Source organism: Lepidochelys olivacea, assembly GCF_965140295.1.
Source record: "Lepidochelys olivacea isolate rLepOli2 genome assembly, chromosome: 7".
Classification (NCBI taxonomy): Eukaryota; Metazoa; Chordata; order Testudines; family Cheloniidae; genus Lepidochelys; species Lepidochelys olivacea.
This window is the reverse complement of record NC_140417.1, coordinates 2,522,344-2,594,432: the sequence shown is the minus strand read 5'-3', so window position 1 is coordinate 2,594,432 and position 72,089 is coordinate 2,522,344.

The window sequence follows — 72,089 nt, the reverse complement described above, 5'->3', positions numbered from 1 at the left end:
AGGAAGCGTTGTTCTAAATCAGCCATAAAAATGTTGGCATACTGTGGGGCCATGCGGGTACCCATAGCAGTGCCGCTGATCTGAAGGTATACATTGTCCCCAAATGTGAAGTAGTTATGGGTAAGGACAAAGTCACAAAGTTCAGCCACCAGGTTAGCCGTGACATTATCGGGGATAGTGTTCTTGACGGCTTGTAGTCCATCTTTGTGTGGAATGTTGGTGTAGAGGGCTTCTACATCCATAGTGGCCAGGATGGTGTTATCAGGAAGATCACCGATGGATTGTAGTTTCCTCAGGAAGTCAGTGGTGTCTCGAAGGTAGCTGGGAGTGCTGGTAGCGTAGGGCCTGAGGAGGGAGTCTACATAGCCAGACAATCCTGCTGTCAGGGTGCCAATGCCTGAGATGATGGGGCGCCCAGGATTTCCAGGTTTATGGATCTTGGGTAGTAGATAGAATATCCCAGGTCGGGGTTCCAGGGGTGTGTCTGTGCGGATTTGATCTTGTGCTTTTTCAGGAAGTTTCTTGAGCAAATGCTGTAGTTGCTTTTGGTAACTCTCAGTGGGATCAGAGGGTAATGGCTTGTAGAAACTCGTGTTGGAGAGCTGCCGAGCAGCCTCTTGTTCATATTCCGACCTATTCATGACGACAACAGCACCTCCTTTGTCAGCCTTTTTGATTATGATGTCAGAGTTGTTTCTGAGGCTGTGGATGGCATTGCGTTCCGCATGGCTGAGGTTATGGGGCAAGTGATGCTGCTTTTCCACAATTTCAGCCCGTGCACGTCGGCGGAAGCACTCTATGTAGAAGTCCAGTCTGCTGTTTCGACCTTCAGGAGGAGTCCACCTAGAATCCCTCTTTCTGTAGTGTTGGTAGGGAGACCTCTGTGGATTAGTATGCTGTTCAGAGGTATTTTGGAAATATTCCTTGAGTCGGAGACGTCGAAAATAGGATTCTAGGTCACCACAGAACTGTATCATGTTCGTGGGGGTGGAGGGGCAGAAGGAGAGGCCCCGAGATAGAACAGCTGCTTCTGCTGGGCTGAGAGTATAGTTGGATAGGTTAACAATATTGCTAGGTGGGTTGAGGGAACCATTGCTGTGGCCCCTTGTAGCATGTAGTAGTTTAGAAAGTTTAGTGTCCTTTTTCTTTTGTAGAGAAGCAAAGTGTGCGTTGTAAATGGCTTGTCTAGTTTTAGTAAAATCCAGCCATGAGGAAGTTTGTGTGGAAGGTTGGTTTTTTATGAGAGTATCCATTTTTGAGAGCTCATTCTTAATCTTTCCCTGTTTGCTGTAGAGGATGTTGATCAGGTGATTCCGCAGTTTCTTTGAGAGCGTGTGGCACAAGCTGTCAGCATAGTCTGTGTGGTATGTATATTGTAATGGATTTTTTACCTTCAGTCCTTTTGGTACGATGTCCATCTGTTTGCATTTGGAAAGGAAGATGATGTCTGTCTGTATCTGTACAAGTTTTTTCATGCAGTTGATAGATTTCCACTCCATACGGCTAAATGCAGTGCCTTGCATAATGACAGGTTTCAGAGTAGCAGCCGTGTTAGTCTGTATTCACAAAAAGAAAAGGAGGACTTGTGGCACCTTAGAGACTAACCAATTTATTAGAGCATAAGCTTTCGTGAGCTACAGCTCACTTCCTCAGATGCATATCGTGGAAACTGCAGCAGGCTTTATATATACACAGAGAATATGAAACAATACCTATTCCCACCCCACTGTCCTGCTGGTAATAGCTTATCTAAAGTGATTTCCAGCACAAATCCAGGTTTTCTCACCCTCCACCCCCCCACACAAATTCACTCTCCTGCTGGTGATAGCCCATCCAAAGTGACAACTCTTTACACAATGTGCATGACAATCAAGCTGGGCTATTTCCTGCATAAATCCAGGTTCTCACATCCCCCCCACCCCCATACACACACAAACTCACTCTCCTGCTGGTAATAGCTCATCCAAACTGACCACTCTTCAAGTTAAAATCCAAGTTAAACCAGAACATCTGGGGGGGGGGGTAGGAAAAAACAAGAGGAAACAGGCTACCTTGCATAATGACTTAGCCACTCCAAGTCTCTATTTAAGCCTAAATTAATAGTATCCAATTTGCAAATGAATTCCAATTCAGCAGTTTCTCGCTGGAGTCTGGATTTGAAGTTTTTTTGTTTTAAGATAGCGACCTAAGAACACTATCCCCGATAATGTCACGGCTAACCTGGTGGCTGAACTTTGTGACTTTGTCCTTACCCATAACTACTTCACATTTGGGGACAATGTATACCTTCAGATCAGCGGCACTGCTATGGGTACCCGCATGGCCCCACAGTATGCCAACATTTTTATGGCTGATTTAGAACAACGCTTCCTCAGCTCTCGTCCCCTAAAGCCCCTACTCTACTTGCGCTATATTGATGACATCTTCATCATCTGGACCCATGGAAAAGAAGCCCTTGAGGAATTCCACCATGATTTCAACAATTTCCATCCCACCACCAACCTCAGCCTGGTCCAGTCCACACAAGAGATCCACTTCCTGGACACTACAGTGCTAATAAACAATGGTCACATAAACACCACCCTATACCGGAAACCTACTGACCGCTATTCCTACCTGCATGCCTCCAGCTTTCACCCTGACCACACCACACGATCCATCGTCTACAGCCAAGCTCTGCGATACAACCGCATTTGCTCCAACCCCTCAGACAGAGACAAACACCTACAAGATCTCTGTCAAGCTTTCTTACAACTACAATACCCACCTGCAGAAGTAAAGAAACAGATTGATAGAGCCAGAAGAGTTCCCAGAAGTTACCTACTACAGGACAGGCCTAACAAAGAAAATAACAGAACGCCACTAGCCGTCACCTTCAGCCCCCAACTAAAACCCCTCCAACGCATTATTAAGGATCTACAACCTATCCTAAAGGATGACCCAACACTCTCACAAATCTTGGGAGACAGGCCAGTCCTTGCCTACAGACAGCCCCGCAACCTGAAGCAAATACTCACCAACAACCACATACCACACAACAGAACCACTAACCCAGGAACTTATCCTTGCAACAAAGCCCGTTGCCAACTGTGCCCACATATCTATTCAGGGGACACCATCACAGGGCCTAATAACATCAGCCACACTATCAGAGGCTCGTTCACCTGCACATCCACCAATGTGATATATGCCATCATGTGCCAGCAATGCCCCTCTGCCATGTACATTGGTCAAACTGGACAGTCTCTACGTAAAAGAATAAATGGACACAAATCAGATGTCAAGAATTATAACATTCATAAACCAGTCGGAGAACACTTCAATCTCTCTGGTCACGCAATCACAGACATGAAGGTCGCTATCTTAAAACAAAAAAACTTCAAATCCAGACTCCAGCGAGAAACTGCTGAATTGGAATTCATTTGCAAATTGGATACTATTAATTTAGGCTTAAATAGAGACTTGGAGTGGCTAAGTCATTATGCAAGGTAGCCTGTTTCCTCTTGTTTTTTCCTACCCCCCCCCCCCAGATGTTCTGGTTTAACTTGGATTTTAACTTGAAGAGTGGTCAGTTTGGATGAGCTATTACCAGCAGGAGAGTGAGTTTGTGTGTGTATGGGGGTGGGGGGGATGTGAGAACCTGGATTTATGCAGGAAATAGCCCAGCTTGATTGTCATGCACATTGTGTAAAGAGTTGTCACTTTGGATGGGCTATCACCAGCAGGAGAGTGAATTTGTGTGGGGGGGTGGAGGGTGAGAAAACCTGGATTTGTGCTGGAAATCACTTTAGATAAGCTATTACCAGCAGGACAGTGGGGTGGGAATAGGTATTGTTTCATATTCTCTGTGTATATATAAAGCCTGCTGCAGTTTCCACGATATGCATCTGAGGAAGTGAGCTGTAGCTCACGAAAGCTTATGCTCTAATAAATTGGTTAGTCTCTAAGGTGCCACAAGTCCTCCTTTTCTTTTTGACTAAGCTATGAGTGTCTGCCATATGGTGCCCATCACATTTGTTCCCTCCTGTGTTAAACTTTCATGAGCTGATAAAAGAGCAGTTAGTAGCTCTTTGTTAAATAAATGTCAGTCAAGGCAAGCAGAGTGGAAATTTGGTGGTCAGATGTAGGTGGTCGATCACTGCTGAAAAAGATTAGTTAGCTGATAGAGAATGATATTTACCAGCTGTCTAGGGTGTCATGAGCTGGGGAATGGTACTGGCCTTAAAAAAAAAAAAAAGTCTTGGAATAATCCTCTATTGTTTCCATCAGGCTTTTCAGCTAGGCTTGAAAGGAACCTGCTGATCCCAACAAGACAAAGAGAGCCTCGAAAGATTTTAAAGCCCAGCTGAATCCTTCATTCTGCTTTTACAGCAGTGCTGCGGGACACCTTTGTGCTGAAATCAAAGTTGCAGAAATATAGTTTGCTTACAAGAAATGAAACCAACAGCCCCAGATTCAAGCATTTCGCCAAACTCCAAACCTCTGAAGGGGATTTAGTATGGGTTTGCAAGCAAATCTTTTCCCAGGATGGTGGAGCTTGCAGCCCGTTTTCAGTATCAACGTTTTCCAAAGGAATTGCAAGAATTCTTAAATCCCCTGGGTCCAGATCCTGAACTGGTGTGAATTACAGTTGCTCTATCAAATGGAGTTATGCTGATTTACACAAGCTGCGGATCTTGCCCTTCTATGTAACAGATTTTCTGGGGAACAAAATGTACAGATCCTTGTACGGCGGCACAAGGTTCATCAGAACCATTTCATCCAGCAACACACATATGACATTCCTTGATTGTGACTAGATGGCTCTCTCTTTTCAATATTGTTTGGCTTATATTTGGGGTCTGATTCTCCTGACTTACAGTGGTGTAAATCAGAAGTAATGGTGTTAAACCACTGTAGAACTGGGGTAGGTGAGAACCAGGAGTGTTTCTGGGCACTAAGTTTTGTGACATGTTCGTTTCTCTGGTGTGGTAGGATTTGTTTTCGCTGGGTTGTGTTTCAGATCTCTGGCCCAATCTTTTGGATGCATGCATGTGAGCAAAACACACATGTACATCTGTGCATACCTGCTGGTGTGTCTGTGCCATGGCTGCTGCAATTTGGGGTGCTGCACTTATGTGTATTTGCAACTCCAGTTACACACATGCATTGGGCAAAACTGCATGTGAACATCTGCAAATGCGGGCCTATGTTCTTTTTGGATCATTTGTGCCACATGTGTGGGCCAGATGCTATATTGGGCCACAAAGGGGACCTCCAGAGCTAAAATCATGAGCCTTTGTAGCTGCAGACAGACAGACAGGCTTTGTGACTGGGGCTGTAACAAATTCACATCCTCTGTGGAGACACAACGCACTCGGACCAATGGGTTCCATTTGTTCTTTATATTACTTTTCATTTCTTAGGGTGGCATCTGAGTGCCCTGAAATTCAATCTAAAACAAAAAAAGAAAAGGAGTACTTGTGGCACCTTAGAGACTAACCAATTTATTTGTGCATAAGCTTTCTCAGGCATTGGCACCCTGACAGCAGGATTGTCTGGCTATGTAGACTCCCTCCTCAGGCCCTAATTTACCAGCACTCCTAGCTATCTTCGAGACACCACTAACTTCCTGAGGAAACTACAATCCATTGGTGATCTTCCTGATAACATCATCCTGGCCACTATAGATGTAGAAGCCCTCTACACCAACACTCCACACAAAGATGGACTACGAGCCGTCAGGAACAGTATCCCCAATAATCTCACAGCAAACTTGGTGGCTGAACTTTGTGACTTCATCCTCACCCATAACTATTTCACATTTGGGGAGAATGTATACCTTCAAGTCAGCGGCACTGCGATGGGTACCCACATGGCCCCACAGTATGCCAAGATTTTTATGGCTGACTTAGAACAACGCTTCCTCAGCTCTCGTCCCCTAACGCCCCTACTCTACTTGCGCTATATTGATGACATCTTCATCATCTGGACCCATGGAAAAGAAGCCCTTGAGGAATTCCACCATGATTTCAATAATTTCCATCCCACCATCAACCTCAGCCTGGTCCAGTCCACACAAGAGATCCACTTCCTGGACACTACAGTGCTAATAAGCGATGGTCACATAAACGCCACCCTATACCGGAAAGCTACTGACCGCTATTCCTACCTACTTGCCTCCAGCTTTCATCCAGACCACACCACACGATCCATTGTCTACAGCCAAGCTCTACAATAAAACCGCATTTGCTCCAACCCCTCAGACAGAGACAAACACCTACAAGATCTCTATCAAGCGTTCTTACAACTACAATACCCACCTGCGGAAGTGAAGAAACAGATTGACAGAGCCAGAAGAGTACCCAGAAGTTACCTACTACAGGACAGGCCCAACAAAGAAAGTAACAGAACGCCACTAGCCGTCACCTTCAGCCCCCAAATAAAACCTCTCTGACACATCATCAAGGATCTACAACCTATCCTGAAGGATGACCCATCACTCTCACAGATCTTGGGAGACAGGCCAGTCCTTGCTTACAGACAGCCCCCCAACCTGAAGCAAATACTCACCAGCAACTACATACCACTAGAACCACTAACCCAGGAACCTATCCTTGCAACAAAGCCCGTTGCCAACTGTGCCCACATATCTATTCAGGGGACACCATCACAGGGCCTAATAACGTCAGCCACTCTATCAGAGGCTCGTTCACCTGCACATCCACCAATGTGATATATGCCATCATGTGCCAGCAATGCCCCTCTGCTGTGTACACTGGTCAAACTGGACAGTCTCTACGTAAAAGAATAAATGGACACAAATCAGACGTCAAGAATTATAACATTCATAAACCAGTCGGAGAACACTTCAATCTCTCTGGTCACTCAATCTCTGACCTAAAAGTCGCAATATTACAACAAAAAACTTCAAAAACAGACTCCAGCGAGAGACTGCAGAATTGGAATTAATTTGCAAACTGGATACAATTAACTTAGGCTTGAATAAAGACTGGGAGTGGATGAGTCATTACACAAAGTAAAACTATTTCCCCATGTTTATTCCCCCCCTCCCGCACTGTTCCTCAGACGTTCTTGTTAACTGCTGGAAATGGCCCACCTTGATTATCACTACAAAAGGTTGCCCCCCCCCCCCCCCGCTCTGCTGCTGGTAATAGCTCATCTTAAGTGATCACTCTCTCATTACCGTGTGTATGGTAACACCCATTGTTTGATGTTCTCTGTGTATATAAATCTCCCCACTGTATTTTCCACTGCATGCATCCGATGAAGTGAGCTGTAGCTCACAAAAGCTTATGCTCAAATAAATTGGTTAGTCTCTAAGGTGCCACAAGTATTCCTTTTCTTTTTGCGAATACAGACGAACACGGCTGCTACTCTGAAACCAATCTAAAACGAATGCATTCAAATAAACGTGAATCACTCGAGTGGGTAACTCACTGAAACCAAACACTAACCCCTTAGCAACAGGAATAGTTGGTAGCTAATTAAAAGCCAGACAGAACAGATGAGCCTTAAATCATGCCTTGCAGTTTGTCCAACTCAGACTTGTGCTGACTGGCAGAGCAAGCATGTTGCAAAGACGAGGCCATACTGGCCAGAGACAATTACTTTCCAGAAAATAGCAAGCATGAGTGTCCCCAAACAACCTAAACGTGGCAAGCTAGATCCTTCCCCTCACCACCCATTCCTAAGGCCCCAGTTGCTCTGCATAACCTGCTCCCTGTGGGTTCCTCCCCAATGGCATAGAGTTGGCAAAGCAGCCCAGATGCACCTCCCATTGTATGGAGAATGTTAAGAACAGGAGTATCAATGGATCACCACTGTGCTCCAATGAACCCAGCTGGCAGAACAGCCTCCTGGGTGTAATTACAGCCAGGCACAACTTAGAGAAGCCCTTAGACTGCTCTACATTATACCAGGGGTAAAACAGTCCCTACCTAGCCTAAGATGGGGGGGGGAAGTTGAGGTGGCATAACAATTCTCCTCCAAAGGTGTCGGGTGCAGCATAGGTATAGCTGAGGATCCCACCCCATGAGACCTAACTGTATGTCAATGTATTTTTTCTCTGCTCTTTCTTAAAATTCAATTAAGCACGTACCCTACATCTAAATGAAAATGGTTTGGGTCATGGGCATAGAGATCAGGAAGTGATAACATTTCCTGGATGGGAAATCTTCCTGACATCACATTAGAAGTATTTCTGAGCTGCTGCAGAAACAGATTCTAAAGCAAACCAAAATCTAGTCTTCATGAAGAAATCATCATAAGAACATAAGAACGCCCAGACTGGGTCAGACCAAAGGTCCATCTAGCCCAGTAACCTGTCTTCTGACAGTGACCAATGCCAGGTGCCCCAGAGGGAATGAACAGAACAGGGAATCATCAAGTGATCCGTCCCCTGTCGGCCATTCCCAGCTTCTGGCAAACAGATGCAACCCCCTTATGTTGACATCCTTAGCTGTGTTTAAGAGTGCATTATATCAAATTAGCCTAAACCAATTATCTAGTAACTTCACCTGCATTGTGTCCACATGGGAGATTTGCACTGATTTAGTTCATTTGGTTTCCAGACCATTAAATTGGTACAACTTTTCGTGTAAACAGGCCTAAGAAGCAGGAAGGGGGTGGGGGGAATCACAATGCTACTAACAATCACGATTTTATCAGGAATCTCACCATAATTAGTGTTTTTCTTAAAACCTCAACTTTTGGAGTTGTTATTGAATGAGAATCTGGCAGGGGCATTGTTCATGTAAGAAGCTTACAAGAAGTGGAAGGTTGGACATATGACCAGGGAAGAGTATAAAAATATTGCTCGGGCATGTAGGAATGAAATCAGGAGGGCCAAATCGCACCTGGAGTTGCAGCTAGCGAGAGATGTCAAGAGTAACAAGAAGGGTTTCTTCAGGTATGTTGGCAACAAGAAGGCGGCCAAGGAAAGTGTGGGCCCCTTAATGAACGAGGGAGGCAACCTAGTGACAGAGGATGTGGAAAAAGCTAATGTACTCAATGCTTTTTTTGCCTCTGTCTTCACGAACAAGGTCAGCTCCCAGACTGCTGCGCTGGGCATCACAACATGGGGAATAGATGGCCAGCCCTCTGTGGAGAAAGAGGTGGTTAGGGACTATTTAGAAAAGCTGGACGTGCACAAGTCCATGGGGCCGGACGAGTTGCATCCGAGAGTGCTAAAGGAATTGGTGGCTGTGATTGCAGAGCCATTGGCCATTATCTTTGAAAACTCATGGCGAACGGGGGAAGTCCCGGATGACTGGAAAAAGGCTAATGTAGTGCCAATCTTTAAAAAAGGGAAGAAGGAGGATCCTGGGAACTACAGGCCAGTCAGCCTCACCTCAGTCCCTGGAAAAATCATGGAGTAGGTCCTCAAAAAATCAATTCTGAAGCACTTACATGAGAGGAAAGTGATCAGGAACAGTCAGCATGGATTTACCAAGGGAAGGTCATGCCTGACTAATCTAATCGCCTTCTATGATGAGATTACTGGTTCTGTGGATGAAGGGAAAGCAGTGGATGTATTGTTTCTTGACTTTAGCAAAGCTTTTGACACAGTCTCCCACAGTATTCTTGTCAGCAAGTTAAAGAAGTATGGGCTGGATGAATGCACTATAAGGTGGGTAGAAAGTTGGATAGATTGTCAGGCTCAACGGGTAGTGATCAATGGCTCCATGTCTAGTTGGCAGCCGGTGTCAAGTGGAGTGCCCAAGGGGTCGGTCCTGGGGCCGGTTTTGTTCAATATCTTCATAAATGATCTGGAGGATGGTGTGGATTGCACTCTCAGCAAATTTGCGGATGATACTAAACTGGGAGGAGTGGTAGATACGCTAGCGGGCAGGGATAGGATACAGAGGGACCTAGACAAATTGGAGGATTGGGCCAAAAGAAATCTGATGAGGTTCAACAAGGACAAGTGCAGGGTCCTGCACTTAGGACGGAAGAACCCAATGCACAGCTACAGACTAGGGACCGAATGGCTAGGCAGCAGTTCTGTGGAAAAGGACCTAGGGGTGACAGTGGACGAGAAGCTGGATATGAGTCAGCAGTGTGCCCTTGTTGCCAAGAAGGCCAATCGCATTTTGGGATGTATACTTAGGGGCATAGCGAGCAGATCGAGGGACGTGATCGTCCCCCTCTATTCGACATTGGTGAGGCCTCATCTGGAGTACTGTGTCCAGTTTTGGGCCCCACACTACAAGAAGGATGTGGATAAATTGGAGAGAGTCCAGCAAAGGGCAACAAAAATGATTAGGGGTCTGGAACACATGACTTATGAAGAGAGGCTGAGGGAACTGGGATTGTTTAGTCTGCAGAAGAGAAGCATGAGGGGGGATTTGATAGCTGCTTTCAACTACCTGAAAGGTGGTTCCAGAGAGGATGGATCTAGACTGTTCTCAGTGGTAGAAGAGGACAGGACAAGGAGTAATGATCTCAAGTTGCAGTGGGGGAGGTTTAGGTTGGATATTAGGAAAAACTTTTTCACTAAGAGGGTGGTGAAACACTGGAATGCGTTGCCTAGGGAGGTGGTGGAATCTCCTTCCTTATAAGTTTTTAAGGTCAGGCTTGACAAAGCCCTGGCTGGGATGATTTAATTGGGGATTGGTCCTGCTTTGAGCAGGGGGTTGGACTAGATGACCTCCTGAGGTCCCTTCCAACCCTGATATTCTATGATTCTATGATTCCTGTGTTTTGTTGTTGGTTTTGTAAACAAAGAAAGTTTCTACCTCTCACAGGTGCAAAGAAAAGCATGAAAATGTGACCTGAGTGCACCCTAAAGGCTCAGAAACTAGAAGGTAAATAAAAAAAACCCCAAAAGTATTTTAATGTGATTGTTAAGCTGATGTCATGATTCTGGGGGGCCTGACACGTTTGTTTGAATGTCTGAGGTTGGTAATACTGAGCTTAAGAGTAAAAGGAAAGAGGAAATACTTGGTCAAAATTCAAATAAATGGCTACGTTGGCACAACATCTGGTACTGGCGTAAAGTCCAGTGTCTCGGAGGGATTCCATTTTTGGGGTGCCAGGGTTGACAAAACATGAGAATCTGTTGTATTTTAAAACATGCCAATGCTTTCACTTGGTCCCTGCATTGTCCCTCCTTACACTTGCAGACTGAGCATCTGATTTGCTGGGCACTCACAGCAGACTCACGCTGGCGAATTAGTCTTTCTGGCAAATTTCGTCACAGCTATTTTCAGATTCCACACTTGAGACTCTCTCAACTGCATCTGAGGAAGTGAGCTGTAGCTCACGAAAGCTTATGCTCTAATAAATTGGTTAGTCTCTAAGGTGCCACAAGTCCTCCTTTTCTTCTCTCAACTCCCTGTAATATGGGCCCTTTGTCTGTTAGTGCCCCCTTGTGGCAGGATGGGATAATACACCAACCTGACTCTCACCCATGTGCTATGTTCTGTGTTCTTCTATTCCTTGTTATGACCCTCCAGCCAGGTCCTTAATAGTCTTTTCCCCCTTCAGGGTAATGGAGAGTTGGCAATCCCATGGCTCTGGTGGGATCTTGATAGACAAATTTCAGAGTAACAGCCGTGTTCGTCTGTATTCGCAAAAAGAAAAGGAGGACTTGTGGCACCTTAGCGACTAACCAATTTATTTGAGCATAAGATGAAGTGAGCTGTAGCTGTAGCTTTTCTTGATAGACAAAGTTCTCCTGAGTTTAGAGCCTTCTTCTCCAGAGTCCTTGGCTGGAGTAGGTGGGGAACACAGGCCACCCGCTCCACAGGGGCCTTCCAACTCCGGGCCCTTGTTTGGGCCCGCCAGAACCAGTCCTGCACAGTCCCTCACTGCTCCCTGAGCTACTTTCGACCTCTCCTTCTCTGTAGGCTTTCCCCGCCTCTCGCCCTGCTTTTCCCTCTTCAGAGGGTTGGATTCTCTGGCAGCTTCTCCCCACTCTGCTGGAGGGATCCTCTCTCTGCCATCCCTCTGGCAGATTCCTGTCTCCTCAGGAGCTCCTCCACTAACTGAGGTCCTTTGATCTTGCCCAGGTTCTTCCCTGCTTACTTAACTGCCTCCAGTGACTCAGTGCTATCGACACCCAGGTGAACCCGAGCTGCCTCCTTCCCCCTTGCATAGCTGTCGGAGGTAGGCTGGGCCCTGACTCCTCTGACATACCCCTTATTTCTAAATTTAAATAGTCCCACCATTGACATCCATCACCAGAGTGTGGCTTTTCCACTCAAGGGAGTCTGGCTGTCCTGGGCTCAGGCCTAGTGTTGGTACATTACAATGCTACATTCGTGGATTCAGCACCACATACCCTACCAGAGCCGTAGACACTCATATACTATGGTGATGGGGCCAGGTAGAAACCTGGCCAGAAAGAATCCTGCAGTCCTTACTTGGTATATACTCCTACTGATGTCAGTGACCCTAAGGGACTTGAGGATCGAGTCTGTACCAAGTGGTGTCTACACCTTCCTCACACTGGTATTCCCCCTTCCCTCAGCCTTGGCAACAGGCTGCCTGGAAACTCCTGCGATTCCTACTCCTGCCTGGAAAGCCCAGGTTACCTCCCCCGGGTCTATGTGCTGCATCATACTGTCCCTGACTACACACAGGCTTCGATTAAAGATGTGGATGCTATCCTCTGCTGGACCCTTAGGAATGATTTGCCCTATCGCTTTGTGCTGTGGTTTCAGAAGCTGAAAGCTGTGAATGTTTATGCTTCAACAGTTCCATTAATAGGTATTAAATAATGTTCCTTTAAGCTACAGTAACTACTGCCCCAGGGTTCAGTCTCATTTGTATGGGTGTCTTGTCACAATGCCTAGAATTATAGACATTCCTGCCATATGCCCGCCTATATCTGCAAAGTTACACAGTATTCAGATTTCCTGCTGAGAACTAGCAAATATTACTGTTCATTCATTAGAAGCAGAGGAGTTGAAATTAAATCAGTTTTGCTGCCTCAAGTCTGAGATGTGCAAAGAGGGAGATATCAACTCTCCCTAACTCTTAGCTGGGTAGCTTTAAAATGAGATCCCTAGCGTAGATGGTCAGCAAAAGCACAAATCTGATACCTTTCCCCCTTCTGCCTCCTTTGCCCACCAAAAACATGACTGAAAACGCCTGTTGACAGGGCCCACTCTGGGAACAGAGGTAGGACATCTTTGGCAAATCAGAAAACACAGGATGCTGTAATCAAGAGCGTAGCTCGGAATTTGAAATGAGCACACATATACACACACTGACAGCTTCATTGTGCCCTCTCTAGCAAATGCTCATCATCTCCCAAGGAAATTGTTATTCTGAATTCATCACAGTCTCCTGCTCGCTCATCTGAGGGAAGGCTACGATGCCTTCACACTGCCACTCTATACAATTTTGTGTCTCTGTTGTGGGTATGTATGCAGCCCTTTTTTCCGGTGTATTTGAGCCTCTCAGAATCTTCAGTGAATTTACCCTCACAATACCCCTCTGAGGGACGGAAGGGTTATCATCCACACTTTCCCAATGGGAAACTGAGGTGCAGACAGACTAGAGGCTTGTCTATGCAGGCCATTACTGTGGAGCAAGCCAGGGTGGAAATGCACAGCACACCAGCTTGCTGTGCAGTGATGTCCCAAATGGTACTACTATCACCCAGAAGTAGTCCTGGAGTGTGCAAATCGAGCCAGGCACAAGGATTTTCAGTGCACTGCAGCAGTGCCTACAGGACCATCGCTCCCTGGCTTGCCGTGTAGGGCTCATCTACGTGGGAAGTTATTCAGTGACTTGCTCAGTGTCTCAAAGGGAGTCTGTGTCACAGCAGGGAATCAATCCTCAGTCTCCCAAGTCCCAGGTTAGCCCACTAACCACTGGGCCATCCTGCCTCTCCTCCCCTTCCTTATATTATATCCCCCTCATGACTCTCCACTTTTTGGGCTGTAAGTTCCCAATCCTGACTGGGGCTGCTGGGCCCTACTGCCAGACAACCAACCAACCAACAGAGTAGAACGGTCACTGCAGCCAATCGAAAGTGCAGTTCAGCACGAATATTTTGACAGCTGCCATCTTGAATGACACAACAGGGACTGAGCCAGGGAACTGCCCGAGCTAATGGCATGAGCAGCCAAGGATCCCTGGCTCTGGCCTGTAGCAACTCATTCCCTCAGTGGATCGGCACAGAGTGGGGACCTGGCACACGCACCCACCAGTGAGTTACAATATCTAGCAGTCCTTTATTTAAAGGACCTGATGATGAATAAAACAGATGCGCCAGTCACCATAAGAAATGTGGAGGTGTAATGAGAGTTAGCAGGCGTAGGATGCTGCGAGACAGACGGATATCAGGTAGGCTGATGGGAGTGGGGGAATAAGCTTGTTTCTGCTCTCAGATACACGAGCGGAAATCTAGAGTAGCTCTGCTAACTGCCCTGGAGATACTGTGTATTTGCAGTGGTGACGACTAGAGCAGAATTTAGCCACATGGATCTTCTACAGAGAATTCTTTCCCAGGTGTCTGGCTGGTGAGTCTTGCCCACATGCTCAGGATCTAACTGATTGCCATATTTGGGGTTGGTAAAGAGTTAAAATCCATTGCTGATGTAATAACCTGGTATATGGATTTGTGTACAGGCCCAAAGTTTGGTCAAGAGGTCAGAGGCCTAGCTAAGCAATAGCTAAGAGAAAGCAGAATAACCAATGAAAACCTTGCTTTGTTAAGATATGCCTGGTCAGCAAAACGCCAGATGTTGGAGGCAATAATTGTGTCTTATTCAAAGTTGCAAATAGAACAAAGAAGCCCTGTTTCTGTTGTGATAGTTTCTTCTGTAGGGAGATGTTCTTCCACACATTCTAACCTTGAGTTTATGAAAGTCAGTATAAGATATGGCCTCCTCCCACCTCCCTTTTCCAGGGACCAATGCCTGCCTTAAAACACAAATGAACAACTTGAAAGACAATCTTTATTGCTATATACTTTTACTGTTTCTTTGCTTTTACCCCTAGATATGTATCTGTTGGACAATCAAAGGAGCTACTTCATTCCTATGGACCCCAAATCAGAATTCAACATATATATATATTTTATACCAATACATTTATTAAAGTACTAATTAACTGTTAAATGATAATTTGTCAATGTGAGACCATGGGTGGAAACATTATGTAACCTTTGACCATTGGCTACTGTGCTATCATGTTTAGCTGCGAGACCTATCTGGGGAAGTGAAACTGCCTACCCCGTCACTTTCCCCCGCCCATGGAAAATGCATATATTCCATTGTAATCAATTGATTGACAGTGTCTCTGATCCTAATAAGCAAGGTGACACTCTTTCAGCGCTGTACATAATAAACTCCTGTGCTTGACCTCTACACGGTGTGGATTTATGTCCTTCAGTTGGGAAGGAATTTTCTCCTGGGTCAGATTGGCAGAGACCCTTTGGGGTTTTTTTGTTTTCCTCTGCAGCCTGGGGCAGAGGTCACTTGCAGATTTAAACTAGTATAAATGGTAGATTCTCTGAAACTTGAAGTCTTTAAATCATGATTTGAAGATTTCAGTAACTCAGCCAGAGATTATGGGTCTATTACAGGAATGGGTGGGTGCGGTTCTCTGGCCTGCGATATGCAGGAGGTCAGACTAGATGATCATGATGGTCCCTTCCGGCCTTAGAGTCTATTAGGGCTGACAAAACCCATCATCTAAGAAGGCCCCAAGACACTGCAGTGGCATTTGTTAGTGCTTTACATGAGTGTGTCTCCAGGAGGACAGGGGTCTGAGCACATGCAAAGGACCTGCTCCAGCTCCTGTTGAAATCAGTGGACATTTTGGTTAAAATCTCTCTGAAGCTCAGTTACCTTCAAAAAAGTCCCTTAAAAAAAAAAACCCAAGAGCATTTGCACCCCCTATGATGGTGTGCTGTGGAACGCCGGTTACCCCCAGCCAATGTCAGCCTCCACATACGTTTATCTCAAGCTGCCACATGAGAATGGTATAGGCTATTCTGCCCAGCCGAGAGCATAGAATACGGTTTTCCTTCGGCGCAGACTTGCTCATCACTTGCTTTCTACGTGATAAACGGGAATCTTGAAAACACATGGGAGAGGTACACCAGAGCTCAATAATATTAGATGACATCCTCACTGCTCTGCAAAGGCCAAGACAAATTTCTCACTGAACCATAGCAATAAAACAATATGATAAAGGAGCTAAAGCAAAAGGCTATGATATGCTTGAATCACTTTGGCAGAAAACAAATGCTGTGCATAGTGACGTAAATAAATAATTAGACAAGCAAAGGAGCACTGCCCCCCTCACTCACTTCCAAGCGAAGAAGCCATTTGCCACCTGCTCCACCCATTTGGAACCAGCACTGGGGAAAGTTTGGAAACCATCCTTGGAGAGAATAAAAAGGTTGCATCTAAGACAGAACTGTGCTCACAACAGATACATATTCCAAGTTTAAACGGGTACCCCAGGGGGACTAGTAAGAAACCATCTCACAGACCTGAAAAATGCTGCCCATTACAGAACCTGGCATCTTCTTGGCACTTGGCTCCATGCTAACTAGGGGTAAAATGTCACCCCCCCCCCACCCATACACGCAGCTGGTTCAAATGTAATTTCCATACAACATGCACTGTGCTTCGGGACTGACTTGTTTTAACCTTCACTCAACATGGTGCTTACTGTGCAAATGCTCTGCCAACAGATCGTGCTTACCAACAAAGGAAAGCGTCTGAAGTCACCATGAGAGGAAAGAGCTGTTTGATATTTGTGCCCTTGGACACCTAGTGTCAAAACCCATCTAGAAGCTCACAAACAGGCAAAAGCTTGACAGAGAAAAATCTGGCTTGGCAATGTTGCCTGCAGCATTCTCAGAACAGGGAAGTGAAAACATATTCCCCACAAGGGGCAGACACTTAGTGGTGGGAAGAGGATCTTGTAAAAAGTAATACAATTTTCTCCACCTAAATTGCATTACCTTGTCTGAGTGTAAAGCCAGAGACTGCAGCACCTCAGAATAAGATATAGATAAAAAAAGTTTCCAAAGACACATCCACTTAAAAGTCATGGTTGAGAAAGACCAACTGTGAGACAGACTGCTATTTTTCGATAGGCACAGACATTGCAATAGCTGCATAGCAAGGATATCGGGGAAGAGGAAGGAAACTGCTTTATAGCTAGGGCTCTACTGAACAATCGAGCTATACATCTTAGATCCTTATAGGCTCCCTATCACCATGGTTACCGAGCACCTTCCAACGGAGATGTTGACTCCCACCTCCAACTGGCCCATAGCATTAGCACCACCACCACCCACTTCTTCCATTTTCAAACAAGTTCCTTTGTGCTTTTCCCTATGCTGCCCCTCAGACCTCCCCTTAAACAGCCATAAAACTAACTCATTATCCTCCTTAAAACACTTCTTTGACATGATGCCTGTGAAAGACTTGACAACGGCTAGGTTGCTGGTGAGCTGTGACCACAGTCCATCAGGCTGACCCCTATTGTCTCATTGTACTCCCCCTTAGGTCTATCTCTTGTCCTAGATTGTAGCTCTTTGGGGAAAGGAACTCTTTTGGCTTCTGTTTATACAGTGCCCAGCATATAGGGTCCTACTCCATAACTGGGGCTCATACATACTAAGGTAGTACAAATAATCACAGGTATTTATCCTCAGAACTCCACTGTGAGGTAGACAACTGGTATCAGCCCCATTTTTCATGTGAAGCCCAGAGAAAAGAAGTAACCTACCCGTGGTCAACTAAGAAGTCTGTGATTGTGCAGAGAATTGATCTTGGGTCTTCCAAATCCCAGATTAGAGTCCTAACCACTGGACTATCCTCCCTCTCTACAAGACAAGCCTGACAAGTGTCAACTATGGAACTGGGCCCCTCTTTTTAACATGAGCATGTATAAAATAGAAGTTTGGTTTGAAGGAAAGTGATGGCCATTAGATACTGGCTTTGGGTGCCCATTTGAAAGCCTGGGTACCTTTTGTTAGGTGCCTATGGATTTTTGAGATGGTCAATAAGATGTGTGAGAGGCATAGAGAGGCTGGAGATACCTTAGAGAGGGTAGTTGAAAGTGACAGGAAGATGAACTCAGAGCCAATTTACAGATATACAAAGCTCATACCAACTCTGACTTTAAGCAAGGTCAGGAAGGCCCACAAACTCTGAGGAGCCTCTAATCGAGACAGAGACAAATGAAACAACCCTCTGAAGACATAACAAAATCACCAAACACCCTGTGTATGTTTAAACCCGCTTGTCCTGCCACAGAAACCCTTTTCATTAGGGGAAAATTAAACATTTTAGCAACGTGTGCTCTGGGGGCTATTTAAAGGGCCTGCAGCTCCCCTGCTTCTAGCGCCCCGCTCTTTTAAATAGCCCCTGGAGTAGCGGTGGCAGGGCTCCGGCAGCTATTTAAAGGACCGGGGCGGTAGAAGCGAGGGAGCCCCGGGCCCTTTAAATAGCCGCCGGAGCCTCACCGCCGCTACCTCAGAGCTCCGACAGTGCAGCTCTAGAGGCAATTTAAAGGGCCTGGGGCTCCAGCCACTGCTCTCTTCTGGGGCAGGGTGAAGCACGGCCACAGGACCTCCAGCAGGGGACCTTCAGACCTGTCCACCCCACCACAAACCCAAAGAGAGAGAGAGAGAGCACAATATGGACGGTGAACCCCTTCTTTCTGGACTCACTCACTCTCTCTCACACACACACACACACATATATCAATCCTCCCACTGCTGCTGACTATCTTGTAACTTTCCTTGAAGCAAATAATCCAGGACTCACAGGCTCCTCTGAGAGTCATGTTAGTGATATTCCATTAGCCTGGAAAAGATGCTCTATTTATTGCAAAGTCAGTATCTGCCTCCCAAGAATTGAACTCCTGCTCCCAGGTTCTGCAGAGAATGCCCACAGATCTCTCTGCAAACCAGCAGCCTGCAGACCTTATCTGGGATCCTCCGCTTGCATGCAGGTGCTGTGGAGCGGTGGGTCCATTTTAAGCACACATACACACAGCTGCTTCTCTTGGATACACTTGATCCAAGTCAGAAGCTATTGTATGTTTCAGAATAGATCAGAAGCCCGTTCTGTGTGCAGTAAGTATAACATAGGCATAAATCTGCCCCAAGCTTGGGTCTATCTGCCCTTTCCCAAACCCTTCCTCTATCCACATCCTTTTCCTGATTCACCCTTTTCCTTTCCTTTCTTTGACTCTTCCTGGCTCACTAAACCTGGTATCATTTGTTAAACACCACTGAAGACTTTACAAAAAGCTGCCGGACGCAACACACAGTAATTATTCTTGGGGATTACGACACTGATAGTAAAGGAAACAGCTATAAGAGAAGGGTCGGCAAAGCGTGCAAGTGAAATCAGGTCACTAGTGGGCTGCAGAGAATGTCCATCTTACAGAAAAGTTTCCAAGAAAACCTTTATACAGAAATACTGACTCCGAGCAATTTCCTCTTCTAATGACAACCAGCATTCATTTGGCTTCCTTTTGTCTGCTTCTCTTTGTTCCCCCCATTCATCCCTTCTGTGGAGCAGGGTCTCATGTCTGTGACCTTCTCTTTTTCAGCTAAACCTCCATAGGGAATGGGCCCTTGACCCACACCCAACATTGTAAATGCAAATGTGTCCTAAGACTTTTATAACTACCAAAGCCTGAATGCATATCACCATCCATAGCATGTGGTAGGGGGATTGCACACTGTACTCAAATCTGTTGGCCTACCAGGAGAGTAAAGATGCATTCTTTCGACACATACTTCAACTTGCATTTTCTATGGATGCTTTATATTTTGTGGTCTCATGCCCAAGCATATCTGTTACATGATGCACTGCAAATTACAGCCAGTATCATTTCAGCCACAACCAGCCCTGTGCACTTCCCAAAAAAGTTCAGATCTGTTTGCACTGACCTAAAACAATGTGTGTAAGTTCTCTCCTTCTGCACTGTGAAGCATTGGCTCACACCCCTCTAGTCAAGAAATACAGCTGGAAACAAAATACTAAAAAATATCAAGGTACAATCAGCTGGGCCATGTCAGCACAGTTCCACTAAAGTCAACGGCACTATGCCAGGTTACACCAGCCGAGGATTTGATTCATCATTTCTTTTCAGCCTGTTGCCGGCTAATCGCTTTGAATGGCAGCTATCCGATACAAATTTGCTGGAGTTCATTGAAGGGAGTGCAAAATATGGCAGCTGCTGCTGTTCTCTGGATGCCAACGAATATCTTTATTTCTCTTGCTAATCTTTGCAAACATCAAAGAGAAATCGTAGAAATCATTTAAAACTGACACGTGTTAACATTTAAAACCAACGACCAATTAGAGACTTGAAACCTACTGAATAGATCCACTATTCAACATGCCACCCGGTCTTCCAGTTATTCATTGTGTGTGCTTTTTCATGACAAATACATCAAAGAAGATTAGAGCAACCCTGTTTTCTTCAGAAGGAGATCATTGTTCCTGTACTTAGCTGCTGCCAGTGCTAGGCAGGATGAATCACGGGGTTCCAAACAGAGATGCCTAAAGTGAGGTTAGTGAGTTAGGCTTTTCTCCAGCTGCGTTCTTTTTGCAGACCTTTCAACCAATATCTATTCAGTTGCCATGCAAAATAGCAAGTGTACCTAAGCCTGTATTCGAATTTCACCCCTATTTTAATTGTGCTGACACTTCATCCTAGAAGATATCTGCTGAGCTCCAGCTAGATCATTTGTAACCCTTATCATGATGATGGCAACCAGTGTAGCACCGTGCCCTCCAGCCGACACAGAATGGAGACTCAACTCTTCACTATTTTGCAATGAATAAATTGGTTATCAGGATATGCGCAGCAGCAGTTTCCCCCCCAATTTAATGATCATACATCCATGACTTAGCATATCTCTGTGTACTGTGATGATCAGGAAAGCCTGATTGAAAGGTTTTAGAGTGGAATTCAAGTCAAAGTTGCAGCCACCATGGAAAGCATCTGCATGGATTGATTTCTGTGTTTGAGAGACACTGCAGCACTGTTTCACCTTGCGTAGAGGTGACCTCCATTAAAACACAGTTGTATTTTTGAACAATATGATAGTGTCACGGCTTTATCCTAAGAGGCCAATTTTCACATAACCGGATGCAATAATCACATTTTCCCATGACAACTGGGTAACTATAATCAAATTACCTGTTTGGATGGGCAGTTATATTTTGGGCAATGCAGCCATCCTTGTATGTACCCAAATGGTGGTTTGGTGTAAGAAGTGGGTACATGCACAAATGGTGACCTACTCCCCTTCTCCAGGACAACAGGTTTGTCTAAAGGAAGGCAGTGTGTGGTTGCCATTTCCATATATATCCGACCTCATGAAGTACCTTAACTTGGTGGGTAAGAAGGAGCTGAGTGATGATGGGAAAGTGGACAGCCCAAAAGACCTGTGCCCACTTCCGTGATGAACACACACCGTGGTCTCTGAGGGCTTCAGCTGAAGCATTACAGTTCCTGACACCAGGTGGAGCAGAAGGCAGCAGTTCAGTGGGCTTCTACACGCCACAGGTTGACCCAGTTCTTCCAGTTCCACACAGCCACAAAGAGTTTCCAACAGGGCTGCTCAAAACCATTCCGCTTTTTTTTTTTTTAACAGAATATTTGTTTTTTGAAAAAACCTAAAATTTTCACAGGAGGTGCCTGCTTTTTTCTAAAATTGGGGGGAAGGAGGGGTTTCAAAACACCAAACATCCAAAAATTGAAAAAATATAATTCAAAAACCAAAATATTTACAAGTTCCAAGCAAAATATGTCTTGGTTTTGGCTGGAAAAGTTAGTTTTCGCTTTTTCAACAGAAAGTAAAAAAAATTCACGGAAAATTTTGACACAAAAGAAATTGTTTTGTCGTCATCAAAATTTTCAACAGGGATTTTTTCCCCAATTCAGTCTAGCTTCTAACGTTTGTGGTTCCACTCGAGCCTAAAACAGCAGCAGTCTGGTACCCTTTAGGAATGCCACTCAGATTTCAGTAATCTTTAGTCCTTCCATAAATTTAGAATTGGAATTCAAGTGTTGTTTATCAAATCTAACAGCAATTTTGACTGTGCTTATAAAATAATAATTTTTAAAAAACCAATGCGCCATACTGCAATTTGTAAATTGCTTGGTGCCTAAGGTCATACACAGATGATACCAAAGTGAATTCATAATTATACAGCAATCCAGTGTCAAGTCTTGCTCAAGATCAACTGTCTGTAATGGGCCACACTCTTACCACTTCAAAAGTTATTTCTCCTCCCTTGGTATCCTGCTGTTAATTGATTTATCTCGTTAGACTGACCTAACACTTGGTAAAGCAACCCACATCCTTTCATGTATTTATACCTGCTCCTGTATCTTTTACTTCATACGTCTGATGAAGTGGGTTCTAGCCCACAAAAGCTTATGCACAAATACATTAGATAGTCTCTAAGGTGCCACAAGGACTCCTTTTTTATTTGCTCGAGATTATTCATCAAGGGTAAAGTTCATCCCTATGTAGAAGGCAGAGCTGTTTGAAATGTTGGGATTTTTTCCACACAAATTTCTGAAAACAATTAACAATTTTAATGTTGTTCAATTTTTTCCACTCCCCCCACCCTGTGCTGCATGATTCAATGGAAATGTATTGTTTCAGATTTCTAGGGTTTTTCCTCTTCCCTTTTTTACCTTTCCCTCCACCATTTTCACTGGAGAAAATTGCTTGCTTTTTACCCTACCTTGTTGTACTTTCCTAGTGGGAAAGGGATTTAAAGTCAGAGAGAAAGTGTATATGTTTTCCCCACTTTTTTGCTTTTCTGCCTCTTCCCAATTCTCTCTAGTGGGAAAATGAGGGGGGCTGAGAAAAATATTTTTTCCCCACTATTTAAAAAAAGATTTTTGCCACACATTTTTCATTTCAAACTGTTTTTTTAAGTCATCAAATAGATTTTTTGCCAAAAAGCCCACTTTTATTAACCCCATTTTTCAACAAATTATTATTCTGGGGCCTGCCTCAGACTGCTTGTTTTATGGAAAATTTCAACCAAAATGGTTCAGCCATTTCTCAGAAAGAGTTTGGGGAAAATATATTGTTTTGCACATGTTAAAAAAAGTCTGACAACCATTTTGTTGAAAAGCTCTGGTGGCCCCATGCTTTGGAGCCAGGACTTGAAATCTGGCAGAGGATGGTGTTTTGTCAGGGATGCAACTACTGGTGCCCCAGTGAAAATCTGCCCAAAATTTGGGAGGGCAAGATATAACTGGTTGGACAACGAGATTAGGACTGGGCATTGGGGAGGAGGGGGGAGGACTTGGAGCCAGTTGGCTGGGGGATCAAAAACATGGAGATTACATGAGGAGCTGGGGAGGAGGGGCAAAACTGGGAGGGCTACAAGGAGACTGGAAGTGGGATGAGAAGTCTGAATGGAGACTGAGACTTAGTAATCAAGGAGAACAGGACTGGGACAAAGAGCCCAGGTGGGGAAGAGATGGGACAGAGACAGGTTGAAGAGGCTGGGACAGAAGAATTCAAGCTTAACCAGGAATGTGCCCACTTGAGAACATTCCCTTCCAAAGACTGAAATGGAACCCAAGATTCTTGACTTTTACTATTCCTCCCCCACTGGAAAACTATAGATTTGAGTGTACATGTGATGTAGTGTGACAGGGTCGGGCCAGATGGCTACAGGAGAGTGATCCTATTGGGATCTGGGAAGTACTAAAGGATCCCCACCCTCACCCCGAGCGTAAGGGGGGGATCCACAGGACCTGGACACCAATTGAGTACAGGAGACAACTAATGAAATAACAGGGACAGGAGTGCAGTCAAAGGGTCAAACGAAGGGAACCAGATGGGGATACCGAGCAGAGAATCCTGGACAGTGCCCACTGCTCCTCAAAGGTGTCAAGGGAGTCAGTGGACAGGACTAGTTGATTGAGCACCAGCGCTCTCCCTCGAAGGGAGAGGCACCGGAGTAGTCCTGTCCATTTCCGGAGCCGCTCTATCACCCCGCCCTCTAAATTGTGCCAGTTCTCCGGCGGAGAGGGATGCATGGCAGAAAGGTAAATGCCGAGATAGAGCAGCGGACCCACGCTCCACCGGATGGCCTGAAGCACGGGTGGGAGGGAGCTCGCCTGCCAGCCCCCTACCACCAGGCCAGAGCTCTTGACCCAATTGACCCAGGTGGAGGAGGCTGCCAAATAGATGGCCTGGCAAGCCTCCACCCGTGCCAAGTCGCCCGGGTCCTGGACCACAAGAAGCACGTCGTCGGCGTACGCCGACAGGACCAGCCGCAGTTCCGGCTCCCACATTACCACTCCGTCAACCTCCTGCGGAGGAGACAGAGGAAGGGCTCGATCACCAGAGCGTACAGCTGGCCTAAGAGGGGGCACCCCTGCTGTACTCCTTGCCCGAAGCTGACCGGTTTGGTCAGGGTCCAGTTGAGCCTGACCAGACACGCTGCAGAGGAGTACAGCACCCGGAGAAAACCCACAAACTGGGGTCCGAAGCCAAACACTCGCAGAGTGCGTAGGAGATACCCATGGTCCACCCTGTCAAACGCCTTCTCCTGATCCAAGAACAGGAGGGCAAACGATAGACCACCCCTACACCCGAGTTCCAAAAGGTCCCAGACCAGATATAGGTTGTCAAAGATGCTGCAGCCCGGGACGGTGTAGGTCTGGTCAGGGTGGACCACGTCCGCCAGCACAGACCCTAGTCGCAGCGAGATTGCTTTTGCCACGACTTTGTAGTCCGTGCTGAGGAGCGAGACGGGACGCCAATTTCGTAAACCGGAGATCCCGGTTCTTCGGCAATAAGGCGAGCACAGCTCGCCTGCACGAAAGAGGGAGGACCCCGCTCCGCAAAGACTCGGCCCATACGATGACTAGATCTGGGCCGAGGACGTCCCAGAACACGCGGTAGAGCTCCACGGTCAGCCCGTCCATGCCCGGAGATTTATTGGTGGGCATGTGACGGACGGCTTCCGAGAACTCGGCCAGAGTGAGGAGGCAGCTCTAGCCAGTCTCGGTCACCCACGCTGACTGTAGGGAGCTCCTCCCAGAGCACTCTGCAAGTGTTAGGATCGGTCGGATCCAGGGAGAAAAGGCTTGCGCAGAAGGCTCTCGCCCTCCCGCACATCTCCACTGGATCCGTGAGGGGGGTGCCGTCTTCTGCCAGAAGGCAGGTGACTATTTCTTGGCTCCCCTCCTTTTCTCCAGGGTGTAGAAGAAGTGGGAGCCGCCATCCATATCCCGAAAGAGACAGATGCCTGTTCCCCGATCCACTAGGTGGATCAGCAGAGACTGTGGGGATTGTTCTTCTTCCTTTCCCCATGCTGGCCAGTGATGAGGCTAACTGAGTCATGAAAGTGGCCAAACTGAGGGCTGCCGTGAACCTCTGAGGCGAGAAAATCCACCAATAAGCACAGAGGAGGAACTTTGTCACAGTACATATAATGATATAGTCTTTAATTACATGATCACATGCTCTCTTCTCCACAGGACACCTGCCTCATTCAATGCACAGGCTGGGCTTGCTCTGGGGATGAATCAGGGTTGTGTGGAAAAGAGGCTATTGTCTGTAGGGGCCCTGCTTAGTTAGTTGGTGAAGCTGTAAGGGGTGTAGTGAATGAGTCGGTGGTTGCAGGAAGAGAAGGTTTGGACTCATTGTCAAAGCAGATAAATGCTGCCCTGGAAAATTGGATCCTATTCCTGCCTCTGCCACTGAGTTCCTGTGTGATGCTGGGCAAGTCACTGAGGACACACTTTTCATGGGTGGTCACAAAGTGTTTGTTTCTCATTTTCTGCATGCCCAACTTGAAACCCCAGGGTCAGATTTGCAGCAGTGCTGAGCACTCAATAGGAACTGTGCTCTGAATGTATGAAATCTATCATATGGCAAGTTCTCTGAAAAACCAGGTCCTAGCATCTCAAATTTGGCTCTCAAAATTAATGGAAATATTTGTCCTTAATCTCTCTGTGCTTCAGGTCCCCATCCATACAATGGGCATAACCGCTCCCTATCACCTCAGTGGTGCACTGTGAAAATTAAATGTTCAGGAAGCACTCAGATACTATAACGATGAGCACCACAGAAAAGCTCACGAGGAAATGAATAATTCTGCCTTCAGAGATGGGTTTGAATAGGACATTCCAAGGGGTTGGCATAAACAACTGAAACACCTCAGGCTCCTAAAGGTGAAGTGAGAGTCAGTTGCAATTTAGCTCTAGAAATGGGCAAAGGTTTGGAGGGGTTTCAAAGCAGTCAATTTGCAATTCTTTGGATGTAATAACTATTCACGTCTGAAGCTGCACACCTTGCACCACTGGACTGGTTAAGGCAAAGACGCAAGAGGGCAGGGTGAGCCATATGCCTGGGCACTGCCTGAACTGAAGTGGACTGTTTAGATCACCTCCCAGAGGATTGTGTAACAACAAGCAATTTGGCAGCTATCTGAAATACTAGTAAGGTTTTTCCATAGAGTTAGCTGCAGGGATGATTTTTAAAACTATTGGTAAGTATTATATTTTTGCATTTTTTTTCAGTCATAATTACATTTCTTTTGCACAGAACTTTTCCCAAACATCCTGAAAATGCAAAATCTTTCTTTGCTTTTACATGCCTGAAAAACTATAAACATGCTTGGTTCCCTTGCTAATTCCCACAGCCCTCCCATCAGTTAATTTCTGTCACAGTTCCGTCGAGTGAAAAATGAATTCTGTCCAATTTCCCTCCTGAAAAACATACGAATAACAAATAGGAATCTCCATCATTCTTCCAGGGATGGGGCTGTGGACCTAACAAACACAGCGTGTGAAACAAATCAATATTGTAATCACTAAAGCAACCAATCAAATGAAACGTTAGGACCAATCGATACCATATCTTCTACTGATGGCAACTGTAAGACAGAGCCCTTAACACTGTAAAGAGACTTTTCTTCCCTCAGTGTGAGAGGGACCTTGATAGCGTGTTCTGTATTTAATGTTGGCTGGATTTTAAAAAGACAACAGATTAAGGGAGCTATTTCTTATGATGTCTCTTGTGTTTGAAGTATAGATTTTCCGTCCACCTACAGCCATTCTCTGTATTTTGTGTAGTAATCCCTTCTTGCGTTGCAGCCCAAGCAGTGGAACCAGGATGGACAGTCCTGCTGCTCTTTGTTTTTGCACATTGGGGAATATCACAAACATTTCACAGTTGAACTGCAGTCTCCAAAACTAAGCATTTGATTGGCCACATGCACTCTTTTGGCACCGTCCAACAATGGTTCCATTCTCCGGTGATGTAAATCCCAGGTGTTCCCTCCCTAAGGCTAGCTCAGTAGGCATACGCCGTGAGAGGAGCATGGTCAATGTAATTTACATGAATGTTGTGCACGAATTGGCCATGTGGACTCTGCTGGCATGCAGTAGTCATGTAAACTACATTGACAAGCACAAGGGAACTCTTAGTGCACACCAGCAGGAGCCATCAGGCCAGTTAGCATACAACATGCTAGCGCACAGTAGAACTGAATCCTCTCTCTCTGGAGCAGACTAACACGCCATGTAGACAATCCCAAAGTGATTAGCCCAAAGGCACACATGATATCTGTGACTAAGATCAGAATTGATCTCAGCTCTTAGTGCCCTATCATCCAGACCTTCCTTTCTACCCCAACACATGATCTGTCTCAGACTCCTTACTCTCCTCTCAATGAAAAAAAGGTTTTAATAGTGAAATGTAATATTCAAAAGAGAAGATGTTGATATTTTAGACCACAAGCCAGCAGCCTGCAAACCCTTTATCCCAGGGAGAGGGTCTCCTGGACCACAGTGGGACTCTCACATGGATAATAGTGAGCATGTGTGATTTTGCAGCATGGGGTCCTATACCCAGCCCTCTTTTATGTTTGGAAAGTTCAGGCTCCTAGCATCCTGGGGGTGCTACCACAATAATATAATAGATGATGGCAATTACTATTATTTCACATTTAAAAAAACAGAGAGAAAAACGTAGGCAGGAAACTCGCTGTTGAGAACATTTTGACTTCCTATTTACTTATTTCTTCAGAGTTTAAAAATATGCCTCAAGATGCCCATCCAGGCCTTTGCGCACAGGGCCACCCTTTACAAGTATACTAAGAGCAGTGGAATGAAAAGTGAACCATAGGAGCGATTTCTCTGATACGTAGATTTTAAAGCCAGAAGAAACTACTATGATCGAGTCTGTCCCCCCTGCATAACATAGGCCAAAGGCCCTCACTCAAGATTCCTGCATTAACGGAAATGCGTTTTGCAAGGCACACTCACTCGGAGTCAGTGGGGCTCCAGGTGTGTGCAGCAGTCTGCCCAGTTCCTATCAGTTGCACAATTGGAGCCTAAGTGTCTAAACTGCCAAATTCTGCAGTCCTTACTCACTTGGTTCTCAGGCAACCATCCCACTGCGGGAGAGATGCCTGGGAAAGGACTCCATGAGGACTGTGGGGATCTGGCCCTTGATTTGGAATCTGCAACAGACAACATTGATTTATTTTTTAAAAAAGCATTTTCTGTTTGCCTTTAAAACAGGAAGTCCAGGGCTCTCCTGCTCCAGCCACTCAACACTGTACAAAAGCCCCTTTTGCCAAGAAGGTCCTTTCATGTCTCTGCTGTGCACGTTTTACGTGGAGATTTCTGACACAAATATGACAGCGCAGCACTTTATTTGTGAGGGTTTGGGTTTTTTCTCTCCGTTTTAACTTTCCACTCCACCAAGCAAAGTTTAACAGAATTCATTTCTCTCAGTAGAATCCTCAGGGGAAGGCACTGTTCTGTTAGCTTCCTTTAGTTATTTATTGCCTGTCTCCCACATACTGCATACACTAAAAGATGTACTACCAGCACTGAAAAATTCATCCTGTTGCTGTGAGGAACATGGAATGCTACAAAAGCAGCAACAAGTTGGGCCATATGAAGAGACCAAGTTCACCTGAAGAGCAGGGTCCCAGAATTCCACAATGCTAGAATCCAGTGCAGCACATTCCAAGGTTCTTGGTCTGTTCTAAATCCAAAACCTCACCTCTGAAGTGTCTGCAGGTAGCTTTCAGCTCTGACACCCTGTGACAAGGGCTTAGTCAGCACCCAGGTGGGAGACCTCCATGGAAAACCCAGGAGCTGGAGTTGGTGGCTCAGCTCACCAGATGACATTCTTCCCTCAGCGTCAGTACTGTGTGGATACCCCAATATGGTGCTAAGGCATTTTTCTTTCAGGTGAGATATAAAACCAAAATCCCTGACCACTTGTGGTCTTGAGAGATCCCACAGCCCTTTTCATGTGACTAGGACCATTAAACTAGAGTCCTGGCTAAATTCCATTCTGCTGGCATAAAGCAGTCCAAACACCAGTCACATCATCCCACCCACTGTTAACAACACCTATTATCTTACAGACAGATTCTTTTGAAATATAAATTGCTAGTATGAGGCACAAAAGCTGTCAAGCGATTTTTATGCTGCTCTGCAATATCCAGTATACACAAGCAGCAGCAGATTCAAGGGCAGCTGTGACTGACACCCAGAGTATGTTCCTGGCTGTCTCTCTGAGTGACAACCCAAACACTTTGTGAATGGCAAATACCTCCATGTATCTGGGAAAGGGTTTTAAGCACAAAGGGACAGATTCCATCCTGCTCTGCCCCATGTGTCATCTGCAGTTTCCACGATATGCATCTGAGGAAGTGAGCTGTAGCTCATGAAAGCTTATGCTCACTATCTTTATAGTTAGAAAGCTTTTCCTAATATCTAACCTACATCTTCCTTGCTGCACATTAAGCCCATGACTTCCTGTCCTATCGTTAGTGGGCATGGAGAACAATTGATCATCATCCTCTTTATAACATCCCTTAACATAGCTGAAGACTTATCAGGTCCCCCCTCGCTCTTCTTTTCTTAAAAGTAAACATGCCCCGTTTTTTAAACCTTTCCTCAGAGGTCAGCTTTTCTAAACCTTTTCTCATTTTTGTTGCTCTCCTCTGGACTCTCTCCAATTTATCCCCCTCTTTCTTAGAGTGTGGCACGTAAAACTAGACACAGTACTGCTGCAGAGGTCTCATCAGTGCCAAGCAGAGTGGGACAACTACCTCCCATGTCTTACATATGGACATTCCTATTAATACACATCAGAATGATATTAGCCTTTTTTTATAACTGCATCACATTATTGATGCATATTCAGTTTGCAATCCATGAGACCCCCCAGACCCTTTGTAGCCAGCAGTTATTCCTCATGTTGTAGTTATGCGTTTGATTTTTCCTTCCTAAGTGAAGTACTTTGCAGTCGTCTTTATTGAATTTCATCTTGTTGATTTCAGATCAATTTGTCAAGGTCATTTCAATTCTAATCCTGTCCTTCAAAGTGCTTTCAACCCCTCCCAGTTTGGTGTCATCCGCAAATGTTATAAGCATACTCCCCATTCCATTACCTAAGTCACTAATGAAAATATTGGCTGGTACTGGACCCAAAACTGACCCCTGCAGGACCCTACCAGATATGTCACTGAATCAGTGATAAATATTCTCTGAGTTTGGTTTTTGAACCAGTTGTGTACCTTATTTATAGTAATTTCATCTCCACCACCTTTCCCTAGTTTCCTTTGAGAATGCCATGCGGGATTGTGTCAAAAGCCTTCCTAAAGTCAAGATATATCATGTGTGCTGCTTCACTGCTATCCACTAGGCTAGTAACCCTGTCCAACAAGGAAATTAAATTGGTCTGGCATGATTTGTTCTTGACAAATCCATGTTGGCTCTTACTTATCACCCTATCATCTTCTAGGTGTTTACAAATTGATTCATTAATAATTTGTTCCTGTATCTTTCCAGGAGTTGAAGTTAGGCCCGATGAATTTCCTGTGGAGTTTTTCTGTCAACTGTAGAGCCAGCTGAGAAAGAAAAGTCCCCCAGCACAGACATTGCCTAAGGACTCCCATGATGCATCATGGGAAATGTAGTCCAGTCAGGGCGCAGGGCATGTGTAGAAAACAGAGACATGAACTGCCCAAAACCACAACTCAGATGAGGCACCACAGCAGGTCAGGTGGACTGAGAACAATGTCGACTCAACCCAAAATGAAATAGCGTTTTGATTTTCTCCATTGTCCCAAATTCTCAATGAGGCTGAAGCCGGAGATGGGCCCAAACCCAAAATTCAGAGCTAGGTCCGGTTGTGGATTTTAAGCCACCTTCTCCTCCCCAGTCCCCAGAGTTTGGGGGCATTCAGCTTCAGTTTTACAGTTCAGCCTCATTTCTAGGGAAAATAGTTGCATCAGGAACAACTGCTGCCATCTAAATGCCAAGAGCCATCTGGCAGCAAAAAAACTGGTTTAAAGATAACGAAAGGGTTCGGCACCACAGTTCTCCACCCTCACGCCCTTCAAGGCAGCAATTCGCAGAATGAACCATGGACAGAAATGATTTCAGAGCAAACTCAGCTAGCACAAACAAAATAATAGCCTCGCTCCTGAAATTTTGCCTCCAGTTCCCAGAGAGTACCAAGCAATGCAGGAAGCACATGAAAGGACAAGCAGTGGCAAGGAAATGCTACCTCACTATGCCCATTTTTGTTCAGAGTCCATTTGCGTTTTGGACGTTGGTTCAAGGTAGTTGTGACTGCATCTGGAAATGGCTGCCTTGAATAATGGCCTACATTTACAGAAATAAGAATCTCACATGACTCTGCTATTTGCTCACTAGCAAATTCCAGACTTGATCCAAAAGACATTGACATCAACAAGCATCTTTCAGGCGACTTGAGTGGGCTTCAGATCAGGTCCCTGTTACCTAGGAGACAATCTTTACTAGCCCACCTAGTTGAGAGAACTGTGAATTTTTACTGCACCCATTATTAGAGTTCAGTCATGACCCCTGAGGTAAATGAAGAGTCTCTCTCCTTAAGGGCTTGATTGTACACCACTGAAATTAATGGAAGTTTTGGCATTGACTTTGATGGGAGTAGGAGCACGCTCTACAATGGGAGAGGCTCACATATGGATCCCACTGAGGTCAATAGGTCAAGTTCAGCACCTGGCATAAGGAGGCTCATGCAACTCCATCAGAATCAGTGGAATGCATTTGTTGACATCAAGGCTGAATGTGGCCAAATGGAGTCCCATCCATGCAACCCAGGGCACTATTTCCTGTTAAACTTTGGTTTGGAATCACCACCATTTCTGCAGCTGAGAATTCCCATCCAAAGCTAGGTGCTCATGTGTATTTTGAGTCTGTATTCGCTCTGCTTCACAGGCTTCTGTCACCCTGTAACGCGGATCTAGACATCTAGCACCAGCCATCCACTGACAGGTTTTCTAGGTGGGTTACTAGAATCAGAAAAGTAGTGTCACTAGTCTGTGCAACTTTCAAGGCACCATTAAAGCAATATTTTTGATATTACCAAGGTCTAATGCTGTTTTGAATTTGCAGTTATGGAGTTCATTTTAAAGCACTTGATTATACTTTGAGAAGAAATAGTCTTACAGTACAAGTCATTTTCTCAAGTACACTCAAAGAAAGAATAGTCTATGGCTCAGTAAATACAACAGTCTGAAAAGTTATGAGCTATCTGCCTAAGCTGAATTGACTTACTGATATTACCTGCAATGAATGAGTTTTAGATAGTCTCTCATAAATAGAAGGCTACAGAGCCTACAATTTTATGGACGTCTTGTGCTTATCAATATATATGAAAAATGATGCTGTCAGGTTTTCGAGGGGATACGATGTGAACCACACCACTGTCAATTTAATTTTTTATGATTAAATATTTGGTGCTGTTAAAGGTTATTTAACATTTAATATAGCTGCTCTTCTACATAGCTGATAACTGTCATCTTTACATAATATTGTAGCTGAAAATGGATAGGGAAGGCATATTTTTAAGACGATCCCTATTTTTTTTATCCAATTTACTGTTAGATTTGTTCCAGTAATAGGATAATATGAGGTGGGTTTGAAAGGATTTCAGTATTCAGATGTTCTGAGGCCATTGTACGTTCTTCCATAGTGGAAAATCTCTCCAAGCCTGTATCGTGAGACTCTTCTGAGCTCAGACTCCAATCAGGTTTTCTCTCATTAAAGGGACACTATCAACTGACATATCACATTTCTGGCTGACCACCTTTTGTTTTTACCTACTATTATTAAAACAATCAAAGAGCTATAAATGTAAGATTAAAAGACAAAACTATTTCTCTCTATTTTGTAGAATGTTAACTTTGTGCACGGGACAGAATTTGGCGATGAACAACTCTTTCCTTCACGTGATCAGACACCCCCTATACTGCAAACATAAAATAAAATAAAATCCTGCCTTCAGTTGGGCAGATCCAGTTACAGGATCTAGCTCTTACATAGGACTATTTACGCATGGAAAATTAATCGTATGCATAGGTGTTTGCAGGATGGTGCCCACTTTTGGACTGGCTCTTCCATGGGAGACAAAAATGTTTACAGAAGTAGGCAGATGGGCCTTTTTAAAATCACCAAAATTGTCAGGTAGCCCCAGGGACAGCTGTAATGCCTTGTTCTGTTTTTCTTTTTTTAATTGGCAAGTGCTCAACGTTGGTGTGTCCCTTTCAATAGAGTCCAAAATCCTTCTGGTCTTTCTAGTATTCATCCATCATGAAGACAAAGTTCTTTACGATAAATACATGGAAGGGATTCATTTTGCAATAAATTAAAAAAACACCTGTCGAGTCTTATGGAATCAATTCAGTTTGGACCCTGCCGCAAATGCTCGCTCTGTGCAGCTCGACCCATTCACAGAATCTGGGCCTTGGTTTTGCATTCAGTAGTACTCGCTACGGTATATTTACTAAGAAACCTTTTTATCACCTTTCAGTGACTGAAAGTTTATTTCTTGGGCAATAAAACTCTTCATGTGGATTTTCCCTAGTAAAGTGCGGGTGTAAAAACATTAGTCCTCCCAATCCCCAAAAGACAAGATTTGATTTTGTCACAATCTACAATCTGTTGTGTCATGAATTTACTGTCCTGTGTCATGAAGTTAGTGTACCACAAGTTAGCTCCCAGAGTTTGCCCTGGTTTAGTGCTCAGAACACCTATATAGATGATCATTTCTGGAGCTGTCACATCTTTCCTGTAACAGTGCTTACGTACTATGGTGACGGTGCTCCAGAAATGCAGACCGATGAGGGTCCGGAATACCACTTGCTAGGAACTATACCTTTGCAGTGACCAAAAAATATACTCGTGACCCTTGTGGTAGGTAAAGGTACGGATATCCAAACACATAGTCCCTGACTTTGTGCAGGCATTTTTTCCTGTGCGAAGTGTGCATGAAATGCTACTCTTTTAATTTGGTGATATTTTAGACATACTTTGCACTGAACAACAGTATACACGGCCATCTATGACTCAGGAGAACCCTAGCATTTCAGTATTCCACTAGATCTTTAGAAAAATACCATGCCAAAGTTAATAACTGGCAACTTCTGCAAGGGCAGAAGGGATCCCCTCTTCCCTGGAGAAGGAGGGGATCCCAACAGAACCCCAACCCACTACTTACTCCAGCAGCTGGGATGCATGTGTTTGGATGGGTGGGTCCAGGACACTGCACTCTCCTCCTGCCACATGCAGAGGCCCCTGCTCTGGTTGGAGATGCCACCCAAAGCAGTGGGTCTTGGCATTAACACCCCATTGAGGCAACTGAGGCAGTTCACCCCTCTCAAAGCTGCTGCTTCAGTCTCTCTGCAGACGACACTGCACTGGTTTCACTCAGGTCACGGTTCCAAACTTCACTCCGCCACAGGGAGGGCTAGACACTTATTTTATTTTTTAAATGAAAGCTGAGATTGTGCTGTAATCACAGGAGCTGGGGGCCAAGGCATGAAGTGCTTAGACCTTCCTCCAGGCCTGGCTGGTAGGACTGCTTTCAGTTCGCTGCATGTCAAAAGGAACAACAAGGTGAGGGGACCACCATTTAAACCACTTAGAATTAGACGTGACCCTGTGCTGCAAGGTTGGCTCCAGACCTGAACTTCCCCAGAGTCTGGATACGTTTGGATCAGGGATTCCAGTGGGAGGCATCCTTTTCCAGGTAGCTTTATTAGGAAAGTGCAGGCTGATTTCTGATGCTGTACAGCCTAACAAAATTAGATCTTAGTAGAAACAGATTTTTCCAGGTATTCAAATTACATTTACGTAATGCCAGTGAAATACACTCCCTTATGTTAGGCCAAACATATAAAATAAATAGGGCAGAAATACAGAGCTCTTTCTGCATAAAACACCTTGAGAAATTTTTGATGAAAATTCCTGAGTACTTTAAAGGTCTCTTCTATCTCTTTGCAGCAAAGGCAAGAAGGGCAGCAAATTATGACCCAGTAATTACGATGATGGATGTTGAGGCAGTCCATTATATTAGATACAGTGCTGATGCAAGAACCAGCGCTCCCGATCGCATCCTTCACTAAGCAGGACACTCGAGATTATAATAGGCAATATAGATTTACAACATTAGGTTAAAGCAGGATAATTCTTCTTCTTTTCCATTTCCTTTCCCATGGACCTGCTTCTGCTTTACATTTCTGTGCTTGTTTCCAAGGCATAATCTGTATTTCAGGCAGACAGGAACTCGACCTGCTATTCCACTCACTCTGGTGCAAATCAAATGTAACTCCATGGAAATCAACAGGCATGGAAACCAGCGTAAAAATGGGGCGTGAGTGAAGAATCAGCCTCGCTGTTTGCTGCTAATTAGAGGTGGTGATGTGCTTGCTTCTGTCTCCTACAAACAGTAGGGAGGACAGATTGATTAAACTATGGAGATGCCTATTCTGTGTCAGTGTAGGAATGTAGTCGAAAGGCCTGTCTCAGTACAATGCAAACAACAAGCTTGCTGTTATAAAAGTGAGATCCTTGGTTTTATTTCTATTAATTACTTCATCATTTGGGCGAGACTGAGAAAAGGTGAATGTTTTTCAGGTACGCGCAGGTTGAATACTGTCCTATAGCAGGTTTCAGGGGGGTAACTGTGTTAGTCTGAATCAACAAAAACAAGGAGTCCTTGTGACACCTTTGAGACTAATAAATTTATTTGGGCATAAGCTTTCATGGGCTATAACCCACTTCATCAGATGCATGGAGTGAAAAATAGAGTTGACAGGTATAAATATACAGCACATGAAAAGAGGGGAGTTGCCTTACCAAGTTGTGGGGCGGGGTCAGTGCTAACGAGGCCAATTCAATCAGGGTGGATGTGGCCCATTCCCAGCAGTTGACAGGAAGGTGTGAGTATCAACAGAGGGAAAATTATTTTTTGTAGTGTGATACAGCATGGCCAGAAGGCAGCAGGAGAGTGATCTAGAAGAGATATGTAAGCCCCAGGATGAGGAGAAGCCTTATTCCCTGTAGAGCCTTATTCCCTCATTCCCTGTTTAGATTAATTAAAAGCACCGGAAGCCAATTAGAGCACCTGAAGCCAGTCACCTGATAAAAATCCCCTGCTTCAATCAGCCAGGAAAAGGGGTTGGAGCAGAGTGGTTTGGTGTTGGAGCAGAGAGCAGTTTGAAGGAGTTGGAGCAGAGGAGAGTTTGGAGAAGTGCCATGGCTGGCTAGAAGACCACGACCCTCGGCAAAGAGACACCCGGCTTGTGCAGCGAGACAGGGCAGGAGGCCCCACAAGCTGAAGAGCAGGGGAGGGAAGTAGTCAAGGGGAAGGAAGCACTAGTTCAAGTAGTTTTGCCACTATCCCTAGGGCCCCTGGGCTGGAACCCAGAGCAGAGGGCGGGCCCGGGTCCCTCCCTCTCCACTACCCTTCTCTGGGTTACTAGTGGGACAGTAGATACCCTAGTTCAGGGGCAGGAAACTGCACCCTGAACCCCCCACCCCCAAGACGAGGAAGCGCGGGACCCATCATAATCGTGCCGGCAATTTGCCACAGTAGTGATCCAGCCACTCCCAGTCTTTATTCAGGCCTAATTTGATGGTGTCCAGTTTGTAAATTAATTCCAGTTCTGCAGTTTCTCACTGGAGTCTGTTTCTGAAGTTTCTTTGTTGAAGAATGGCCACTGTTAAGTCTGCCATTGAGCGTCCAGGGAGACTGAAGTGCTCTCCGACTGGTTTTTCAATGTTACAATTCTTGACGTCTGATTTGTGTCCATTTATCCTTTTGCGTAGAGACTGTCCAGTTTGGCCAATGTCCATGGCAGAGGGGCACTGCTGGCAGTACCCAACTTGAGAACCCCTGGGCCTGATTTTCAGAGGTGCTGAGCATCCAGTATTCCCATGCAACTTCACCTGGAGCTGCAGGCAATCAGCACCTTTGAGCGTCAGTCCCTGGGAGCAGGAGCTGCAGTGGGGGAGATTTAGGTTAGATATTGGGACACACTTTCTGACTCTAAGGAGAATTAAGCACTGGCATAAGCTTCCAAGGGAAGTTGTGGAATACCCGACACTGGAGGTTTTTAAAACCAGTTTGGACAAACACCTGACAGGGACGGTCTAGGTTTACATGCTCCTGACAGAGAGCAGGGGGCTGGACTTGATAGCCTCTCAAGGTCCTTTCCAGCCCTGCCTTTCTATGATTCTATGACTTCAAGGAGTATTGAGCAAGCCCAACTTCAGATGAAGTCACCGGGGGCTGCAGATGACTCGACATATTGGAACACTAGGTCCCAGGTACCTCAAGCTTGACACCCAAAATTAAAGCATAGTTTGGAAAAAAATTTGGCCTTCTACTTTGGAGGCACCGCCTTTGAGTGTCACAACACTAACCCGTAGCCCAGCCGGTCAGGCTGCAGCATTCAAGCCAAGCGGTGGAGATATCGCGTACAAGTCTCACTGTCTGAGCCACAGAGACGGGGATCCGATGCAACAGTGGAACCAGAAATGCAGCACGTCCTTAGGGCAAAGCGTCTCCCTGTGCAGAGGAGCAGCACAAGGCTTATGCCATAGACCTGACCCTCTGCACAGGAGAGAATGTCACCCTCAGTGAATGGCTGTGGCAGTCCTGGAGTACAGAGGCTGATGTGAAGCTGGAAGATGATGTAATCTCTTCTTTATTGTGCATGCCTCTCGGGGACTTCAGTTGCAGAGCACCAGACCCGTTGAAGGGATTAGCGCCATCTCACCCCCCTAGAGGTGTCCAGCAATGGAAAAAGACTTGAACGGTGCTGTAGTTAAAGCATCACTCCTTACAGCTCACATGGTGGAAGTCTGCGGCTCCCTGTACTTTGGCCAGGAAGCATTGTGTCTGTGCATGTCATGTCATTGAAGCTGTTAAAGAGAGAGGCATGGAGTGCGATGTTGGGGATCACTGACAGGCCAGCCACACCGTGGTCGTTTAGAGGATAGGTGCAGCAAAGACTGTTTTTCCCGGCTGGAGCCCTCAACGCCGTATGAAGTGCAATGTGATACTTCATTGGCTTTTCACATGAGATGAATTTTTAAAGCTGACCAATTACAGGAAATATTTATGGTGTGTCTTGGCTTCAGTTCACATTAAATATTTATCAGCATCTGACTGCACAGGAAAGTGGAGTCCTCAGACTGTTATCGATGGGATGGGTCAGCCCAGCACACTCCTAAACAAGAGAGTGAAAGGCCCACTTGGGAACCGAGTACTGGGCATCGCAGCAACACCAACATAAAAGGGCGGGAGCCTTCAGGCCCAAGCAGGCTGCTACTCCCCTTCTAATCAACACTAGGCCCAAGGGATCTTCACAATGTGCAGACCCAGCAGCCATGCCCCAGGCCTGAGCTGGGTAGGGGGCTCTGTAGCACGGGGCTGGTGGAGATCCCACTGTGCAGGGTGTCTCCTGCTCAGCCCTATATCCTTTTGGCAGCCAAGATGCATCTTTTCAGCTGTGTTAGTGTCTTAGGCACCACAGGGGCAACCCAGAGTTAGGCCCTAATGATACAATCTCCTGATTTCCCAATGACAGAGGTGCCAAGGGCTTGATTTTTAAGGTGCTGAGCACCTGTAGCCCCCACTGACTTCCACAGGAGCTGAGGGTGCTCAGCACTTCTGAAAATTGGCTCCTAAAAGACCAGTGTGCAGTCTGAGTAATCCCCCTGACTAGGGGGCAGACAGGGCAGTTCAAGGTAAAAGGAAGTAGATAAATTTGTCCCTGGAAAACTGGCTGTAAATTACTCATCCAGTATGTGAGACTACTGGATAATGTTGCAATTGTGTATCATTTACCGCCTGGAAAAGGTCACGCAGAGAAGAGACTGGGCTCTGAAACAGAACTAGTCATAACAAAGCCAAGCAGCTTGCCAGCACCGTCTGTGCAAGGATCTCAGAGCACTTCGCAAAGCTCAAGGGTGGCATTTGCAGGGAGAACTCAACTCTGAATGCACAAGCCCCTGTGCATGATTTTTTGTGCACTAACTGGTGTATGCACAGGTGATGGGCGTGCACGTGCATATTCTGTCACCTGGAAGAGGGGGTAGTTCTCGAAACATGCATGCACAGGTGTTTGCTTGTGCAAAATTATGCACACACAAAAAGTATGTCTCTCCACTGCTGGAGGTTACACAGCAAGTGTAGCCCAAAGACCTCCTGGCTGTAGTTCTCTGTCCCTTCTAGTGGCACCGAGACACTTAGAGATTAATGAGTCTGCTCTACAGCCTTAGCTAAGAAGCATATGCCTTTAGCTCATGCAGCAGAAGCTCATGTATTTAGCTCCAGAGGTCCCAGGTTCAATCCCACCTGCCGATGACCAGGGTCTGTCGGTGTTACAAGTGGGAGCTCGTCCTGGATTTGAACCCAGGATCTCTTAGAAGTCTCTGAAGCTCGGGACACGCTTCCTCAGCTAGGGGGTGTATGTAACCCACACACCTCTGGTGCTCTGTCCCCTTTAGTGGCACCGAGACCACTTAGAGATTAATGAGTCTGCTACAGCCTCAGCTAAGGGCCATATGGCTTGAGGCTCATGCATTTTGCTCCAGAGGCCTTAGGTTCGATCCCACCCACCTGCCGATGACCAGGGTCTGTCGGTGTTACACAAGCAATTGTCAGAGCTAGGAAGAGAACCCAGGTCTACAACTGCCCATTCCATTCTCCGACCATAAGACAACACTGCTGGCATATACACAGATATAGTAGGAAGTACAGTCCCTACTTCATCGTTCATGTTGCCAAGAAATCATGAAGCATGCACATATCGACAAGCTGTCTGTCCAGGCACCAACCTTTAGAAGAATGCTGATGGGTCCCACTGGATACCAAGCTTTGAGCTGAAGGATAGCTGTTTTAAGGAGTGAATGTTATAATATTTGTGACTATATGCTCCTAGCTGTCCCCAGATTTGCATCTTCGCTACTGGGCATTTTGAATGGCGATGAACGTTGTGTACATAACTCCTAGGAGTATCCCCTAGGCAAGGCAGGGGTTCTGGGAAAGGTCACAATCAGGGCCAGCAGGAACGAAGGGGGAAGAAAGATCACCATGGGGGGGTCAGGGGACTAAATGCAGAAAATCTCTGTAGTCCCCCAAAGATTATTCTAGTGCCATTAGAACGAAGGGAAAAAATCCACCAAAGGGAGTTAGCTCCTACTTTGTTCTGAATGGCCAGAAAAGGATTAAAGGGTGGCCTTGCCTTGGAAAGTGACACAGCTGCTACTGAGCATGTCACATGGTAACGTCTCCCACCTGGGCTGTCGTGGTATTGCACTCCGGGACCCTCATTTGTCAAAAGGATGATCTACATGGCTTGAGCTAAAGAGGTAACTCCTTTACCTGTGACTATAGTAGACTCTTATCCTCTTATGTGAACCAGTCACTAGAAGGAGAGCGAAGACCCACACTCTGCTAGTGTGGGTACACATTCATATCATCCATGGCTCAATGCATACCAGGGGAGGAGCCAAATGAAAGCAGGTGAGATAAGTGTCCTGGATCAGGTCCTTATTCTCCCACTTGGGACAAGTTCAGCCACAGAAGCTTGTAGTATTTTGTTCCTGCTTCTGTGTCCGGCACATTTGTCTCTACCACAGATGTCTCCACAGACCTAAAGCCTAAACAGCATAAAGAAAAGAAATCTGTGAGTTAGGTGACAGAGACTGAAAGGCCTGAGTATTACTTGTGTAGTGTGTTATCAATCCTAAGGACTGAAGACAATAGAGATGATAATACAAAAAACAGGCTTACCATGAATTTATGAATTGATAAGTCAGTTTCTTATAACAGCACACAGTAAATCACTGCTTGCTCCTACTTGTCTGTGACTCGTTATGTACTCCCTACTTTCTATTTGCTTTTATCCTAGTTTGCACTTTATTTTTTGGGGAGGGAGAGGGAGAGGGTGGGAAAGTTTTCTCTTAAGTCAACTTGGTAAAACGTTGGCCTTCAGTCCTCTTGATTCTTGGAGGGGAAGAAAAGTGGTTTATTCTTTAAACCTATTGAACATCTATGTCTCATTTTATTTTTCTGTAAAGTCTATTTGGTCATTTTAGCAAGCTGAAAACATGGGGATTGAATTTTATCTGTCTAGAAAGGGGAGCTGGTCCGGGGGTAAAAGTACAGGCCAGGGGCTCAGGAGATCAGTTCCTGGTTCTATCACTGATATCCCTTGGTGAAGTCATCTAATCTCTCTCAACCTCAGATCCCCAGCTGTAAAGAAGGAATGATAATTCTTCTTTCTCCCAACCTATTGTCTATGTTGTCTTCTTAGACTGTCAGCTCTCCAGAGCAGGGAGTGTCTTTTAGTATGTGTATGTACAGTACCTAGCACAATGGAGTCCTCATCTCAGCTGGTCCCTCTCAGTGCTCCCAAAATACACACAGTAATAGGTATTTATCTGGTCCCCTTTCACTGTAGGTTCGGAGTGCCAAACAGCTAGTACTTTGCTGGTAATATTGTGTCTATTTTGTTTGCCAAACTAGTGTACAAAGACACCTAATGCTAATTCCCCATTGATATCCTCTCCAGGATGAAGCACTTTTAGAATCATAGAATCTCAGGATTGGAAGGGACGTCAGGAGGTCATCTAGTCCAACCCCCTGCTCAAAGCCCCAGTTTCTGCCCCAGATCCTTAAATTGCCCCCTCAAGGACTCAACTCACAACCCTGGGTTTAGCAGGCCAATGCTGTAGTCATTAGTATCATACCTTTCCTATCCACTGGAAGAATTTACTGGGTCCATTCTTTCCCCAGCCTAACCTCACATTGCCAGTATTACCCTGCAGATCTGCAGGATGAAAGTGCACACCATGTACCCATTATTTTACCAAAGATCTGATTATCTTTGTCCCTTCTGTATCCCCTCACCTCTTGTGTTTGTCACCCTTTCTTCTTGTGTATCCCCTCACCTCTTGTGTTTGTCACCCTTTCTTAATACATATGTAAGGAAATTATTTGTCCTGTCAAGTGCTCCATCTCTCTTTATTAAAGAGTAACTAAAGTATAGAAATAATAGTGCTCTATTTCTCTCTCTTCTTTCAGCAGAAGTAGCCTGATTAGTTGAGAAAGAGAGAGATCGTAAAAATTATCAAGGGAAAGACAAGAGTTTGATTTTTCCGGGCAAGGCCTGATATCCTGTGACAAGAGTGGGGCCAAGGTTCGCAAAAGTGACTTGCAATTTTGAGACCCCTCAAGTGGGCCTACTTTTCCTGAAGTGCTGAGCACCCACGCTTCAAGATGCCTCCAGTTAGGCTCCCAAAAATCACTAGCCCTTCCTTAAAATCTTGTCCCAGACTTTGGGTTGTTGAGAGCAGTTTAAAAAGTATATAAGGAACCTCCAACGCAAACACAAGAAGCCATGTGTCCTCCTTGTCTAGCCTGTCCCATGGATGTTATGGCTCAAGCCTCTGCCCTGGTACTGGCTACTTGGAGTGATTTCTCCCCTAGCTCTCCTCACTTGGATTGGGCCCTGGGTTCTTTTTTAACAGTGCCTAGTTCCCTACCCCTAGGTGACTCCTCCTCACTGTGCTTGAGAGACAAGGGGTGCTTCCTGTGGGAAAATGAGTAATGCTACCTCTGCCGGCAAGGAGTAAAAAGCCCAGTACATAAGAAAAAACAATGTACATCAGCACAAACCCCAGCAAAGACATGACACACCCCAAAACAACAATATAACACGGGGACTTTACTGGGAGCAGGAGAATTGGATCTGGGGAAAGAAAGGTTTAGGTACTAACACATCAACAAATTCCCACCTTCTCACACTCCCAGCTCTTCCTATTCCCCAGGTCCCTCCCTGGTACCTTGCCAGGCAGATGGGATGCTGGGGATGAGTCCAGAGACCAGTGCTGCAGTGCTGTGAATTTTCGCCAGTTTCAACTAAAAGGGTCCCTTATGGAGTCTTCACTCCTGGGTGGGGCAGGGTCCTCTCCTGGCTCTCAGATCTGGAATCCTGTGGGGTCTGGGTTGGCTCTCAGGAGCCTGAACTAGGTTGGATCTCTGCTCCTCTGAAAGCTGGTCCCCACAGGGCTGGAACTGCATGATCCACTAGATCCCACAGCAAAGCAGTACAGAGGAAGCTCAGTCTATTTTTACTCCAGATGAAGAATATTCAGTGGTTTTGTTATTTAAGCCATTGAAAAAACTGACTTGCCTGAGTAACCCTAAAAAGTTGCAGAGAAAGCCCTTTTCTTGGTGGAATTCTGGGTTGCTAACACCCTGATTGCAGGGATTAGGATAAACTCTTTTCACTTAGAAATAACGTTTTTCAGAAAAGAGGAGTTGTGTTTCCTTGGCTTCAGATAAAGAATCCTTCCCTTATACGTTGTTAATCAGCATTCTAAAGAGGGCACCATCTGCCCTCTACACTGTCCCAGTTCCAGGAGAAAGTTAGCAAGTCTTTGGCTCTCTCTTCAGTGACATTGCATATTGCGGTTCCAAAGGGTTAGTAAAGGGTTAATAAATGATTTCTAGCTGTTATAAGCCTATCATAGAAAGTTATATATCTTATAGATGGTTAGAAGTACATCAGCAGAAGATGTTTGGTATGGTCATAAGGAACCTATTGGATCCTATACAAATCTATGATTAACTATTTATTAAAACATCTGTTAATTATTTGTTAACCTTTCATAATATAAAGCATGAATCTCTCTTCTCTGTGTCTGTAAAAAGGAAGGTTTTGTTTACATTTAATAAACTATTAAGTAATATGATGTGGCCCTGGTACTCACAGGTCAGTTTGCCCAGTTACTCTGGGTAGCTTATTTGGAGCCAGATCCTAAGAGGGGCTACACACATTCAACTCACATTGTGAGTTGGCAGCTAGACAACTCAGATCTGTGGCCCCTAATCTCCCTCCGGATCAGTTCTTGCATGCCCCCAGAACAAACATATGAACTGAAAGAACCTTCTTTGTTACAATAGATGCATCGTGGTCACGGGAAGTTCACCTTAGACCTTTACTGTTGAGGCTTCTTGAGCTCCCCCATCCTCACGCCTGTGGAGTTCAAGAACAAACAGCAGACCTGATGGTTATGGACTGGCCTCTTTCTCATCTTGATGGCAGATGGATGTGCTTGATGTCTCCAGATGCTGCTGCCATGATAGATGTTGGGTAAGTGATGCGGCCACTCTAATTCATTGTTTGTGCCATCAGATGCCATGCATCAGCAGTTGTCACACTGTAGTCAGTGGGTGTTACAGACCTCAGTACCAATCAGGATCAAGCAACTTGGGTATTTTATGTCCTTGTCCACCACTCAGACAACATACCAGTAGATAACACAAGAAACCAGCTGTCAAGATTTACTGCTCCCAGGAGTTTACACATTCAAAACAAAACCCTTTCTTATTTAAATGTGATCAGAATTAGAGTCAAACCACAATCACAATGGTGAGAAGTTTCAGAGTAGCAGCCGTGTTAGTCTGTATTCACAAAAAGAAAAGGAGGACTTGTGGCACCTTAGAGACTAACCAATTTATTTGAGCATGAGCTTTCATGAGACACAGCTCACTTCATCGGATGCATGGTGAGAAGGTCACCCATTGTCACCTTACAAAAACAAATGGCTTCTCAATTTTCTTACTACAGTACTCATCCCTTTCCCCAAAAGAAATCTTTGTTGATCTTTGTTTCATGGCCTCTTTATAGTCTGCCTCTGTTTTCATATAGTTATTTCACTAGAGTCTTGTGTTTGAGACATGGCCAGGTTTGGTGGGTTTTTATTTTGTACAAAGTGCTTCCAGAGAAACCCTCTCTTACTCAAGCAGTGAGTCAGGTAAGAGATAACAAGGTTTACTGAGTCCCAGTGGAGCAGAATGCAGGGTGTGGAGGGATGCTTTTTTTTAAATCCCTGTTGGGAAGGTTGTTAATCCTGAGACTCAGGAAGGAAAGTGACCCAATTGCCTAGTGAACCCAAGATATGCAAACATGACTCTTCGTTCATGTCATTCATATCTCAGCCTTTTCAACAGAACTGGGATTTGAACCATTTCTTGATGTTGTGGGTCAGTTCACTAAGGGGAATCACAACAGAAATAACATTTTAAAAGGTACTGTGCATGACTGATTTCCTTGCTCTGGTCTGTGTCCCATAAGAAGATATTTTTTCTTTAAAAACATCCCCATAAATAACTAACTGGAAAAAAGGAAAGAGGGGAAATGGACTAGATCTGAATGTTTTGATTTGATCTCTATATTCTAGAAATTAAAAAAAAGCAGCATCATATTCTTTTATATTTAGGTTCATCATTTGCAAAGACGACAACCCATTTAAACCACACTGTTACCAAATTATGGGCACTTGCATTTCAGATTGGGAACATTTATGCAACCAGTGATGCATGGTTGCTGCAATTTTCATCATCTGTGCATTATATTACTCTTTGCCTTTAGCTGCTGTTTAAAACTATTACAAGAGAATTTTTGTCTATTGTTTACTTTTACATCTCTACCTATAGTTACCATAGTTAAGCACTATGGTGACTCAAATAATAATAATATGCATGCAGCGCAGTAGTTTGAAGAGTACATAAAACACTGTTTACTTATCTTCTGCCAATGTGCTGTCATTTATATGAGGAGTATGGAAGGTTAATCTAATTTAATATTTAGAGTCAAAGTTAATTAAGTTTCAGAATGTTTGTCTGAAGTCATTTCAGGAGCCTCTGCACTGTATTGAGATTTTAAAGAGTTAATTGAAATCTGGTAAAGACAGCTAGGAAATGTGCTGAACTTTGTAACTGACCTTTACTACATTCCATAGTTTACATAACAATAAATTCGATTTATGTTATGTTAAATAACGGAGAGACTAATTGTTCAAAACGTCAAGTTATATCCTAGCAATGGATACAATAGTAGCCTTGAGGGCATGCAAATATTTCAGTGATCTAGAGGACTACACTCCTTACTGATGTCGCTCGTCTCACATGAGGCTGGTCAATGGAGACCTTAACAAAGCTATGCATATTGTTACTGGGACTTTATGTGCAATGCCGTTGCCATGGCTGCCAATACTTAGTAACATAGCACCGCCCCATATTCGCCATGAGAAGGCCTCTGTCTTGCTGCTGGGCAAGATCCATGAGAACAGCGACCTTCCTTTGTACGCAGACCTCTTCAACCACCCGCCAGCTCGCCTGTCTTCTAGAAGCCCTTTACGGTCACTTATGCCACCATAGGACATGATGGTGGAATCTGTTTGTTGTAATGAGTGGTCAGCTATGACATTTGTTAATCACTTTCTCGTCACTGACCCAACCGGCTGTCCACCAGGTTTTGATCTGCCAAGGCACCTGTCATCATCTCTGAATTGGTTTCAAATAGGTCAGGGCAACTGTGCGGCCAGTCTCCTGAAATGGGGTTTTTCTAATGACTTGCAGTGCAGCTGTGGTCAACTTCAGACTATGTCACATATTCTTGACGAGCGCCCAGTGACTTATTTCAAAGGCGGGCTACCGGCTCTCCACCTGGCTGATGATGTCACCATCAAATGGCTGGGCATGTTGCACATACGCTGAGAGAGTAATTATTCATATTATTTGTTATGGGTCTAGAATAGTCTCGAACACAAGCATTTTGAAATCTCAGTACAGGGGATCTGAATGCACCTTGTATGGTTTTGGGTCAGACACTGAACCAGTATCTTGACTCAAAGCTCTTATAATCAATGGAAATCTTCCCATTGACTTCATCCGACTTTGGCTAATACCCAGTAAAGATCATTTTCCCAGTTCCTGATAGCATTCATGTGGATTATGTGTTGGGTGCTGACAATGTTTTTGCACCATATAAAACAAAAACACAGATATATCAATTCTGCCCCCGTTGCAGTCAAGGGGTGAATTGCCACAGACATCAATGGGAACTGGAGTTGGCCCAGATATTCCCTGCCCTGAAGACTTTATGATATAAACATGACAGAGAGGATAGACCGGATACAAGAGGAAGTGCAGAGTAGCAAACAAGTAGATCTGGATTGTTCTTATTGCTGTTTTCTTGTGGGGATCATTGAAGAAATGACTTTTGCAGAGGGATTTGAACAATGTGGTGATGTGCATATAAAACTATATCTATATGAGCGCATCCAACTCCCCCCATCCTGCATGTCTCATTTTCTTAGACCTCATTTTCGTTGAGCAAGGGTAATGTCTTTGTATATGTTTGTAGCGCCCAGCACACAGGGGCCCTGATCCTTACTGGGACGCCCAGTCACTATTGCCATATAACCATTAAATAAAAATGGAGTGCCAGAAACATCATAGTAACACAAACCATCCCCCTGGTATAATCTCTGTCCCAGCTCACCCTTTCTGCCCATGGAGCAGGTGCTCATAGGGGGAAATGAGAAATTCCATGTGGTTCCTGACACAGGCTTTACTCAAATTCTTCCATTGGGGCAGCGGTTTCCTGGACACCGGTGGATCTTGGAAACCTGCCAGAGACCCAGCCTACATTGCCTGAAGGCCTATCGAGTATTAGTCCTGCCACGAGTGCAGGGGACTGGACTAGACCTCTCAAGGTCTCTCCCAGTTCTATGATTCTATGCGCTACTCGTGGGTGCCTGTCTGGGCCCCTTGGCAGCACAGTACCACTGAAGCTGCACTGCTGGGGACTCCCCAGGCTGTGGGTGTTCACAGAATCCCTTCCAAAGGGAATTTGCAAAGTTACAGGGAGCTCCCTATGGAAGCAATAACTTTCCTGCAGGTTTCCTGCTCCATTGATGGTATGGTGCACCACTCTGTCCTCAACCCTCCTACCTATAGAGTTCTTATAGAGGGCTGCCCAGGGCAAGGGGGATTCAGGCCATGGGAGCAGCTGAATCTTCTCCTCCATACAGGCAGCGTCAGACAATGCACACAAAGGGCCTGTGTAATCGTACCGACCGCCACTGACGTTGCACCAGGGATTAATTTGCCTCCACTATGTTTGACACATGGAGATAAGCAAAGTTCCTTTTGTGGGTATGGACTGTGAAATCAATTATGGCATAAATCTTACATGGCCCAAAGAAATGGATTTCAAACACAGAGGCATAGCTGCTATCTTGGAGATGAGAGTCAATTAATATCATAATATTGAACCAGGACTCAAATCCTTTGCATTCATGCCAAATTTTGAGCAAACAAAACCAGACAGGGAATAAAAAGAAAATGGTCCATAAAATGAGGCTGAACTTTCACTGAATAAATAAATAAATGCATCATGCATTTTTTAAAGTCATGATTGACTAACAAAATATTGACCCCCGCTGGAAGAAGCCATGGAGTGTGCTGATCCCTTTGGCTTTTAGGAACGAAGGCTTAGAATCAGGATTTGTACTGAAGGAAGGAACGAAGGTGTGAGCATCTGCTGCAATAATTAACAAGTCAGACCTAGATCTGATTTCACCAGCAGTTTCTTGTCCTGTAACCATTGTACTCAAAAGGTTTAAGGAGCTGCGGAAATCATCTGAGTGAACAGAAGCTCTTCAAGGAGCGTGGAAATAGCAAACATTAATGACAAAAAAGTCAATAAAAATGTAGATAGAATAGCGAATGGGGAAAGACTGGTTCTTTCATTGCCCCAAAATGACGAGAGTATTAGGGATACTTTTGTTCAGTTATTTTTCAGTTATTATTATTCAGTTATTTTTGTTATTTTAGCCTGAAAATAAGTGAATTAGTCCTTTGACTTGATGAATACAATGGTCTCTCAATATCGAACACAGGAACATAACTGTAAATGTCTCACACCTAGCAGGAATCCACATGCAATCTGTTAGCAGAGTTGACAGTGTGCACGTGTATTTATTCCTCAAAACAACACAACACATTTATTTCCTCACAACACCTCAAGGCAGGAAAATTCCATGGTCAGGCGACCCCCCCACAGCCAACATAATCCCAATCTCCAAGTATTATCCACTCCCCTCCTGGCAGTAGGGAATTTTTTGATTAAGCCAGGTTTTTGTTGGAAAACATCAGTTGTTCTAAACAAAAATCTTCACAGTAACATGGTGCATCTGACAAAATCTCCATCAGAAAAGGGTTCTCAGGTCCAGGATGGAATTTCTGGTCAAAACCAGGCGAGAGACCTACCCCAGAATAGACCAGCAGGAAACATGGCTTCAAGGCCCTACTCCGCCTGATTTGGACCAGGGACCTGAGCCCACATCCCAAGTGAATCCCCCAGGCGTCTATTCTGGGGCGTGGTGTCTCTCCTTTTTCTGTGAAGCTGCAAGGGCCTAGAAGCCTGACAAGCTCTGAGTACTGGAAGCACGAGCATCATTGAAAGCTTTCACCGCTGCGCTGGCTATACTTCACCAGCTCCCTCAGCCCTGCACCGTAGCCAGCACAGCTCCTGGGACCCTTGGCCAACTTTTGTCCTCTACTTTAAGCCCTATGCAGACACATTCTGTAGCCCCAGCTACAGTCCCTGGCCCACTACCCTGTCAGGTTTTCTCCTTGTAAGCTCTAAAACAGAGTGGTCAATGGAAGCAACCTCTACTCTTGAATAGCAGCCTTGGAAGCCAGCTATCTTCACCCTACAAACAGAGTCTTCTCTCTTCCTTCCCTCCTCACACTCCAAGATACATGGCTGATCCCAGCTCTGGCAGTTGGCTTATGCTGCTGCTCATTGCCTGCATACCCCTTTGGCCACTGTGACAAAAGGAAGACTCTGAGTGACCCAGCAGCCACCGACATGGCCATTTCAGTTTTGTTTGCCTTGGAATCGCTCAACATTTTAGCAAAATCTATCCCACTGCGTGTTCCCCAGACCCAGCACTTCCCTCCCAGATACACCTGTCAACGATTCTGTAAGCCAGTTGCCCCAGTAGATCAGAGGGCATGGTGTCAGAGATCTTGCATCACTATATACTGTATATGAGAAAATTGACACACGCTGTCTCAGGCAGAGCTGGCAGAATAAGGGATTTTCTGTTCTGATTTTCTGTCAATTCTGGAAAATAAAAAAAAAAATAAAAAAATAATTTTGGGTTGAACCAAGAATGAAATGTTTTGAAATTTTCAGTGAATCAAAAAGTAAAAAAAAATCATTCTGGGTCAAACAAACATTTTGCCACAAAACAAAATGTTTTGTTTTGATTTCAATCTCATTTTTGTTTTGCAGAAATTGCGTTTTCCATTGAAAAAACGTTTTGATGGGAAATTCCTGGCTTCCTCTAAGGAACAGGACAGCTTGAGAAAGAAGGTGTCAAAACCAGTTGGTTCCTTGATGTCCCTGCCCACGGTTTGCTGAGCAGACCTTGGGGTAGGAAAGAATCTGGCTGTGCATCTAACTTTTTGCCTTTCTAAATTATGCTCTCCTGTTTGCAGTGTGATTTACAAATAAGGGCCCAGGGAAAGTGCTTTTACATAGTATTCATATATAAATTATGAAAACACAGATTTACAGTTTAATCTCTGCATGTGTACTGATGTGTATTAAACATATTCTGTTAGCTTCAGAAAAAGTTGTAAATTTACTATATATCTTACAGAGCATGGCTCACGTTACTTGCAGTACAAATTACTTCCCGGGTGCTTAACATCCATTTTCCCCCACAGCACTACTTCTTAGATGAGCCAGGATTAGTCTCATTGGAAAAAAATTTAATTTTCCGATCCCTTTCTTCATTGTGGTTCAAAACCACAACTGCCCACTTAAAAACAAGTCAGTGGCTGCTTTTTCCGAGCAGGTTCTACTCTTCAGTCATTAAGTAGCAAACTGTTTACTCCTGTAAAGTATCGGTTTCCCAGGGATTATTAATCATAGTTTATTGGGAACCAATCAACTATTTAGTTTATTTTCCCACCCCTTTTGAAATATTAAAATGCTGAGATATTCATTTTTGCAATGAAAATCTACTCAGTAAATTACCATATTTATTTTTCATTTATGGAGGAATAATCTGTTTTAATTAAGCCTAACTGAAGAACTTTTATCAGATGTAATTATCCCTTTCGATAAATATGTCTCCACTAATTACATTTAACCATGGGATTTATAGCTCTTAAGTCATTTTGTAGGAAACATAATAAATCTTTAGTAATACATGCTAAATTACTATAAATTAACTCAAATCATTAACATAATAAACAAATTAGGATAATTTCACTTAATTAGTTTGGGTGGTTAACTCAAAATCTCCTGTAAAACTTCATGGTAATCAAGAATTTCACGAGTATTTTTGGAGAGAAATTTTTGTAACAAGCCTATTTGAATAGGTATATAGGAATCAGATCACTGCAGGAACACAGTAAATACATATTCCGCTTTACCAATAAAGCCTTTTAATAATAATAGTCAGTGACACAGAGCGATCTCGATCTCTTAGTAAGCTGGGTGCAAGTAAACAATATGTGTTTTAATATAGCTAAATGTAAATATCTACATCTAGGAACAAAGAACGCAGGCCATACACAAGGAAGAGTCTATCTTGGGAAGCAGGGACTCTGAAAAAGGTTTGAGGGTCGTGGTGGATAATCAGCTGAACATGAGTTCCCAGTGCAACGCTGTGGCCCAAAGGGCTAATGTGATCCTAAATAGGAGACTTTTGAGTAGCCAGAGAGAGGTTATTTTACCTCGGTATTTGGCACTGATGTGACCACTGCTGGAATATTGTGTCCAGTTCTGGTGTCTAAAATTCAAGAAGGATACTGATAAATTGGAAAGGGTCCAGAGAAGAGCCATAAGAATGCTTAAAGGATTAGAAAACCTGCCTTACAGCAACTCAGCACCTTCAGTCTATCTATTAAAGCTTAAACAAAGAAAAGGTTAAGGGGTGGCTTGATTACAATCTGTAACTACCTATATGGAGAACAAATATTTGATAATGGGGTCTTTAATCTAACAGAGAGAGGCATAACACGATCCAATGGCTGGAATTTGAAACTAGACAAACTCACACTAGAAATAAGGTGTACATTTTTAACAGTGAGGGTCATTAACCACTGGAACTATTTCCCAAGGGTCGTGATGGATTCTTCATAACTGACCTTTTAAAATCAAGAGTGGATGATCTTCTAAAAGATCCGCTCTAGGGATTATTCTTGGGCAGTTCTCTGGCCTGTGTTCTACAGGAGCTCAGATTAGACAATCCCAATGGTTCCTTCTGTCCCTGGAATCTATATTTCCACCCTTGAGACCCACTCCTGAGATCCTTAACTTCCACAGGAGTTTGGACTAAGTAATGTCTTCAGAGATTGGGACGTGGGGTGAAAATCACTTCTGTGGCCACCTCAAGGCCTATGCTACATAAATCCCATTTAAGACCAAAAACAGGGTTTAAGTGGGATTTACATGGTGCATGGGGTTTGATCTTGCCTTCTTCAAAAGGAGTGAATTACACCCACCCTGAATAGTTTTAATAAGTCTAGCACATTCTGTCCCCTTACCTCCTCTGATAAAGGTAAATTACAGATCCTTTATTTTACTTAGCATAAAGAAACAAAATCCTACCTGTATTCCTGAACTGCCATGTTAACTTTCTTCCCATTTTACTTAACTTGTTTTCCTTAATGATATTAATTGCTATATAATAATATGAGACAATGCTCTCCAACCATTAAGTCCCAAAATAATGGTTGTGTTAAATCAGAGTTAATTAGTATGTCACAAATTCCAGTCCCACTACAGGGTGATGACTTAATGAAAAAATGCAATGTCACTTCACCAAGAATTACATATACAATTTTAAAAGGTATTTTAAATATTGTTCTTAATAGCTGCTAACAGAAACGATGGAATATGATTCTTCAGAGAGCATTTCTCTTTTCTAACTACAGGCAAGTGAGCTACCCCAAGCTTTACAGGGGCTGCAGAAAACAGATTTAACGTTAATTTATGAATAGCTGAATTTTTTCTCTTTAATGTTTAATAGTGACTCATGCTTTAAGCCATTTATATTTCACTGCACATCAGCAAGGCTGTCAGGAGCAAAAGATCAGAAAAACATAATTCTTTTGGCTTGTTCTCATGCACTCTCCACCTATTCCTTAAGAAGTCTGAATAATTTTGACAGCAAGATACGTGGGGTAGCAATGTGAAAGGAGCTGCATTTTAAAGGGCCTTCAAGTTTTGAAAGCAGGACTCTGAGGTAAAATGACAGCTAGGAAGCATTCACTCACAGTCTCTTATAGCATACAAGCAAATGAGGGTCAGTTGACTGACTGTGGCCATTCACCTGTACCCAAGAGTTCCAGTCTCTAGGAGGGAGAATAGTGCAGATTTCACAGCATAAGGGTGACTGCCCTCTCTCAGTGCTCAGAATTCTCCATTTCCTAATCTGTTTTCTAACTCACTTAATGCCCCGGATAAATTATATACAGCTATGCCGATGCATTAGCACCTTGTGAGTCATGAAGCAGGCCTGCCAAAACAGGAGTTTTCATCATTGCTATCTGCAGATCACAGCAAATTATGGATTCCCATCATTTTAACCCTGATGTCTCCATGATCTAGAGCAGACATTGACAGCAGAACTGCACTTTTCATTATAAAGCCGTCAACACTATTGGGGGAGTCCTCCAGGCTGGAGGAAGTGAGGGATTAGGGCCTAAAACCCTGGCCTTGCAAAGAACTCTGAGTGGTGGACCCCTGCACTTGTCCAGGGCTTTTTGTGGGATTTGAGCCATAGTAATCGTTTGGGTTTTGTTTTTAAGGCTTGAAGTTAGCCTCAGTATGAATATAGGGAGCTTGTATTTCCGATTTGAGGGTGTGGGCAGCCCTACTTTGTAAGTGGGCCCACCAAAAACTGTACGCTCTAAAGTCTCCATTTAAGAGAAAACAATCCCCTCACCCACAGCACTCTTTGGAAGAAATATGTTCCCCTTTTGCTATGAAAAAAAATGTCAACAGGAGTGTCGGAAGGCTAGCGGGGTCATGCAACTGACTCCTAAACTAGCGGTACTCAAACCTAGCAGAGCTGCTAGCTCTTGTTATCCCATGACATTACAGAGTCTGAACATAGCCACACCCCAGCAGCCTCGTGGTGCACTGTAATGCCTGTTGCAACGTTTCAACAGAGCATAAATGCAACATCATGACACAAAGACCACAACACGCAGTTAGAACGTCGCACCATGAGTTTACTGTTGATGGACTAGACATTCTCCTACTCCCCCATCTTGGCTTTTCTTGACTCTAGTTTCTAGTTTCCACTGCTGCCAGCTCTGTCCAAACAACATGCTGGTTTGGCACCTTCTAGATTTTGGCCCTTTCTTGCCAGATATTAAAAAAATTTAAAAAATAACTGCACAATGCACTGTAGGAAGTTGTCCTTCCTTTATGTTTGTGTTGGTTTCCCTGGACACAGACAGAAGGATTTCAAAATGGGTTTCAGTTTCATTGCATAATATGCAAAAGAAGGAGTTATAATAGGAACAATCTTTGGACAGAGGACATCATTCATTTAGATTTAGAAGGTGTGACGGGAGGGGTATTTATCCTGGACATCATTTTTAAAATATACTGAGGTTACGGAGTTAGAGACATAGGAAAATCCAAACCTCTAGAGACCACACTCTGGTTAGGTTTATGATTTGACTAAATTAAATCCAAAGTGTTGAACTATTGCACATTTGCTGCCATGTTCAAAGACACATTCTACTAATCCAGGCAAGCCACTATAGTAGCTTTGAAGTGCTTTCACTGCTGAACTTTGGCAAAACAGCTGTGTTTATCCATCATCTGAAAAACCAAAGATCCTTTGATTAGAACTGACAAGACTGACTGTATGGGTACCTGATGGGGGAAAGGATTCATTGCTCAGAAGTATAACAAGGGCTCCTATTAAGGTGACCTATGGTACTTCAAATGATGTAGGAGGAAAATGAACCCTTCGTAAAGACTCCTGCCGTACGCTTAATGGTAGAACTCTACTCCCTTATCAAGCAGACAATGGAAGAAAGGGGAATGAGAAAGAGGCCCTTGTGAAGTATTTATTACCAGCATGGGTTTTCTTGGCCTACTGTACATATTTTACAATATATTAGGTGTATGGCAACACATCGTTTTCAAGATTAAAATCTGGTCAAGGTCAGACATAAAAGAAGTTAGTTTGTTAGATTCGGATATCACACAGTATTTCCTGATTAGTTGAAAAAATGGGCCGTATGCTGTCAAGAAGCAACCTCTGATCTGTCAGCGATAACAAGTGTATCCAATGCTACCACAATCTTTCCTCCTCAAGTGCTATTGGTATGAGCCATTGATTATAATTGTATAAGCAATGGCGGCTGGTTGTTATATTAGGTAATGATGAGATTGTTAGAGAACTGTGTATGGAAAGCAAAGCCTCAGGCTGGTACCATATCTAACAAACCTGTCATTAATTACTGCGGAAAAACTTTCTACTTCTTAAATAATGTATACAGCTGGATCTACAGTAGCAAAAGATTAAACATAATTAAAATGGAAGCATTACATTCCAATGGGTTGGGTGGCATTAGAAATCCTGCAGCATAGGCAAAGGCTAGATAAGGGCCACTGCTAATGATGATCTAGTCCTTAGGCAGGCAACAGACACTACCAGAGCTCATCCTGGAGTGATGCTTCTTTTTATAAAGTAATTTAAGATAAAGTGCAGTAGAGACCTGTTAATCTCAAACTTGATGCACACAGGATGCCTTCCTTGAGCACTTTATCCCTATGGCAGGCATATCTTTAGAAGAGCTTCTTTGTCTTAGTCTTTGAAGTTTAGCGAAGGGAAGGGTAATCTTTCAGCAGGGTTATTCCCTCACTAGGTTTTGATTTAATTGGGCTGCGCAGTGGTTCAAATACTATGCATTTTATTTTTTTTAAAACTGTGGGTGAATTCAATCCATATAAAGAATCTAGTCCCCTACTATGTAAAGTAGTGCATTATTGCACATTAGCATTCTTCTTTCACAGGGAACTGCTTTTATTACACTGTATTTTTAAAAGGGAAGTAAAATGTAACAAATATTAATCACATCATTATACTTCATTAAATCAGCACACTGTCTCGTCTGGTGTGTTTGAGCACAGATAAGTATTGCTCCAGTTTTCAGATCTCTGAAGTTTAACATGAGAATTGTTTTTATTCCAACCTAATGAGACACACAATTGACAAGACATCTAGAAGTGCCAAAATCAGAGTCCCTTCCAAATTCTCAGACCTATCACCCTAACACAGAAACTCTGGCATTTTCAGGGTCTGTCCTCCCAGTGATGTGTGGGAAATTGATGTACACACAGTGAGTCCAGTTACTCCAGTAAACAAAACTACATTAATCCTCAATTCAGACAGCCCCTGCATAGCTGGTCAGATAGACCTCCAGAGCAATGACAAGGAATGCCCATCTATTGTCGGGGGAGAAGGGAGTTTAAAGCAGTATCGCTTCATAACTCTCTAACCAGAGAACGATATAGTAGTAGAAGTACGATTTTTTTCTCTGGTAGGTCAGCTAGATACATTCAATAACTTATTTTGATGGCAAAATTCACATCCTGAAATCACATCAATACCATCCTGCTCTGTATATTCCATGTTGGTATTGCTTTGTGCCTCTGTGCAGCAGGGATCTTGTCTTGCTCTGGATGTTTCACAGCAGCAGGCCCAGTGTTGGTCCTCAAAAACCCAGTCTTAGGATTAGTTTATTACTACTTTTGTTTTTACTATTACGGCTGTCTGACAAATGTTATTCTATATAATGGGCCCTAGGTGTCAGTGACATTATTTTCAGGCTATATACATAATTCCTTATACAACATCCGTACATGCATTTTGCAATGACATTGATGACCAACATGACACCAGCTTTTATTTAAGACCTCACACCACATTCTTTGGTGAACCAGAATGTACATACCAGACTCAGGAGAATTTTGTAACCCCTCTGCACCCCTCCATGTGCCTCTGCCAGTTGCCCGTATCCTTGTTCCAACTCCGTGTAGCTAATGGAGTTACAGCTGGGATTCATTTAGCCCTCTGTGTCCAATATAAATAAGCAATATGTCCCCAGTGCTGTTAGTGCTAACCCCAGCAACTGTTGACTTCAAGTGACCTCTGCAAGGGTGCAGTGGTCCACGTTAACAGCCCCTGATGCAGGATAAGGACCTAAAACGTGGGCTTTTTTATTTAATATGTATGTTACAATAGTGCTCATGTGCTCCAGTAAGGATCAAGGCCCCACTGTGCAGAGCTCTGCACAGTAAAGAGACAAACCATGCCCAGACAAGTTTACAATCTAAGACTAGGGTCTCAAGTTGGGGGTATGGAGCACCCTGCCTTTCCAATAATGCTGAATGGGAGGGAGGTGCTGGCTAGATCTTCTCTAGGCAGGAGGAAGGTCTTAGCTAGTTACTTGCTAGATGGAGGCAGTGGCCCAGCATGGAAGAGGTTGAGACCCCTTAACCCTCAATCTAGGAAATGTGATGTAGAACCACTGTGGTTTGGGGGAGCTGTAAAACCCATGACAAAGCTCATCATTCAGCGCTCACGCTGAGTTGTCTGATCTGGATTATCATTTCTTTGTTGCTATTGTTCAGAACATAACCACTGAATTGTTGGCATTAGCCACTGCCAGGCCGGCTGCACATTGACTCGTGCACTAGTCCCGGAGCCGTCAGAACAATACACATTGCACCACATATTTCCAAGGGGCGTGATCAATGCGGTCAGCTCAGGCACAGCAAGCTGACAAGCCCTCTCCTTCCCTAAACAATCATTAAGGAATCACTACTGGCAGTAGAAAATAACCTTTGCTTTGATTTACAGCTTGATAGACTGCGGGGGAGGGGGGAGTGAGGGGTAATCTTTCTCTTGCTAAACAGACGTCAGTGTGCCTGGGAAGATCCCATTTCATTTTGTTATGATACCCCACAGTCCTCACTGGAAAGCGAACCACCATGCTGCCATAGCTGCATTTCTTTTGAATTCCCAGAGAAAAGTATGTTGTCCATAGCTGAGTGGAGCAAGGGACATCCTGGAGCCACTGACATTAATCAGAGGAGTTTCTCTAGAAGAAGAGTTTACTCTTTACCTGATTTTGGTATAAAAAGAATACCACCTGTGGCCGACAGCCCCCATCTTGCAACCAGATCTGTGTAGGCCAATCTTTGCATCTATGGAGACATCAACACTTCACTGAACTCTTGTGCACTGCTTGAGAATCCACACTGAGTTACAAAGCTGGGTTTACAGTTGCTGGACCTGCGTCTCACAGCTATGCTAACAAATCCATACTGCACTACACAGACCTTCTGATTCAGGTCTGCGGCTTGACCTGCATCCACCCTGCAAAATGAAAGAGGGCTTGGACCAGAGACCAGTGGGACTCGGGCTCTGACCCACTCTACCCTCCCTACCATGAGACTAGGACCCGGGTCCTGAGAGCTTGCTTACCCAAGTCAGACGGATGCGTGTGTGTGGACAGAAGCTGGGGCTTGGGCTCAAATCTGAGTCAGAGCCAGGGCTTAGCGTGCAGTGTAAATAAAGCCTATCTGGCATCCCACTCACTTCAAGGGGACTCACACATGACGTCCACCAAGGCAGCATCCTTTAAGCCAATGGGCTCCACACAAGCACAAGGCACACCTACCCCAAATCAATTTCAGGATCTGGTCCTGTATTTGTACAGTTATTGATTTTGACACAATCTAGTCTTGAATAGTCCAAATCAAACCCCTGATCCTTTTACCCCACAGGTCTAGGAATATCTGGAGCCAAATTTTGTGATTCAGATCCAACTCTAGTTTTAAGTGTCCTAGATGGTTACTTCAGTAGTAAAGTGAAGTCCCTTTTTTTTGCTTTAATTTTTATTAACTGTACTATAATAAATATTTGTAAAAGATTGGAAGTTGATATTCCATAGCTGAGCATTTACACTGACTGTTCTTTATTCATGACTCTCTTTACTTGTCTGTCACTTAAATATTCAAAAGTTTGTGGTGATAAAAATTCATGTCTCAATGCTTTGCTAGTTTCCTGACCACTCAATGTTCTATTTTCACCTACCATGGATGGCAGATTCTGCTTACTTGTTGCATGTGACTTCTTAATGAGTTAATTGTTTTTTTGAAACAATAACCTGTCTCCTTTTAATCGTTATACTGTAATCAAGTTGCCTTTCGATGCTGTTAATTTATGATTTTGCAGGTGATGATCTTTCTACCAATATGCTATACTCATTTACTGGACTAATTCTGCTGTAATTTTATCATTCAGTTTTTGCTGAAGTATCCAGTTTACATATAAAAAGCAATCAATACAGATTAATAAAATTGTGTCAACTGGTCATTAAGGAGATGCAAAACTGGCATAAAATAAACTTACTTTCTATGGGTCCACTGTAATGGGGTTTCAGATTCTTTGGCTGCTGATCAGAGAAGCTCATAGGCTATTCTGCCTTTAACCCATGGAGCCAAATCTGACCCCACATGGACAGGACTTCAGCTTTAGAGCTCATCTGAAAAGTGGCACCTCCATATCCCCCTAAACCAAGCTAGAGCATTGAGTCACTACCAGCTCACAAGTAAAAGGATCAACAAGCCCATTCCTTTACCCCTAGACTGATCCCATCCAACACAGACCTAGAATGATCTTGCTTAGCCTGTGAAATGTGTGAGACTTCAGTCTGTGGTAGTACAGAGGGGCTGCAGGATATAAGATGACTAACTTTCCTGAATGAAGGTAACAGGGTGGATCAATACAGAGATAGCGTGAAATTTTATCTTATGGTTTTGCTTTGCAGCTATTTCCATGTGAAACCTGCAATTTCCACGTCTATACTGAAACACATGGGTCTCAGAACTGCTTTCCACCAGGAAGATCTTCTTGCAATCCACTGTTGCTTACTGTGCTCCTTCCAAGCCTGTATTTGACTTGTACCCCGATTACCAAAACTAACACAATAGGGAGCTCCGAGGACTAGCATGTGAAAGGAGTTTGAGTGTTAGCGTAGGGATTTTCTATTAATACCAAGCCAGCAGACTGGGCAGACGTTTTACACCCAAGGACAGCATCTCATTCACTTTCCAGCTTGAACCTAGAGGAAATCTGACAAGCTCCCAGTGGCTTTTTTAGTTGACGTCTCGTGAGGTTTGCTTCTAAAGGATCAGGGTGAATGAATGGAGGAGTGGGAAATCAGTTCCATAAAGCCTCAAACACAATAGGACAAACTCTGCTGGCTTCAGTAGAATTATGCCAATTCATCTTTGGGCCTCAGGTTCCTTTCTATGGCAGAGACAGACTGTGAGATCTCAGGCCCCCTGAAGTCTTGCCACTGACTTTAGTAGGGCCAGGATTTCTCCCAGATAGTGATCATTCTGAACCTCAGATGAATTCCCAACAGAATTTTCTTCTGCCATGTCAATGACCTCCTCAACTGTCCACACATTACTGCCATTGAACTGGCCCCTGAAGTAATTAACCTCTGACCCTGCATATCAATTCAGCGACAAAGGCACCTAAAAGTTGTCATTAATACATGTAATTTGTATTTCATGTAATTGCTTTTATACTATCTTTGGCTGCTGTTTAGTGCCACTTGTCTTTTTTTATTCATCTTCTCACTCCCAGCTGCCTTACATGTTGAGTTGCCATATGCAATGATAGGCAATTTGGTTGCAGACTGACTCCTGAATAATTTACTGAGCAGCGTTGCTCTCTAAAGCGCTCCCCTTTCACAACTGACATGGAGCGTCACATTGTTGTATACACACCCTGCCATTTGCTTTCTTGGTTTCCTTCTCTGCAGGATTCGGACTGCTCCCGCTCAACCGCTTTCCCCCAGCCCACTCTCGGCTGCAAAATTAAACCAAGAGATTAAAAAACATCTTGCCTCCGATGTGTTAATAACATTAAAAGGCTAAAGTGAAGCAGGAGTATTGAAGCTGAGACTGACAGCCCTGAGCATTCAACAGGGGAGCGAGTGCCAAGAAGTAACCCCTGCAAACGAGAACAGCTAGACAGGAAGACCAAACATGCCTGAATGGTCTAACTCTGCCACCCTTAGGCACGTTACTCCCCAAGGGTGCTTAGCCCAAATTCAGGATCATTAATAAAGATGTGAAACAAGAGATAATGCTAATCCCTGTAGTACTTTACTATCTATGGGGAAAAGATCCATGATAAAATTAATGCATCTTTATTTTATAGCCTTAGAATCTGGTCCAATCTCTGCTCCAACTCCCATAAATGTCAATGGAAAGAATCACATTGGGCCAGAGCCTCAGCTGGTGTAAATATGCATTGCTCCATTGAAGTCAATAGGAAGGGAAGAGTGTTTACTCACTATTCCAGTTTATACCAGCGAAGGATCTGGTCTGTTGACTTTCATGGGAGTTGGATCAGGCTCACAATGCTGTTAACGTTTAATGTCTGTAACCAGTGTATACCATTAAAACTAATAAAACATTTAAACAGAAAAAACCCCAAAAGGAGAGATGTACTTTAATCTCTTAAAATGCTTTAATCCCCCACATCTCTGCATACGACTTTGTTATTAGTGAATTAATTGCATGAACATTAAGGGATGATATTACCATTCCCAATACATAAATTCCACCACCCTTATCTGCCACCACTGCTTTCCCAATGCTAATTTAGTTTGTCAAGCACTGTTTGCAAGTTCTATACTGAGAATCTAGTGGTGTAAAGCAAGAATGTCTCAGTGGTACCTTATCTTACAGAGAAGACAGGTCTTTTCCTTCATATTCACCATATACTGTTTTAAGAATTAAAAGTAATAAATGAATGTTTGAAATGTTAACGAGTATGAATTCTAATGGCACTGACTTAGCTGAAAGGTCAGTACCGAAAGCATCTCACTGAGCATGGTATAGCAACTGGGACTCAGATGTCTAGACACTAAGATGTATTTTCAATAGAACCAGAATAACCTCTAGTATTCTCTCTAATTCTGTGCTGCTATGGAAATGTTTTACTTGTCAGTGCCTCTTTTTCCATTTGATGTCTATGTCACTCTTAGTGCTAAATTATTTTCATATGGACCAGTATCTTACAAATTTGCTTCACAAGAGCTAAAAATCAGGCCTTTCCCCATGACATTTTTGAACATATAGCTTGGATTTTAAGTTGTGACTACGTGCAAAATCATTGCAAAATGTCTGTACATTAATATTTCATTTACAAGTTTTGTGTAATTATATCTTGTACATAAATTATATACTCTAACTAATATAGAGCAAATAAAGGTATTGGTCTGAAGGTAATGCCCACTTCCGAACTCCTTCGGCTTGAGGTTAACCCCAAGAAATTTAAACAATTTGAAAAAGTGTTTTCTAGACTACGTAGTTCACAGAAAACTAAATCAAAGTATTTTCAGTGAAGACTCACACTCCAGTCTTCACTCAGTGTACAGGGTGAGCAAGTCTTGTTTTTCCCCAGAGTTGTGAGCAACTGAGAACCAAAAATAATTCAGAACTGGTGAACCACAGAATCCACCTTGGTGTAAATGCTACAATCACTTTAACATTTGCTGCGCTTCTATCTGCTGCCATTAATTCTGCTCAGATGCCGGCTGTCTAGATAGATTACTAACTGATGGCTGACACAGAGTGCTCTTGGCCAGTTTTGTGACAGTCCAACCTTTGTGATATCTGAAAAATTCATATGCAATTATCCTAAATATTCAAGAGCACAGACATTCTTCTGAGTTGGCAGGGAGCAGTTAGCAGCTCTCTTAACATCAGCCCTTTCCTTTCATGCCCTACGACTGATGCAGCCATTTAAAATAAAACATTTGGATAAGGTGGGCAAAGATGATATTATGGTCCAGTTAAATGCAGAAGAGGAAGCATAGGTAACATTTACTCCTCCTCTCATATACTGGGGGCCCAGGTCAGGAAAACACTAAGCAGGTGCTTTAGTCCATCCATCTTTGAGGAAAGCACAGAAGCATATGCCTAACTTTCAGCATGCCATTAAGTCCCATTATGGGCTTACGTGCTGCCCTGGGTAGAGATGTTTTCCTGAATCAGGACCTTGACGACAGCCATTCACGATTACAGTGCACAAAAAGTCTTGATGGACTGAATCCACAGTCCACTAGCACTGACGTCACTGCACTTAGCACCTTTGCAAGATCCACCCAAAATGCACCAGGGAGTTAAATACCAGAGAAGAAAAGGAGGACTTGTGGCACCTTAGAGACTAACCAATTTATTTGAGCATAAGTTTTTGTGAGCTACAGCTCAGCTCACGAAAGCTTATGCTCAAATAAATTGGTTAGTCTCTAAGGTGCCACAAGTACTCCTTTTCTTTTTGCGAATACAGACTAACACGGCTGTTACTCCAAAATACCAGAGAGTGGGACATCTATTTAAGGCTGTTGGCATGAGAGCAAATGAGTATAAGCTGGCCATGACCAAATTCAGACTGGAAATTAGAAGAAAGTTTCTAACCATCAGAGGAGCAAAGTTTGGGAACAGCCTCCCAGTAGAAGATGTGGGAGCAAAAACCTAACTAGTCTTAAACTGAAGATTGACATGTTTATTAATGGGATTATATGATAGGGTTACCTGGGAGAGCAGCAGACTGGTCTCAACGACCCAAGAGGTCCTTTCCAGTCCTATGTCCCTATTAATAGCACAAAATGAGAAAATTTGTTTAGCTTCCTGGACATTTTGGTTCTGGATAGAGGGTGGGTCCATAAAATCAGTCGTGGTGACCCCCACGCTGTGGGAGGCAGAGGTTTTTGATTGGCTGGGCTGACTCTCCAGATAACTCCTCCCACTGAACAGCCCCTCCAGAGAGTTGCTTCCAAAGCTGAAGGTTGTCAGAACTGAATAAAACTTTAATAGCTTATACATCTACCCAACAACGAGGAAGTAGAACTGTCCATTCTGATAGGTGCATATAATCTGGGATAACCTCAAGGGTCATCAATTAACTGTACAAATGTGGTTATCCATTAGATTTCTCTATAAAAGGGGAAAAACACAAAACAAAACAATGCAATACTATTGAAAAAACATCTCCTGGTAGAAGGAGATGAAAGGAACAGGGTGCAGTGTCTTTATGGACCCATCCCTCTACCTGAATGAAAAGTCCCAGAGGAGTGAGAGATTTTCAGGAGTAATGGGATTTTTGTAGCAGTACTCCCTCCCTACATCCCCATCACTCCTACTGATTGTTGGGTGAGCTAAGAGTGAGCTACAGCTCGCAGAACCCTCCTGCCAAAGTCTGCTTCACTCGACTGAAGTCTCAGTCTTATAAAATGTTGCGAATGTATGCAGGGATGCTCAAGATTTGCACCCAGCGAAACAGTTCATAGGGTGCATTTGACCTGTCGGCCCATGAAGTGGCCACTGCCCTCGTGGAATGCGCTTTAGTCTGAAATGGCGGAGTTTTCCCCTTGACTTTACATGCCTGGGGAAATCCCCCCTCCCTAATATATCTTGCTATCATGGATCTGGAAGTTTTCTGTCCCCTGACCCTACGGTGTATCAGAATGAATAAGAGTGGACATTTTACTGAAGGACTTTGTTCTCTTAATATAGATCTGAATTGCCCTCCAGATGTCAAAGGTGTACCAAATCCTTTCTTTGGGATAAGCTGATTTGAGCAAAAAGAGGGGGGCAAAATCTCCTGGGATTGGTGGAAGAGGGAAATTCTCCAAGGAATGAACAAAGGATCTGTCCATAGTACCACCCTGTCATTATGGCAAAAAAGCAAAACAAAAATCACAATACTGAAGGAAGACAGTGGGATCCCAACTCTGATACCTTTCATGCAGGTGTTATGGCCACTAAATGTGGCCTTAATCATCAGGACACTTCAGACAGGATTTCAAAAAATGGAGCCAAGAATGCACTAAATATTAAGAGATCCCATGGAGCTACCTTGTGAGTGGGAGGAGATCTGATTAGGGTGGTAGCTGTGAGGAATTTTGTGACATGTGGGTGATGGGGCCAGGTATGCCGACTCTCAGTTGCCAGAATTGAGGCTATAACTGGACTCTTGAGTGCAACTGTAGTGCAGCCCCAGAGATGGGCCTGCTTGTAAAAATTCTAGGAACACTTTGACTGATGCTGATCCTGCTGCACAAGAAATCAAATCTCCATATTACTGTATACAGTACTAAGAATTGGTGTAAAACTTTCCGGGTCTGAACCTCTGGGCCCTTTTCACAAAGGTCAGAAAGCAGGGACTCATTATGGGCACGTACTTACTTTTCTGTTGAAAAAGAGTGATCTCCACTGAGCAAAGAGGCCTCATGGTCTCTGTGGAGAGTTGATTCCACCCTTCTGTCACTGAAAACTTTGGGTAGGAAGTCTCCTAGATAAGGGTTGACAAGGCTGCATCCATTTTAGCTAAAGCAACAAGAACAACTTTGATGGGTGGATGTTTTCTCTTTGCTGGATTTTTCCTCATTCTTCCTTCGCAAACTTAAGCATGGCGGGTGAAATAGAAATGTAAGAGTCAGTTTTAGAGCCCACTGGAAAATATTTGTGGGTATTTCTGTCTCTGACTGCCTCTTTCTCCTTAGCCCCTTTTTTATCCTTTTTGGTGGAGTGCTCAGGGGTGACGTCGAGGAACAGAAACAGTTATTCAGAAATAGACTCAAAAGAACTGTGCAGAGAACAAGAGATCCTGGGTATCCTCCAGGATTTCTCTGGTTTATGTCCGTGTTTATGACCCTTGGTCTGCTTACAGGTAGGACTAACAGGGGAGAGGGCTGAGGATTCAGAATCATAAGAGTCCAGACAGGGAAGCCTATGCCTGAGCTTTCCCACTGAGACGGCTGCTGAGAAGTTAGGCCAGGAGCCTGCTCCTAAATGGCTGTTTGTGGCACATAGCTTCCAACTCCAAAAGGGTCACCACCACCCCACTATGAAGGGAAGAGGGGAGAGTGGCAGGAAACTAATTTCTCTGTGCCTCTGGTGGGTCTCAGGAGCTCAGAGGAACAGAGGAACCAATGGTAGGGGCAAGTCCTTGGTAACACATGCAGCCCCACGTCACAATACTTTGGCTGGTGGAGGGGAGGAGGGAAGGTAACTGGGGACTTGGGGGTTTACTGCACCAGATCCACTGGCTGAAGCTCCTGCGGCCTCCACAGTTCACCCAGCAATGGGGTCCCCATGACCCCCAGTGCTCTGGATGCTCTATTCAGCTCCTGAGAACTCCATGGTACACTTGCGGATAGGACCAGTCTGTGTCAGTGGACGTGTGACACCAGGGCCCGTGTTCAGCTCCTGGGGTGGGACACCTGTTGTGGAGCCTGATCCACATCAATGGTACCGATCGTGTCCCTATGTCAGTGCTTTGCCTTTCTGGACCTCGCGTTTGTCCACAGCTGTGTCCTACGGGGGCAGGCTGGTAGCCTCCTTTCTAACCACAACAGCTCCAAGGTTGTGGGGCCAAAAAGTACACTTTTCCCCTTCAACACACTCAGCCAGCACTTAAGGAGAATGTTAAACACTTTATTACTTCTACTACCTCTGACTATTTAGTCCCCTCTGAGCTGTGCACTGTTAATTTGTACAAAAGCTCCTCTTAACTGCCCACACTTTTTAAAAGTTATTTATTTTAGTTTTTTATTATTTAATAAAACACTAAGATTTTACTAGCTACTCAACTTTGAGATTGTAACTTGATTTTATTTTTTAGAGTAAGATATTTTAGCTGACTTTTTCCACAGCTTTAAGCTTATTTATGGTTTTTACACTTATTTTTTAACTTTGTACAGTTTGCCTGCAAAGCTGTGCTCATCAGATACAGGCCTTGATGGACAGCTGTGTTTTTTAATTTGGATTTAGAACAGACATCGTGTTCTCCTGACTTTCCAGGAAGTGTATTTATTTAGTTTGGGGATGTTTTATTTAATATTTTGATTTTCTCTTTATGCTTTTTTGTATTTATTTCTTAAGGTAGCACATATTGTTAGTAAATTTTTAGCTTCTAGAAATAATCCTTGTAAAACTGCTGGCTTGATTTGGGCTCTCTTTGCCTTAGGATAAAAAACCGGTTACTAGTTTTTCCTTGGCTGCCATTGGGTCCTGTTTTTTTAAAATATTAGTGGCATACTTTTGCCATGCTCTGCCAAGCGTTTTCAGCTGGTCCCAGGCTCCCTCGAATACTTCCCTGGGTGAGTCCATGTGGTCCACCCTCAGATTTACCCCTCTTCACCAGTGCTGCACTATCTTCCTCAGTTATAATCTCTAAAACCCTTCCAACGCCATTTCCCTTAAAGCTAGGTTGTGACCCTTATAATAAAGGATGGATACATTACTTGCCCCAGATGAGCAGATCAAGTCACGTCACCACTCTGTTGGGGTTCTCTCAACATCTCTTACTCTGATCTCCCCACCTGGCTCCAGTCTCGTTACTCAGGTTCCTTTATTTGGCATACAGCAAAGCTACACAGAGTTGATTATACTCAAGCGTAGGGGTGGGGTATAGGGAATACCACACATCCAAAGTTCCACAGCAAACCTCTTCAGTTATATACCCTTACAAATTACATTGCATCACTCCTTTTGCAATTGGGTTAGTCACTCTGTAGGAACCAATCCCTGTACAGCACACACTGTCCAAGCAAAACTTACTCTTTACCTCATCTTACATTCCAGGCTTACCTTATCCATTGCTATCTTTGTAAATTGTCAATGGTTCCCTGGGTGTTCCCCCTTATCTTTGCTATTACAGGCATTCTGCTTCCAGCCTGCTGATCCATTAGCCTCCCTAATCCTGTCTCCCAATAAATAAGGCCTCAACCATGTCCAATTACTTGTGTCAAGCCAAGCCTACACTGAGGAAAAAAGGACCTGGGACAATCTGCAGAGGACCTGCTATACCTTTGAAGGCAGAGAAAATTCTGGAGCAGCTCTTCAGTGGAAGGAATTATCTGGAGAGTCAGCCCCACCAAACAAAAATATATGACTCTACCTGCTACAGTATGGAGGACTGAAGAACTTATTGACCCATTCCCCAAAGTAAGGTATTAAATATTACATACACGCTGGGTCAGTAATTATTGCCAAAACTATTGTTTAAACTTTGAAAGCAGATAAGTGTCCACTAGCAAGACTTGAATTTGAACAAATAAACACAAACTGCACAGAACAGGCAGCCATTTTTCTTGGGAAGAAGCCAGTACCAGAAAGTGCTTTCTCTGCTTCGTATAAATTCATCACTCTCTTAAAATCAAGGGAATACACTGAGCATCTCTCCTGGACTGGCAAATATATCACCAACCACCACTAGGCCAACTTTCAGCTCTCAGTCACACCTAAGCAGGCCCGCTGAAACCCGTTGGGCTGCACTGGTGTAAACTGAACAGAGTCTGGCACGTTGAGAGTATCATAGCCCCAAAGAGATAAAGTGCACTGTCCTTCCTTGGTCTTGTAACAGACAGCAGAAGTACTCCACTAACATGCAGAGCAATTAGCAACACAATTTGGGAGGATTTGCACAATCAATTATGTCTACATTCTTCAGAAATGATTTCCCCATAAAACCAACTTGATGTGCATGGTTTCAGACCTAACCTCACCCACGTTTCCCGCCAAAAAGAAAAAGAATCAGAAGAAGTGTGTGTACAGGAGCTTGTGTATTGTATTCCCTATTAACGATAAAACTCAGCACGGTTAGCCTTTTGCCATCTTGCAGATAGATGGAGAGACACTAAGGAACGGAAAATACCCTTAGTAACCATGACGTTCTGTACCAATTGCTTTTTTCTAAAAGACGCTCATCTTGAATCATCTGAGACAAAGCTTGTGAGATTTGTTATTGGGCTGTTTTCTAAAGTTATTAAAATTTCAAACTAGTAAAAGGGGTGGTGCAGCTTTTTAAATGTAGTGTGAAAAGTATTGCCTTCAACTGTTTCCGCGCTCTTGGATAGGAAGCCAGCTTGCCAACACTTTAAATTTGATACACACATTGGGTCTTTTGGATCCATTCACTCATTGCCATCTGGCAGGATGGCTCTGCGCCTACTTACAACATAATATGGCAGTTTAAATATTAGTAGAAGGTACCCTGCAAATAATCTCAAAATGCGATACTGTGTCTGCAAAAGGTTTCATGGTGTTACATCTCTGAATCAAGGTAATATCTACTGTCCTGAAGGCATCTTTTTTTTTTAATCTTTTCAGGAGGATGACAGAGGAGACATGCTGCCACATGGACTTACCTCTGCACAATGATCTGCACAACCAGTATCACCATCCAGGAACCCTGATATTTCTTGTCACCTCTGAAAAAAACAAAAATGGGAAATTAACTTTGGCGGCCTACCTTCATAGCAGTACCGCAAGAACGTCAAGAAGGGGAGGAGGGATTGCTCAGTGGTTGGAGCATTGGCCTGCTAAGCCCAGGGTTGTGAGTTCAATCCTTGAGGGGGCCATCTAGGGAACTGGGGCAAAAATTGGGGATTGGTCCTGCTTTGAGCAGGGGGTTGGACTAGATGACCTCCTGAGGTCCCTTCCAACCCTGATATTCTATGATTCTATGAAATAAGAAACCTCACATTATTAGTCTTTGTTCTTGGATACAAAACATGATACTAGTTTCTGACCATAAAGATCTTACCCCCGTCACCCATGACCAGCATGCTTGTGTTTAGAAGTACCTGTCTGCAGAGCCTTTATCATCTATTACTTATAAAGTACTGGTTTCAGAGTAACAGCCATGTTAGTCTGTATTCGCAAAAAGAAAAGGAGGACTTGTGGCACCTTAGAGACTAACCAATTTATTAGAGCATAAGCTTTCCTGAGCTACAGCTCACTTCCTCAGATGCATATCGTGGAAACTGCAGCAGGCTTTATATATACACAGAGAATATGAAACAATACCTATTCCCACCCCACTGTCCTGCTGGTAATAGCTTATCTAAAGTGATTTCCAGCACAAATCCAGGTTTTCTCACCCTCCACCCCCCCACACAAATTCACTCTCCTGCTGGTGATAGCCCATCCAAAGTGACAACTCTTTACACAATGTGCATGACAATCAAGCTGGGCTATTTCCTGCATAAATCCAGGTTCTCACATCCCCCCCACCCCCATACACACACAAACTCACTCTCCTGCTGGTAATAGCTCATCCAAACTGACCACTCTTCAAGTTAAAATCCAAGTTAAACCAGAACATCTGGGGGGGGGGTAGGAAAAAACAAGAGGAAACAGGCTACCTTGCATAATGACTTAGCCACTCCAAGTCTCTATTTAAGCCTAAATTAATAGTATCCAATTTGCAAATGAATTCCAATTCAGCAGTTTCTCGCTGGAGTCTGGATTTGAAGTTTTTTTGTTTTAAGATAGCGACCTTCATGTCTGTGATCGCGTGACCAGAGAGATTGAAGTGTTCTCCGACTGGTTTATGAATGTTATAATTCTTGACATCTGATTTGTGTCCATTTATTCTTTTACGTAGAGACTGTCCAGTTTGACCAATGTACATGGCAGAGGGGCATTGCTGGCACATGATGGCATATATCACATTGGTGGATGTGCAGGTGAACGAGCCTCTGATAGTGTGGCTGATGTTATTAGGCCCTGTGATGGTGTCCCCTGAATAGATATGTGGGCACAGTTGGCAACGGGCTTTGTTGCAAGGATAAGTTCCTGGATTAGTGGTTCTGTTGTGTGGTATGTGGTAAGTACTAAAAGTGTGCTGAGTACTGTACAAAATATGGAAGATGCCAGGCTTGTACCAAAGAGCATATAGCCAAAGTAAGATGAGGGTCACAGTCTGCCTTGACTTCCAGCCATGCCAAACTACTGAAGACCATTTAATATACTCAGGCAGAACAAAGTAGAAGGAAATACACTGAAGGACATGATCCTGTCCTGAGCAGGAGTGTCACAGGGTCTATGCCGGCACTCCCACTTCTGTGTCCGCACCCTGTGTTTAGGCTGGTATAATAAAGAGTCCCACCACCTTCTTCAGGGGTTTCACCTTTGTGTCTTCATTTACCATGTTCTTGTGCAGACCCAATTCCCTCAACAACAATCACACCACAGACCCCTCCCAGCATCTTCTAGCCCTTGAGGTTCCTTCCAGTAGGTAAGGAAACAGAGAAACAGCCCTCCTGTCTCCTCCCAGGCCACCCCCTCACTAAGGTTTTCCCAGGGCTTTCATAGCCCTCCCAGTCTTTAGCCCAGCTGTCCCAACTCAGCCCAGCTTGTTGCTCTGAGCTAGCCCTCATTAGGGCTTACAGCTGGGCTCCCTGCTGCATACCCATGTCTCTCTACCTGGCCTTTTGACCAGAGAGCCGTCTGCAGCCAGCATTTTGGCAGGGCTTTAAAGGGGGTTTTACCCCTGCCCTGCCACAAGGAGGATGAACTAGATAGAGGAAAGGGTCAAGACCTGCTGGACTACTATGAATACTACAAAGAAAGAAAAATGTGAACCCTTCCCAAGGGCAACTCAATGAGCTGATTAACAAGTGACCTATTACCTGATGGATGTCATGAGTAAGGCTGCGAGTTTGTCACGGAGATCACAGAAGTCACGGATTCCATGACGTTCCGTGACCACCATGACTTCTGCAGTGGCCGGTGCACAGGCAGCCCCTGCACCAGGCACACCAGCCACTGTTGGGGAAGTCTCTTGGGCCACCCCCCCCCACGTCCCTACCCCCCACCCCCCAGCAGCAGAGTTTGGGTGTGGGAGGGGGCAGGGCTCTGGCAGCGCTTACCTGGGGCTTCCCGGATGGGCGACATCCCCCTCACTCAGCTGCTAGGTGGAGGCGTGGCCAGGCAGCTCTGCGGGCTGCCTCCGCCCAGACCACTGGCTTTGCAGCTCCCATTGGCCGG